At 43.4% G+C, this 72,089-nt stretch overlaps 1 protein-coding gene across 1 annotated transcript; it reads right to left on the bottom strand.

Annotated features, from left to right (window-relative positions):
- Positions 1-18,998: 18,998 nt before the first annotated feature.
- On the bottom strand, positions 18,999-26,258 carry LOC138357911 (collagen alpha-2(I) chain-like). Its single transcript, XM_069315087.1, has 4 exons — positions 26,189-26,258; positions 26,070-26,144; positions 22,794-22,991; positions 18,999-19,888 (listed from the first exon to the last, which is right to left on the bottom strand). The coding sequence occupies exons 1-4, from the start codon at positions 26,256-26,258 to the stop codon at positions 18,999-19,001; spliced, it is 1,233 nt and encodes a 410-aa protein (XP_069171188.1).
- Between the last annotated feature and the right edge of the window lie 45,831 nt (positions 26,259-72,089).

Raw genomic sequence — 72,089 nt, forward strand, 5'->3', positions numbered from 1 at the left:
ATAGTTTCTGTGTGTGGCTCAGTTTTGATTCCCTCTTTGAGACTACATTTCAAATTGTCCCTAACATATATGGCTACTCCCCCTCCTCGTCTAATATATCTATCTGTGTGAAATAGTTTAAATCCATTTGTCTGATATTCAGCTAATAGTTCTCTATTTTCTACATTCATCCACGTTTCGGTAAGTGCAATAATATCTATTTTTTCTGTGCAGACAAAAGCATTTAATTCATTAATTTTATTTCTTAGACTTCTACTGTTAGTGTAATATATATTAAGTGAATTGTTATTTTGAGGCCCTTTTCTTTCCCTGATCATTTTTCCAATTCTTTTCTCCCACGAACACATACTTTTATTACCTCCTTCCTCCAAATCAATTCCCATACCACTATCTACTAACAGTTTAAACCCAAACAAACACCTCTAACCACTGGTTCCTACGAGTTCGCAACAGCAACAACCCCAGCCCTCGATAGATGCACCCCATCACGAGCATACATTTCATTTCTTCCATAGAAGCGTTCCCAGTTGTCTATGAAAGATATTGCATTTGATTTGCAATATCTTTCCAGCCGGCAATTGACACCAAGTGCCCTTGATATCCATTCATTTCCCACTCCCTTTCTTGGAAGAATGCCACACATGATCGGGATTCCTCCCTTGCTCCTAACTAATTCTATGGCTGCTTTATACCTCTAAATCAGTTCCTCACTCCTAACTAGACCAACATCATTTCCCCCCACGCTAATGCAATGTCTCATTATAATTTTTTATTCATATATTGTGTGTTCATGAGGCTATTCTTTAATCTTTCATCCTTATTCTCTGACCGCTTAATCCTCTTTGACCATTCTAAGCTATATATATATATATATATATATATATATATATATATATATATATATATATATATATATATATATATATATATATATATATATATATATATATATATATATATTAATAAATATGACCGAAAAAGTAAGATTAATAATTCTAACACGAATTTTCTCAATATTTCTTATGTTTCTTTTCGCTGTCGATGCTAATTGAAAAATCAATTCTCCAAAATTAATTTTTATTTCTAGTCTGACGCGACACTTGAATGCGTTTCGTAATATCTTATTACATTTTCAAAGACTTTACTTTACACACACACAACTATAACCTGCAAACACTAAACAGAGTTCTACTATGCTATCATTTAAACAGCTTTCATCTTCTATACCCGCATTTGTGTGAGGTGATATGTTACAACAGTTTTGGATGAGGTGAACAAAACTTTCAACACAAGACAGAACATGGTTCAATGGGTATAAATTGGGTAAATTATAGGGAAGAATGGAAGTAACTGCAGAGGGCCTATTAGCCCATATTTCTTGATGCTTCTATATTGGTGCGGAGTCTTGAAGTGGGTAGAATATAGTTGTGCATTAATTGGCTGTTGATTGCTGGTGTTGACTTCTTGATGTGTAGTGCCTCGCAGATGTCAAGCCGCCTGCTATCGCTGTATCTATCAATGATTTCTGTGTTGTTTGTTAAGACTTCTCTGGTGATGGTCTGGTTGTGGGAAGAGATTATATGTTCCTTAATGGAGCCCTTTTGCTTAAGCATCTTTAATCGCCTGGAAAGAGATGTTGTTGTCTTCCCTATATACTGAGTTCTTTGAGGCTTACTCTTCCTAAGTGGGCATTTAAAGGCATAGACGACGTTGGTCTCTTTTAAAGCGTTCTGCTTTGTGTCTGGAGCAGCGTCTGACCCAGCAGCAAGGAATCAAGCCTTCACGATAAAATATCGCCAAGATCTGATTCGAAATCAGATCAGATGCTAATTGAAAAATCAATTCTCCAAAATTCATTTATTTTCTAGTCTGAGGCGACACTAGAACGCATTTCGTAATAACTTATTACATTTTCAAAGACTTTAGTTAACACACACACAACTATAACCTTCAAACACTAAACAGAGTTTTACTATGCTAATATTTTAAGTTTTTCTCTTATATACTCGTATTTGGGTGAGGTGATATGTTACAACAGTTTTGGATGAGGTGAACAAACTTTCAACACAAGACCGAACACGTTTCAATGGGTATAGATGAAAGGGAAGAATGGAAGTAACTGCAAAGGGCCTATTGCTCCATATTTCCTCCTGATGCTTCTATATTGGTACGGAGTCTTGAAGTGGGTAGAATATAGTTGTGCATAAATTGGCTGTTGATTGTTAGTGTTGACTTCTTGATGTGTAGTGCCTCGCAGATGTCAAGCCGCCTGCTATCACTATATCTATCGATGATTTATGTGATGTTTGTTAGTCTGCGACTCACTGCACATGAAGAAGTCAACACAAACAATCAACAGCCAATTAATGCACAACTATATTCTACCCACTTCAAGACCCCATAACAATATAGAAGCATCAAGAAGAAATATGGGCCAATAGGCCCTTTGCAGTTACTTCCATTCTTCCCTTTCATCTATACCCTTTGAACCGTGTTCTGTCTTGTGTTGAAAGTTTCTTCACCTCATCCAAAACTGTTGTAGCATATCACCTCACCCAAATGCGAGTATATAAGAGAAAAACTGTTAAAATATTAGCATAGTAAAACTCTGTTTAGTGTTTGCAGGTTATAGTTGTGTGTGTGTAAACTAAAATCTTTGAAAATGTAATAAGTTATTACGAAATGCGTACAAGTGTCGAGTCAGACTAGAAATTAAAATGAATTTTGGAGAATTGATTTTTCAATTACCATCAACAGTAAAAAGAAACATAAGAAATATTGAGAAAATTCGTGTTAGAATTATTAATCTTACTTTTTCGGTCATTTTTAACAACATATGTTTACAAGAAAGACTGCTACCAAAATATACTAATATATATATTTCTATATAAATAAAAATCTAAATGTTCGTTTGTTCAAAATCGCTAATCTACGAAAGTTCTTCACCGATTGCTTTGAAATCTTCACACAACATTCCATTTGCATCCAGGCAAGTTTTTATATACATACTATATCGATATCATGTCTGTGACAGGATTTTTTTTTAAACTGTTTTTCATGTGAGGAAAATGTTTGAAACCTCTTTACCGATTGCTTTGAAATTTTGATACAACGTTGCATTGGAATAGGCGAGTGTTTTTATATGTCTACTATATACATGCTTCAACTGCGACAGGAAAAAACATGCTTTTTTTGAAAAACAGTGCCATCTGTAGGACGTAGGAGCAATACACACTTTAATCTCCAAAAGTTCTTCACTGAATGCTTTCAAATTTTGACACAATATTCCATTCAAATACGTACATGTTTTTATATACCTACTATTTAGCTGACACACCTGTGACAGGTAAAAAGATGCATTTTTTTAAACAGCACCATCTGTTGCACATAAGACCAACACAAGCTATTCAAAATATGTTACGATTCCATTTCAATGTTTCCGATTGCATTGATAAATTGTATTTTCATATATTTTTATTTATTTTAATTTTGATTTAATTATTTGGTGTGACGTTGCGTTGGAATTGAGCTGTGTTGTTTATCATACCGTTCATTTTGTGGGTATAGTTTATTTGTTTCTTTTTTCATTGTTTTTAATTTCTTTTTTTTATCTGTTCTTATTATTTTTCCGTGCAATTGGTGGTAAAATTGAGCTGTGTCGATTAATCTGTGTTTGAATTTAAATATTTCGCTAGTGTTTTTTTGTTTTTGTTTTGAAAACACGAAAATGGACAACACGTTTATTTCGCAGCTCCAAATGTGCAACAAACAGCTGTGAATCCACCGGCTACAGCGTTAACTGTTTTTTTTCACGTAATGTCAAAATGACGTATTTGCGAAAGCAATGCTATATTCGGAAGTGCCTACGTATTACACATGGAATGCCAGTAGCAAATAATGTGAACAACGCAAACGAGGAGAGCGAGTCGATGGACAACTAGCATATTCAAATAAACTATGATAGGTAGACTGTACACCGTGCATCCTAATCAGGATGAATGCTTCTTTCTTCGCATTCTGTTGGTAAATGTGCTCGATCCAACGTCTTTCCAGCAATTGAGATTTGTCAACGGTGTAACACATGCCACTTCCCGTAGTGCATGTCAAACTCTGAATTTATTGGATATCGACCGGCACTGGGATGTATGCATTAATGACGCGTCCAACACGTCACATCCAAATAAAATTCGTGCATTGTTTGCAATCATATTGACCACCGGCTCTCTGTTATCTCCAACAGAGTTATGGGAGAAATATAAATTGCACATGGCTGAAGATATTATCCATCGAATATGCAAGGCAAATTCAAATATGAACATAGATTTTACAGCAAAAATCTACAACAAAGCGTTCATAATGATTGAAGACGTGTGCTTAGAAATCGCGAACAAATTTCTCAATCAATTGGAAATGCCATCACCGAATCGATCTACTGCTGCTTCGTTTGATGCAGAATTGCGTTGTGAACAAAATTATAAACCGGGTGATCTATTGTCGTATGTTTAATCAAATATTCCTAGGCTAACGCTTGAGCGAAAAGGCATTAACAATCAAATAATTCAAACTGTCAATAACGGGCTTGGAGAAATCTTCTTAGATGCGCCAGGAGGAACTGTAAAACCTTCCTAATTATATTGATTCTGGCAGCATTTCGATCCCAAAATGGCATAACCTTAGCTCTTGCATCATCTGGAATTGCTCTGACATTGCTAACAGGTGGAAGAACTGCTACTTCGGCTTTGAAATCGCCATTGAACATGCAATTCATTGAAACTCCCACGTGCAACATTTCCAAAGCATCCAGCATGGGAAAATTATTGCAGAAATGCAAACTTATTGTTTGGGATGAATGCACAATGCCCCACAAAAAATCGCTCAAGGCTCTTGATCGATCATTGCAAGATTTGCGTAGAAAAATCAGACCATTAGGGAACACAATAATATTGCTTGCAGTAGATTTCAGGCAAATATTACTTGTAATTCCTCGGTCGATACCAGCGGACGAAATAAATGCTTGCCTGAAATACTCTACTTTGTGGCACCACGTAAAAACATTTAAATTAACTACAAATATGCGTGTAGTTATGTTGCTATTGAAAAACGATCCATCAGCTCAGATATTCTCACATCAATTTCTGGAGATAGGGAACGTAAACGTGCCGGTTGATCTGACCTCAGGACGAATTTCATTGCCTCATAAATTCTGCAATTTAATGACGTCCAAAGAAGAACTGGTTGAAAAAGTATTTCCCAATATTCAAACCAATTATAAGAATCACGACTGGCTAAGTGAACGAGCTATTCTTGTGGCCAAGAACAAAACGTCTAAGAACTTAAGAACATTCAAGCGAGGCAATCACATACAAGTTCGTCGACACTGTTGTGGAAGAAGATAAAGCAGTTAATTATCCATTTTTTTTAATTCACTCGATCTGCCAGGGATACCATCACACGTACGGCAATTGAAAATCGGCTTGTCAATTATCATGTTGCGAAATATCAACCAGCCAAAACTTTGCAACACCACGCGCCTTGCAGTAAAAAAATTAATCAGCAACGTCGTAGAAGCAACAATCTTGACAGGACCTTTCAAAGGTGAAGATGTCCTCATTCCTCGCATTCCTATGATTCCAACAGATATGTCATTTCAATTTAAAAGATTGTAATTTCCAATTCGATTGGCGTTTGCAATCACTGTCAACAAAGCTCAGGGCCAATCTTTAAAATTGTGCAGTTTATATCTAGACACGGATTGCTTCTCACATGGACAATTATATGTTGCGTGTTATAGAGTCGGCAAACCAGACAATCTCTATATCTCCACAGACAATGGAACAACAAAACCACAATGTATATCCACAAACATTGTGAAATTAAACATATTAGAAACGTGCGCTTTTCTTTTCTTTCTTCGCTATTTAACCAGACTGAGCCACAGCAACGCGTGGCCGGTACTGCTAGTATATAAATAAAAATGGAAATGTTAGTTTGTTCAAAATCGCTAATCTCCGAAAGTACTTCACCGATTGCTTTGAAATTTTCACACAACGTTCCATTCACATCCGAGCATGTTTTTATATACATTCTATATTGATGTCACGTCTGTGACGATAAAAAAACATGCTTCTTCTTAAAAACTGTGTTTTTCATATGTTTTTCATGTGAGGGAAATCTTTGAAACCTCTTTACCGATTGCTTTGAAATTTTGACACAATGTTGCATTCGAATAGGCGTGTATTTTTATATATCTACTATATACATGCCTCACCTGTGACAGGAAAAAACATGTTATTTTTTAAAAAAAAGCGTTATCTGTTGGACGTAAGGGCAACACACGCTGTAATCTCCGAAAGTTCTTCATCAATTGCTTTGAAATTTTGACACAACGTTGCATTCGAATAGGCGCATCATTTTATATACCTACTATATAGATTTCACCCCTGTGCCAGGTAAAAACATGCGTTTTTGAAAAACAGCACCATCTGTTGCACATTATAGCAACATGAACGCTATATATATTAAATATATCACGAATTCCATTTGAATGTTTCTGATTGCATTGATAAATTTTATTTTCATAGATTTTGATTTATTTTATTTCTAATGAATTATTTTGTGTGACATTGTGTTGGAATTGAGCTGTGTTGTTTACCATACCGTTCATTTCGCAAGTATAAGTATAGATGCCACACCTGTTACAGGAAAAACTATGCTTTCAATGTTTCTGATTGCATTGATAAATTGAATTTTCTTAGATTTTGATTTTTTTCATTTTGATTTAATTATTTTGTGTGAATTGTATTTGAATTGAGCTGTGTTTTTTTCCAGACCATTAATTGCGTGAGAATAGTTTATTTTTATATTTTTTTCATATTTTCATTTAATTTTTTTAACTGTTTTTCTTATATTGCAATGATAGGAACATCAGATCACTTGATGTTCCCAATTTTCTGATGGAAACATCAGATTATTTGGGAAGGCATCGGATAAGGGAGTGGGGAATGGTGGGGAGGACGAGGTGACGGAAGTGAGAGATGGTGCGGAGGACGAGGGGACAAGGGAGGGGGTAATGGTGGGGAAGGATGAGGGGACGGGGGAGCTTGGGATGGTGGGGACGAGGGGATGGGGAAATGGAGAATGGTGGGGAGAACAAAGGGACAGTGGAGTAGGGCATGGGGGGGGTGGGGAATGGTGGGGAGGACGAGGGGACGGTGGAGTGGGGAATGGTTGGGAGGCCGAAGAGACGGGTGAGGGGAAAATGATGAGGAGGACTGGGGGACAGGGTAGGTTGCTGTGGCCGGGTACTACTAGTCCTAAGAATAAGAACCCAACAACAAACGCTCACTGCTCCTGACGACTCTGCCGCCCCTCCAGTTTTGTTACCTGCTCCTTGAGCCCACGGCTGCCCACAGATGATGTAGCATCCCCAGAAGGCAGCTAAGTACACAGTGACCCAAATGTGATTGAAACAAACGACAAGACCAACCCATGTTATCCCATTTCGACCTCATTAGTGTTGCTCCCTGGAGGAAGTTGTTCCCAACGTTCATAATAATAATAATAATATTTTATTCAGGAAAAGTACATACATAGATGTAAAGTTACAAACATAGTGTTGGATTTATAGATAGAGCTAGTGCATAAAATACCTAAAGCCACTAATACGCATAGCGTTTCCAGCAAGGTGTAGGGGAAAAACACTTAGACTAAAACTTAATAGTAATTGGGAGAAAAGTAGAAATTGTGTTGAAAAAAAGGAATAAAAAAAATGAAGAAAAGGGGAGAACATGGAAAAAATCAGCAATTGTACAAGTTGGTCAACAAACAGCATTGTTTAGAATAGCAAGACATGGGTTGACATTTAGAGACTAAGGTAGGTTACATTGAGCTAATTAGGTAGTAGTTAGTTCAACTCTTAAACTGGTTGAGAGAGGTACAGCCTTTGGCATGATTAGGGAGGTCATTCCACATGCTGGGTCCCTTGAGTTGTCGAACATTTCTAGTTTGGTTAAGGCGCACTCTTGGAATATCAAATAGGTATTTGTTTCTGGTGTGGTGCTCATGGGTTCTGAACAACCTTCTAAGAATTTTTTATGGCCAGGATTGACATTACAGTTCAGAGTTTTAAATATATAGAGTACACATGAGAGGATGTGCAGTGACTTAATATCTAACATATTCAAAGATTTGAGTAAGGGTACCGAGTGCTGTCTGGGGCCAGAGTTAGATATTGTTCTAATAGCAGCTTTATGTTGAGTAATTAGAGAACGTAAATGATTTTGGGTAGTAGAACCCCAAGCACAAATACCATAATTGAGATAAGGATAGATGAAAGAGTAATAGAGCGTCACCTGGGCAGGGCGAGGTACATAATATCTGATCTTAGAGAGAATGTCACCAGTTTTAGAAACTTTTTTTGATATATTTAGAATGTGTCCCTGGAAATTCAGCTTGTTATCGTTGAAAACACCAATGGACTTGCCATCTACTCTGTTACTAATTTGGATATTGTTTATTCATAGATTAATTTGATTTGGGGATTTATTACCAAACAAAATATAGAAGGTTTTGTCAATGTTAAGGGTGAGTTTGTTAGCAGTTAGCCAAAGATGGACATTATTTAATTCAGTAAATTTTGTGTGACATTTAGAGCACGGGGGTCAGGACTGGAGAAAATGAAGGTTGTGTCATCAGCAAATATAATTGGTTTGAGGTGTTGAGAGGCATGTGGAATGTCATTAATAAATATGAGAAAGAGGAGAGGGCCAATTTGGTTGCCCTGACGAACACCAATATTGATGGGTAGGGTTGGAAAAATGGAATTATTCACAGAAACATACTAGGGCCTGTCAGTAAGGTAAGACTGAAGATATTGGAGGGAGTGACCTCTGACTCCATAATGATGTATTTTAAGAAGATGATTTTGGTGATTGACAGTGTCAAAAAGCCTTACGTAGGTTAACAAGTAACCCAACAGGGAACTCATTTTTATCAAGAGCCGCATGTATCAAGTTAATCATACTAATTAGTGCGTCAGTAGTGCTCGTTTTGGGTCTGAAGCCATATTGGCAAGAGCTATGTATATTGTGTTTGGGTAGATTAGAGTAAAGCTGCTTGTAGATTTTTTTAGCTTTTCAAATATTTTTAACAAGTTTGGCAGAATTGATAAAGGTCTGAAGTTGTTGACATCAGTGGCATCACCACATTTATGGACTGGGGTTACTCTCACTCTCTTTTTAGAATATCTGGAAAGGTTTGGAGTTCACGTTATGTGTTTTAGAGCAATGCAATGGCAGGAGCTAAAAATCTGGAGGCTTTTTTGTAAATTAGAGTTAGTATCTCAGCAAGGTCATTAGATTTTGTTTTAAGGGAAAGAATTATCTCATTAACATCAGTGGAGTTAGCAGGCATTAGATACAGAGACTACCTGTAAGGTAGTCCTTGACATTAGTACGGGAGGATGGAATATCATTAGTTAGGGATGTCCCAATGGATGAGAAGAACCTTTTTAATTCAATAGCAGTATCAGAGGCTGAAAGCAAACCGTCGTTATTGGATAGGAGTATTAGTTTTTTATTTAAAAAAAAATTTAACCCAAAATATTGCAAATAGTGCTCCATGTTAACTTAATGTTGCCCATTATTTGGGTGAACTTTTTTTCGTAGTATTTTATTTTGGCTCTCCTAATTATTTTAGACAGCATTGATGAGTAAATCTTTGAAAATTCTTTGGAGACGACTCCTAACTATTACTTCTTCTCAAGGTCATGATTTTTTTATTAATAGATTTAAGTATTCTCTTTGTAAACCATGGATTGTTTAGTCTTTTAGTTGTGACTTGTTTCGTTAACATAGGACAGTGGGTGTTATAAAGGCTGAGAGTTTTCTGAAGAAATGTTTGCACTGCTAGGTTGATGTTCCCTATGTTACCTAATTCGGTCTCCTAGTTCAGCAATAAAATGAGTTAACATTTCATTGCTGCATCAGCAGCAATGAAATTGCCTATAGAAGTTTCACTGTGCAGCCTAACACTTATCTTCCTTGTATCTCGAGGTTGTTTGTTAATGTTGGTTAGGAGAAATGTGGGGTAATGGTCTGTGGTTCTGTCAATGATTATCCCTGAAGTAAGTGGAGAGGTTATGTTACCAGATGTGGTTAAGAGCCGTGACAGTACTATCAGTGATTCTAGTAGGTCTAGTGATTAAGGGTATGAGGAACCAGGAACTCATACAGTTGAGGAAACTAGCATTGTTACCACATCGACGAGTCTTCCCCATTTACCTGCCTACATTTATCCTGCTACCATGCATACCATGGGAGCATGTCGGCCGAGCGGACAGCACACTGGACTTGTGATCCTGTGGTCCCGAGTTCGATCCCGGGCGCCGGAGAGAAACAATGGGCAGAGTTTCTTTCACCCTATGCCCCTGTTACCTAGCAGTAAAATAGGTACTTGGGTGTTAGTCAGCTGTCACGGGCTGCTTCCTGGGGGTGGAGGCCTGATCGAGGACCGGGCCGCGGGGACACTAAAGCCCCGAAATCTTCTCAAGATAACCTCAAGATCTCAAGAAGATAACCAACACCAAGCCCAGTAAGGCCACTAAGAAAGATAGCACACCTATCAGGAATAACCCAACTAGCTAGGCCAGCAACAGGAATAGTGGGGTTGTCTCCCCCTCGGGGGCTACCGGGGAGGGGGGGAGGGGAACCGACTCTCCCCCTTGACAACAAAAACAAACCATCACAGCTGGGTGGAGCGACGTCATCGGCGTCTCCGACACGGACCATGCAACAATTATGTAACCATATGGAGCAACTTAAACGAGCTGCCGCAACTTGTTCCGACTTCAAGCGCTTTGCTGATAACCCATAACTCAAGTTACTAACCCAGATACATGAATACCAAATATCAGTAATCGAAGAGCAGTCAGCCATAATAATGAACCTACAAGGTGAAGCTATAGTCATGCTCAAGAATAATCAAGATCTGTCTACCAGAGTCGGCCTCCTGGAACTGGAATTGAGCTCTCTTAAGAACACAGTAACTAACTTTCAACCAGCAGAAATCACTAGAAAACAGGAAGAAATGTTACAAAAGTTTGAAACTATCTTAACCCCCTACAACAGCAACACACTGTTACCCAAGACGAATCAGACCAACATAAGCTCCTTGATTCTATCATTATCTCCTCACATGAGATAATGTGATAATGAGATAATGATTTCCCAAAAAAACCGACGGAAAAGACTGTGCTGCCATCCTGATCCGATAATTGCATAATGAGATGAAGTATTCAATTCAAGCAAGAATCATCAAATCAGCTTATAGAGTGGTACCAAATCATTTGGTGAAAATAACAGAAAAATTCGTGTGAAATTAGATAGCTGCCCCTACAAGTCAGACCTTAGCAAAGGTGTAGTCTCTAGTCAAACCTCTGTTTATATGAATGAATGAATGTCTGACCAGGATCACACAAAGTCTCTTCTTTGAACTGCGTGGAATCCGTAAAAATTCATTGCATCAATTAAACATTGTTTTGTGCGAGATGGTAAAATTCTAGCTAAGAAGACTGACGCTGGGAAAACTTATGAAATAAACACTAAGGCACACCTCAGGTCTTTCCTCGATGACTGTGGGATAACAGCCGAATAATCAGATTATAAATTATATATTTATTAATTTATATGTATACAAGAAAGTACATTGGGTTTGTGAGGAAACATAGCATGGTGTTAACATTTTTGTAAAGCCACTAGTATGCGCAGCACTGGTATGTATGCGCAGCCTGTGGGCTGCCGAGCAGTGTGGATGTGTCGTGTGCCCGCTCCGGCAGTTTTGGGGCGATTGCTGTTTTCGCCGGCAAGGGGTGCGGGTGTCTCTACCCTCCCTGCTGTTCCTGATGGTGAGGACTTGGCGTGTTTGCGATAGGCGGCTCTATTCCAGCTATCGTGAGGAAAAACTCCATAGGTTTGGAGTTTACTGGCTGTGCTGGTTACCCGCTTGTGGACTTGGTCTTGAATGAAATGCTCCGAGTCCCGGTCCAGGACGTATATAGTGTCGAGCTGGTCACTGCTTGCCGTGTCATCATCAAGTTTGTGGGTGAGGCAGTGTACCGTGATTTTCTCCGGAGGTACGAAGGGCGTACTTTGCAGCTGTAGGACAGCACCGGGTCTGTGACCATTTCGGACCGTAGGGGTGCTGTGACATGTGAGTGTCCATGGGTCCCCCATGGAGTTTCCTCAGTCTCTCCTCCGGCGTTTCTTCCAGAGGTACGGCTCCGTCGTCAGTGTGTGGATGAACTTGCTCTCGTCTGGAACATATTCAGGTGTGAAGACCAACATTCGGACCTTCGGGATGCGACTGAGGTCCGACATTCCGTCATCTGTCCGGCTGTTAGGATACTACGTGCGGGTGTTTTATGCCCGGCAACCCCGTATTTGTTTCCGGTGTGGCTTGTTGGGGCATCAGGCTGCTGGGTGTACTGCTGATCCGGTCGCTCCAATGTATTTGTTTCATGAAGAGGATTTCCCGCCGCTCCCTCTGGAGGAGGACTCCGGGGATGAGGAGGTTAGCATCCCGTTCGCTGCCGAGGCTCCCCCAGCATCGCCTGTTGTCCCAGTTGTCGCCGGCACTCCTCCGGATGTTGCGGTGCCGTCGAATGTTATCCCTGCTCCTGTCTCTGGCCCTGCTGCTCCCGTGGGCCTTCCTGGTACTCCCTGTGGGGCGTCGTCATCTGCTTCCTCGTCTTCAGCTGCTGGACTGGGCCCTGCAGCCTCACCTTGGGTCCCTCCTGTGCTGGGTGCTGGGGTGGCTGCGGTGCCTCCTGCTGTGTGTGGTCCGGTTCCTCCTGTGGTAGAGCCTGCTGCCGTTCTGCGTCGGACGTCAGTTCGTCCGGCTGGTGGTGCCCATGTTTCTGGGTCCGCTTCTGGCTCTAATGATATCCGGCCGGAGCCCAAGCGTTCCAGGCGTTCGTCATCTGCCTGGGCCGATGTTGGGGAGTTCAGTGACTGTGGGTCTTCAGGTGTTGACGGCGTGGATCCGGATGCGTCGTTGTCTCCGCAGGTGGTGGTGGCGGAGGTTCATGTGCCTGCTGGTGCTGATGCCCGTGTCTCGGGTGTGCCTTCTGTTCCTTCCCCGCCAGGGGGCTCTCCGTAGTGGGGAGTGGTGGCTTCCGCTGCCAGGGATGATGTGGATGCTGGTGCTGGGCGTGGCCTGGTAGTCACTTTACGCAAGGATGCGCGCCGCCTGGTTCCCTGCAGTCATCTGGTGGTGTGCCCGTGGCCGCTGGTGCTCCTGTGGTGGTGCCCTCTGACCGGCTCTCTCCTACGGGGTTGCGACTTGAAGCTATGGAGGTAGCGGTTTCCAGGATCCTGCTGTCTGAATGGCCGGAGGATTTTCATGATGAGCAGGTTTCCGTTATATGGAGGAGGGTGGCGGTTACTCGCCTCAGGCATGACACCATCTGGGTTCCCTGTTTGCAGGTGTTTGTTGCCGGGGTTCCGAATAACATGACGGTCCCGGTGGAGGGTGTAGCCTCTTAGGGGAGGTGGCTGCTTTGGGAGGCGTTCCATGTGTGGTTCCCCCGGGTCTTGTTCCCGGGCAAATATGTTAGCTGATTTCTTGTTCCTGTAGTGTTGTGTGCCCCTATGGCCTCCTTGTATTCTGTGCCCATGCCTCTTCCTTCTTTGTTGTGAGGCCGGTGTTTTGGGGAGGGAGTTTTTTGTTCCTGTATTTGCTTTTATGTTGTTATTTTGCCATGTGTGTTTTACTTATGCATTGCTTGACTGTGTTGTTTTTTGTTTTTATTTTTGTTTTTGTTTTTATTTTTGTTTTATTTTTGTTTTTATTTTTATTTTATTTTATTTCATTTTATTTTTATTTTATTTTTTAGTTTGTTTTTATTAGTTTTTATTATTATCTCTGATTATTATTGTTTTTGTTGTTATTTTTATTATTGTTTTTTATTGTTGTTTTTGGCTTGTTGTGTGCTGTGTGATTTTCTTGTTCTATTTCATGATGACCTCTATGATGTGTTTGTTCTCGGTCCTTCAGGCCGGTGCTTGTTTGTTGTGTATGTTACGATGTTTTGTTTTCTTGATTGCATGGAGTGCTTGTATTATTATATAATTGTTATTATTGTATAATTTTGGCCTCTCCCTTTGTTTGTTGCGAGGCGGTTAGTTTGGTGCGAGTGTTTTTATTCATGTCTTCTTTCTGTGATGTACCTTTGCACTGGTGTTTTATTAGTGCATTACAATGTTGTACCTGTTTGTTATTTTTGTTTTGTTTGTTGTTTATTGTATTTTTCTTGTTATGTTTCATGTTATACATCTTGATAGTTGTTTTGTTTATACTGTTTTGTTTTGTACTGTTACTGTGCTTGCTTGTTTGACATTGTTTTTTCTTTTGATGTTTGCTCTTGCATTTCTCATGTTTGTAATTTGCTGTCGGCCCTTCTGGCCGGTGGTTTATTGTCTTGTTTTGTTTTGTTTGATAATGTACTTATTGTTTTTATTGTATTTAATTTGCATGTGTTACGTGTAAAAATAATAAATAAAAAAAAAGTATGCTCAGCATTTCGGGCAGGTCCTTAATCTAACATAATTTTAAGTAGGTAAATTCTAGCAAAATTTATAAAGTGATAACATGTACATTGCATGGGAAAAAATGAGATGAGGGAGATTAGTAGGTATATTAAAGCACATCGGTAGCTCTGATTGATTGCATTGACAGCTTGAATGGTAATTTAACAAAGATTAATAAAGATTAATAGTTTCATCTAATAACCAAAGTGTGCTATAGCTCTGCCTTTCCTTTCAAAAAGTTTTTAATTTTATCATTTTAAGTTATTTTTTTTTCCTTCTAGTTTAACCCACTATTTTGTTTATTGTTCATTTCCTCATTTGTAACTTACTGCATTATTATTTTGATCCTACTGTCTCAATACAGTAACCTTTTTATTACTTCACTTGTTTTTATTATATATGTGTATTTTAGTTACTTTAGTTCATTTATTATGCACCACATACCCCATCTTGTGGGCGGTAGTGAAAAGGGTTATAGAGGCACATAATGGGCTCAGGGACTGAACCCCACAGTTCATTTAGCAAATTAAGTTACAATCTTGATGAGCTAGTTACAAAATTCAGTATAAGTCGTCATATCATCAATGGGTTCGAGATCGACCACAAGTAAAGTTTCTATATTAAGGAACTGACATATGTGGAGAGCTAGTGACAAAATTGATATGTTTGTCCTGCACAACGCCCCTCATTCACTGGGCAGCGGAGGATAGGTTACACCGCCCCTTATCCAGTGGGCAGCGGTGGATAGGTTACAGTCACTTAGTTACTACCTACAGTTAGCAATCTGGGGATATTTGGATAAAATTTCTAGTAGCAGATCCTTTTGGATCTGAAATATTGAAATATTGACACATTGCTGGAACATTGGTTATAGAGTTACCTCTGAATTCACATATTTTTTCGCACTCCATCACATAGTGACGGAGGGTGTGCGAATATTTTGTTGACACAGTTTACATTTGGTCAGGTATACATCGGCAGATAATGAGAATTCCCAGAGATACTTGTAACCGAGTCTAAGCCGAGCAATAGTAACATCTTGAATTCTGCTTATTTTATTGGCTGAACCATAGATGTGTGGCTCCTCTTGCATGATAGTTAGATGATAGATGGAATTACTGGTGTCGATTTCACTTTGTCTCAGATCTACAACATTTTGTTAAAGTTCATGGTGTACTGCTGCTCTCAGATTGCTCATTGACAATCCAAGGTTACACTCAACGTCTCCTTTAAAGGCAGATTCTTTGGCTAACTTATCAGCTCTACCATGCATTCGGAGGCCAACATGAGATGGATTGCAAATGAAATGGACTCTGTTACCATCATTATTAATTTTGTTGTATTTGTGTCTAGCTTCGGACACGAGCATGTTACAGTTATGTCTTAAAGAGTTGAGAACATTTAAGAATGACAAAGAGTCACTTACACTTAATGTATCAATTTTGGAGACTTGTACACATTTCAGTGCAAGGAGCAAGACAAATAGTTTGGTCTGAAGGGTAGAGGCCCAGTTGTTTATCCGGGCTCAAAATATAAGCCATCGCCCATTGTCAGTACAACTGCACTTCCAGCTGCACCCGTGGTGCGGTGTAGCGAACTATCAGTGAATATAATTTGAGAGAGAGAATGCTCTGTGGAGAGAGCATCAATATGACTTTAAGGCGTTGAGCTTTGCCTCAAGACGAAGCTTGGACAAAGCTCTAATATGTTTCTTGGGTGCAAAGGGAGGGATTGAAATTGGAAAGGGTGTAATCTCCCACGGTGCAGGAAAGTGCCGTTGTTGTCTTGATACAAATTATAAATCTGATATATTATGAGTTTAGTTCTAGTTTTAGTTATCCATCTGGAACAATACTGACCTTCAATAAAGAAATTCTGGAGGGCTTCTGTGCAAGGGTTAGGATGAGTTAGCCTAAGCATTTTTAAACCAATATAACAGTTAATTTTAGTAACACGATCAACAACGCTCGTAATATTAAGTTCCTTTCTCATGATGTTACGGACCCGAGTCCAGCGTCCGAGCGCAGAGCGGTGACGACAACGCCATCTGTGGGTCAGCTCCCGAAACCCACTCCAAATGGACGACGCCATCTAGTGAGGACGAGATATACCGGCCACAGGGGCTGGTTTCCCATCTTGATCAGCTAGTAACGTAGCCGTTGCTGACCTCTGGTGAGGTGACGCTTGGACAGCAACGCCATCTATGGAGTGGATAGGTGGGCGTTTGTATCTAAGCCTGTAAGTCAGGTGCCCTAGGGTGTCCCTAGTACTGATGACGTGTCTGATTACAGAGTCGACCTGGGACTGCTGTATTGGACGATGGATCAGTCTACCCAAGGCAGCCATAGTCTCTCCACGTGTTTGCTGCAGAAGCTGTAAGTTGCTCCCGGAGGAACACTGCTGAGAGTGTTAACCTGCCTGTGACGTGGCAGAGTTGAGGAATCGTCGTACCCGGGGGTTGACTGGTGGAAGAGACTAGCCACTGTGGTGCTATAGAGAGGAGAGTGATCAGCGGAATCACACAAGGCTCCTGCCTAGGGCTCGCAACCCTAGTATCGGTCGTGGAGTGGCCTACGCCGCGGAGCTGATTGGAACCTGCCAGCTACATGCTGGATTTGGGGTTGAAGGCCTCCACGACAGTGCACCCAGTGGGACTGTGATTTGGCTGGCCTGTGGCCAGGGTAGATTCGCCTAGAGAATCAAAGGATTCATCGTGGGCCACAAAGAAGAGAACCAGGGCTACTCATCGTGAGCACCGTGAAACATTCTGAGTCTTCGGAGGAAGACAAGTTATTGTACATAAGTGTAGTTATAGACCCAGCGAGTGACTGTGAGATATTTATTTATTGGTGGTGGTAATTATATATTTAAATTTGTGCATTTTTATCCCATCCCCTTTAATTTACTTGCGTTATGGAACACACCCCTTGAAAGCCACTACTAACTTGGGGCCGGATACCTAAACTCTAATAAGATCAGAGAAGAACACAGTTGCGACCCAATAGGGCTGTAACACATGATAAGTATCTTTGTGGTACGAGGGCACCCAAGGATTATCCTCAAGGCTTCGTTCTGCAATTTTTCAAGCCCTCCAAGCTGTCTTTCAGTCATCAAAACAAGCAGAGGTGCAGCATAATCCACTAAAGATCTGATGTCTGCAAGGTACATCATTTTGACAATTCTGACATTGGCACCATAGCCTGAGTGATAACCTGCAACAGCCTTGAGAGCTCGGAGCCTCTCTTTATACTGACGACAGAGTCTGAATACATCAGGACCATACAGTGGCACCTCAAGGCCAAGGTATTTGAATCTGTTTACATTGTCAAGCTGGGAGCCATCAGACAGTTGCATCTTGCGAACAGCTCCTCCCTGCCTGGGTGGGCGCCGATTTAGTATCTTTGTTTTTTCTGCTGAAATTAGTCTAATACAGAGTTAAGAGTGTTCTGCGTGTTAGCATACCCAGTGGTGTGTATCATTATATAATCAGCTTAGCTAATGATGTGGACGTTGGGTTTGCTCGGTACAGAGTTTAACAGCGTGTTTATTAAGATATTAAATAAGGTAGGACTGAGGACACCACCCTGCGGGGTACCTAGTTCGAAGTCTCTTGTTACACTCCTATGCCTCTGGAAAAATACAGATGACTTCCTGCTGAATAAGTAACCCCTGATCAATAAAAGAAGCCGACCACCAATATTCATTCTTGCAAGCTCACTCAAGATAACATGTTGATTTGCAATATCAAAGGCAGACTTGAGATCCAGGAAGGTGGTATATGACTTTTCAGTGTGCAGGGTAAGAAAGGTGGTGATGCAATGATGCACACTCCTTCCATGCATGAAGCCATATATCTGGGAGGGGGGGGGGGGGATAGCACGGTTCTTATTCTATGGAGGAGACGGTTTAGGACCATTCTCTCGAATGTTTTGCAAATGCAGCTAGTAAGGGAAATTGGGTGGAAAGCATTTTCTTGGTTTGTCTTGGGATTGGAATTATTATACTGTTGGTCCAAGAGATAGGAAGTTCCCCAGTAACATAGCTCATATTATACAGGTCAAGAAGGGGATTCCCTGGTACTAAAGGAAGCAGACGCAATATGTCTTAAGTGATATCATCCTCACCGGGGATGTGGCTTTACCTTCGTTTAGGGCCGTGAGTACTTCAAACTCAGTAAATGGCACGTTGCATTCATCTTCCTTGTGGAGCATGAAGTCAACGAGCCTTTCTCGATCTCCGTAACCAGCATTTAATCTGAATTGTGTGGGGGAAGAACCACTTCCAGAACCAGGAAGTGGCCACTCTACATCAGGGGCAGGTTCACCACTGGCAGAACTGGGGAGTGTCCACTCTACATCAGGGGCAGTCTGCCACAGTCAAGGTGCCATGCTTGAACACGTCTCCTGCCAGAGTCTACGTGCCAGACTTGAACATCACTTCTGCCACAGTCAAGGTGCCAGGCTTAAACACTGCTCCTGCAACAGTCAAGGTGCCAGGCTTAAACACTGATCCTGCAACAGTCAAGGTCCCAGGCTTGAACACCACTCCTGCCACAGTCAAGGTGCCATGCTTGAACACGTCTCCTGCCAGAGTCCACGTGCCAGACTTGAACATCACTCCTGCCACAGTCAAAGTGCCAGGCTTAAACACTGCTCCTGCCACAGTCAAGGTGCCATGCTTGAACACCTCGCCTGCCAGAGTCCACGTGCCAGACTTGAACATCACTCCTGCCACAGTCAAAGTGCCAGGCTTAAACACTGCTCCTGCCACAGTCAAGGGGCCATGCTTGAACAACACTCCTGCGACGGTCAAGGTGCCAGGCTTGAACACCACTCCTGCCACAGTCAAGTTGCCAGGCTTGAACACTGCTCCTGCCACAGTCAAGTTGCCAGACTTGAACATCACTCCTGCCACAGTCAAGGTGCCAGGCTTAAACACTGATCCTGCCACAGTCAAGGTGCCAGGCTTGAACACCACTCCTGTCACAGTCAAGGTGCCATGCTTGAACACTGCTCCTGCCACAGTCAAGGTGCCAGGCTTGAAAACCACTCCTGACAAAATCAAGTTGCCAGGCTTGAACACTGCCCCTGCCACAGTCAAAGTGCCAGACTTGAACACTACTCCTGCCACAGTCAAGGTGCCAAGCTTGAACACTTCTCCTGCCACAGTCAAGGTGCCATGCTTGAAAACCACTCCTGACAAAATCAAGTTGCCAGGCTTGAACACTGCCCCTGCCACAGTCAAAGTGCCAGACTTGAACACTTCTCCTGCCACAGTCAAGGTGCCATGCTTGAACACTGCTCCTGCCACAGTCAAGGTGCCAGGCTTGAACACCACTCCTGCCACAGTCAAGGTGCCAGGCTTGAACATCACTCCTGCCACAGTCAAGGTGCCAGGCTTGAACACCGCTACTGCCGCAGTCAAGGTGCCATGCTTGAACACTGCTCCGGCCACAGTCAAGGTGCCAGGCTTGACCACCGCTCCTGCCACAGTCAAGGTGCCAGGATTGAACACCGCTCCTGCCACAGTCAAGGTGCAATGCTTGAACACTGTTCCTGCCACAGTCAAGGTGCCAGGCTTGAACACCTCTCCTGCCACAGTCAAGGTGCCAGGCTTGAACAGCACTCCTGCCATAGTCAAGTTGCCAGGGTTGAACACCACTCCTGCCACAGTCAAGGTGCCATGCTTGAACACCACTCCTGCCACAGTCAAGTTGCCAGGCTTGACCACTGCTCCTGCCACAGTCAAGGGGCCATGCTTGAACACCACTCCTGCCACAGTCAAGTTGCCAGGCTTGAACACTGCTCCTGCCACAGTCAAGGGGCCCATGCTTGAACACTGCTCCTGCTACAGTCAAGGTGCCAGGCTTGAACACTGCTCCTGCCACAGTCAAGGTGCCAGGCTTGAACACCACTTCTGCCACAGTCAAGGTGCCAGGCTTGAACACCACTCCGGCCACAGTCAAGGTGCCAGGCTTGAACACCACTCATGTCACAGTCAAGGTGCCAGGCTTGAACACCACTCCTGCCACAGTCAAGGTGCCATGCTTGAACACTGCTCCGGCCACAGTCAAGGTGCCAGGCTTGAACACCACTCCTGCCACAGTCAAGGTGCCAGGCTTGAACACTGCTCCTGCCACAGTCAAGGTGCCATGCTTGAACACTGCTCCGGCTACTGTCAAGGTGGCAGGCTTGAACACTGCTCCTGCCACAGTCAAGGTGCCAGGCTTGAACACCTCTCCTGCCAGAATCCACGTAACAGACTTGAACATCACTCCTGCCACAGTCAAGGTGCCAGGCTTAAACACTGCTCCTGCCACAGTCAAGGGACCATGCTTGAGCACCACTCCTGCGACGGTCAAGGTGCCAGGCATAAACACTGATCCTGCAACAGTCAAGGTCCCAGGCTTGAACACCACTCCTGTCACAGTCAAGGTGCCAGGCTTGAACACTGCCCCTGCCACAGTCAAAGTGCCAGACTTGAACAGTACTCCTGCCACAGTCAAGGTGCCAGGCTTGAACACCGCTACTGCCACAGTCAAGGTGCCATGCTTGAACACCGTTCCTGCCACAGTCAAGGTGGTGCCAGGCTTGAACACCACTCCTGCCACTGTCAAGGTGCCAGGCTTGAACACCACTCCTGCCACAGTCAAAATGCCAGGCTTGAATACTGCTCCTGCCACAGTAAAGGTGCCAGGCTTGAACACTGCTCCTGCCACAGTCAAGGTGCCAGGCTTGAACACTGCTCCTGCCACAGTCAAGGTGCCAGGCTTGAACACCACTCCTGCCACAGTTCAGGTGCCAGGCTTGAACACCGCTCCTGCCACAGTCAAGGTACCAGGCTTGAACACCACTCCTGCCACAGTCAAGGTGCCAGACTTGAACACTGCTCCTGCCACAGTCAAGGTGCCAGGCTTGAACACCACTCCTGCCACAGTCAAGGTGCCATGCTTGAACACCGCTACTGCCACAGTCAAGGTGCCATGCTTGAACACCGTTCCTGCCACAGTCAAGGTGGTGCCAGGCTTGAACACCACTCCTGCCACTGTCAAGGTGCCAGGCTTGAACACCACTCCTGCCACAGTCAAAATGCCAGGCTTGAATACTGCTCCTGCCACAGTAAAGGTGCCAGGCTTGAACACTGCTCCTGCCACAGTCAAGGTGCCAGGCTTGAACACTGCTCCTGCCACAGTCAAGGTGCCAGGCTTGAACACCACTCCTGCCACAGTTCAGGTGCCAGGCTTGAACACCGCTCCTGCCACAGTCAAGGTACCAGGCTTGAACACCACTCCTGCCACAGTCAAGGTGCCAGACTTGAACACTGCTCCTGCCACAGTCAAGGTGCCAGGCTTGAACACCACTCCTGCCACAGTCAAGGTGCCATGCTTGAACACCGCTCCTGCCACAGTCAAGGTACCAGGCTTGAACACCACTCCTGCCACAGTCAAGGTGCCAGGCTTGAACACCACTCCTGCCACAGTCAAGGTGCCAGGCTTGACCACCACTCCTGCTACAGTCAAGGTGCCAGGCTTGAACACCACTCCTGCCACAGTCTTGGTGCCATGCTTGAACACTGCTCATGCCGCAGTCAAGGTGCCAGGCTTGAACACCACTCCTGCCACAGTCAAGGTGCCAGGCTTGAACACCACTTGTGCCACAGTCAAGGTGCCAGGCTTGAACACTGCTCCTGCCACAGTCAAGGTGCCATGCTTGAACACCGCTCCTGCCACAGTCAAGGTGCCAGGCTTGAACACCACTCCTGCCACAATCAAGGTGCCATGCTTGAACACTGCTCCTGCCACAGTCAAGGTGCCAAGCTTGAAAACCACTCCTGACAAAATCAAGTTGCCAGGCTGGAACACTGCCCCTGCCACAGTCAAAGTGCAAGACTTGAACACTACTCCTGCCACAGTCAAGGTGCCAAGCTTGAACACTTCTCCTGCCACAGTAAAGGTGCCAGGCTTGAACATCACTCCTGCCACAGTCAAGGTGCCAGGCTTGAACACCGCTACTGCCGCAGTCAAGGTGCCATGCTTGAACACCGCTCCTGCCACAGTCAAGGTGCCAGGATTGAACACCGCTCCTGCCACAGTCAAGGTGCCATGCTTGAACACTGCTCCTGCCACAGTCAAGGTGCCAGGCTTGAACACCTCTCCTGCCACAGTCAAGGTGCCAGGCTTGAACAGCACTCCTGCCATAGTCAAGTTGCCAGGGTTGAACACCACTCCTGCCACAGTCAAGGTGCCATGCTTGAACACCACTCCTGCCACAGTCAAGTTGCCAGGCTTGCCCACTGCTCCTGCCACAGTCAAGGGGCCATGCTTGAACACCACTCCTGCGGCGGTCAAGGTGCCAGGCTTGAACACCACTCCTGCCACAGTCAAGTTGCCAGGCTTGAACACTGCTCCTGCCAGAGTCAAGGGGCCCATGCTTGAACACTGCTCCTGCCACAGTCAAGGTGCCAGGCTTGAACACCACTCCTGCCACAGTCAAGGTGCCAGGCTTGAACACCACTCCGGCCACAGTCAAGGTGCCAGGCTTGAACACCACTCATGTCACTGTCAAGGTGCCAGGCTTGAACACTGCTCCTGCCACAGTCAAGGTGCCATGCTTGAACACTGCTCCGACCACAGTCAAGGTGCCAGGCTTGAACACCGCTCCTGCCACAGTCAAGGTGCCAGGCTTGAACACTGCTCCTGCCACAGTCAAGGTGCCATGCTTGAACACTGCTCCGGCTACTGTCAAGGTGGCAGGCTTGAACACTGCTCCTGCCATAGTCAAGGTGCCAGGCTTGAACACCTCTCCTGCCAGAATCCACGTAACAGACTTGAACATCACTCCTGCCACAGTCAAGGTGCCAGGCTTAAACACTGCTCCTGCCACAGTCAAGGGACCATGCTTGAGCACCACTCCTGCGACGGTCAAGGTGCCAGGCTTAAACACTGATCCTGCAACAGTCAAGGTCCCAGGCTTGAACACCACTCCTGTCACAGTCAAGGTGCCAGGCTTGAACACTGCCCCTGCCACAGTCAAGGTGCCAGGCTTGAACAGTACTCCTGCCACAGTCAAGGTGCCAGGCTTGAACACCGCTACTGCCACAGTCAAAGTGCCTAACTTGAACAGTACTCCTGCCACAGTCAAGGTGCCAGGCTTGAACACCGCTACTGCCACAGTCAAGGTGCCATGCTTGAACACCGCTCCTGCCACAGTCAAGGTGGTGCCAGGCTTGAACACCACTCCTGCCACTGTCAAGGTGCCATGCTTGAACACCGCTCCTGCCACAGTCAAGGTGCCAGGCTTGAACACCACTCCTGCCACAGTCAAGGTGCCAGGCTTGAACACTGCTCCTGCCACAGTCAAGGTGCCAGGCTTGAACACTGCTCCTGCCACAGTCAAGGTGCCAGGCTTGAACACTCCTCCTGCCACAGTCAAGGTGCCAGGCTTGAACACCACTCCTGCCACAGTTCAGGTGCCAGGCTTGAACACCACTCCTGCCACAGTCAAGGTGCCAGACTTGAACACTGCTCCTGCCACAGTCAAGGTGCCAGGCTTGAACACCACTCCTGCCACAGTCAAGGTGCCATGCTTGAACACCGCTCCTGCCACAGTCAAGGTGCCAGGCTTGAACACCACTCCTGCCACAGTCTAGGTGCCAGGCTTGAACACCACTCCTGCCACAGTCAAGGTGCCAGGCTTGAACACCACTCCTGCCACAGTCAAGGTGCCAGGCTTGAACACCACTCCTGCCACAGTCAAGGTGCCAGGCTTGAACACCACTCCTGCCACAGTCAAGGTGCCAGGCTTGAACATCGCTCCTGCCACAGTCAAGGTGCCAGGCTTGAACACCACTCCTGCCACAGTCATGGTGCCATGCTTGAACACTGCTCCTGCCGCAGTCAAGGTGCCAGGCTTGAACACCACTCCTGCCACAGTCAAGGTGCCAGGCTTGAACACCACTTGTGCCACAGTCAAGGTGCCAGGCTTGAACACTGCTCCTGCCACAGTCAAGGTGCCATGCTTGAACACCACTCCTGCCACAGTCAAGGTGCCAGGCTTGAACACCACTCCTGCCACAGTCAAGGTGCCATGCTTGAACACTGCTCCTGCCACAGTCAAGGTGCCAGGCTTGAACACCACTCCTGCCTCAATCAAGGTGCTAGGCTTGAACACCGCTCCTGCCACAGTCAAGGTGCCAGGCTTGAACACCGCTCCTGCCACAGTCAAGGTGCCAGGCTTGACCACCACTCCTGCCACAGTCAAGGTGCCAGGCTTGAACACCACTCCTGCCACAGTCAAGGTGCCATGCTTGAACACTGCTCCTGCCGCAGTCAAGGTGCCAGGCTTGAACACCACTCCTGCCACAGTCAAGGTGCCAGGCTTGAACACCACTTGTGCCACAGTCAAGGTGCCAGGCTTGAACACCACTCCTGCCACAGTCAAGGTGCCAGGCTTGAACACCACTTGTGCCACAGTCAAGGTGCCAGGCTTGAACACTGCTCCTGCCAGAGTCAAGGTGCCATGCTTGAACACTGCTCCTGCCACAGTCAAGGTGCCAGGCTTGAACACCACTCCTGCCACAGTCAAGGTGCCAGGCTTGAACACTGCTCCTGCCACAGTCAAGGTGCCAGGCTTGAACACCACTCCTGCCACATTCAAGGTGCCAGGCTTGAACACTGCTCCTGCCACAGTCAAGGTGCCAGGCTTGAACACCACTCCTGCCACAGTCAAGGTGCCATGCTTGAACACTGCTCCTGCCAGTCAAGGTGCCAGGCTTGAACACCACTCCTGCCACTGTCAAGGTGCCAGGCTTGAACACCACTCCTGCCATAGTCAAGGTGCCAATCTTGAGCACCACTCCTGCCACAGTTTATGCATTTTTCACTTACTGGGTGCAGCTCATTTATGAGTTTAAAACACACCTCAGATTTATGAGTTTCACCACACACGGCACAAAAATAGTTTTTGCTTGTGCAGTACCTAGCCACGTGACGTCCCCAGCGTTGACAATTATAACACCTACGAGGGGCATGGTTGTAGAGTGTTAAGTTATAGTGCCGACCTAAAGCTGTTCCAGAGTAAATTCTATTTGGTATAGGCGTGGCACCTTTCCATGTGGCAGCTATGAGGCCATATCTCAGACGTTAAGGGTTTACAACATTTTCATCACAGAGATATACAGGCTAAATATGTTTATTTACATTGAATATGGCAATGGTTACTTTTGGACACCTTGGTACTGCATTTTTCATCTTAATACTTGTAAACTGGGTGTTTAGCAACAAATTTACAAAAGCACTGTCATTTGTAACGAAGACATACTCACTTTTATCTCTAGGAAACTTAATGACCATGTCATAATATGTCGCAGAGGCTTCACAAGCACTGCACTTTTCCCTCTACTGTGTTTCCCAGAGAAAAATCTAGCCGTAAAGTTTGGCAGCAGGCGAATTGGGTGTGTTAGATCGTGCCGTTCTCGAATGCTTACGTCGCTGACTTTTACTCATTTCAACCTTGTAACCTTTATCATATGCACCGCCCTCTGATGTGTCGTGGGTCATCACTGAGGAGATCGCACCATCATTAGAGAACAATTGATGAGCATACGGTGGTCCCCAAAGTCACTATCTGGCAACGGTGATGTGCTGCCCGGCATCTCGCCCAGGACAGTTGCCATGACGTCAAAAACATAACATCTATATGCAGGGTACTACGGTACACTCGCCCCACAGTGAACCACAAAGCAGCACACCAGTAGATGGCCTATTTACTGGGTGGAAGGGGCCGCGAACCATCAAACAAGATCAGCAGAAATAAATCAGCCAGCCTGCATATATGAGGCTCCACTATTTTCAAGGTCAGAGCGTACTTGCAGATCCGCGAGCTAAATTTTAAGTTAGTGGCATACGCATAAATACCTGGAGTCTGCTCAATACTCACAACAAAATTGAAATACGCAGTCAACAAACCGTAGTTCTTGAGAGTTCTTGAGAGAATGTGCAATAAGCATTTTGATCATGAAGGCGTTCCTGGCACCATATCCTCCTTTCCTTCGGGCGAGGAGCTAGGCCTAACACAGCTATAGTTGGTGCCACACCAATGCCCAATATTCCAACGGCTCCATTGTTAATCCACAAAGTTTTTGTAATTAAAGTTTCTAACCCCCCTCAATCGTCAGAGCACTACTTCACATCAACTAATGTAGAAGTGGGAGAGGTAAGGCATCACTCAAAGTATCTACACTGAAAAGAGGCTGCATTGTTTCATGATCACTAGCGTCTCCGATTAAAGAAAAAGGCAATCACGGCTCAGCGGTTGTATGGCGCAAGAGCTATTTTCGGGTACCTGACATGTTTGGTTTAGGCCTAATAGGTGTGTGAGGAGGAGAGGCGTCCCTTCGCAGGCCAGCAACAAGGCTACAAATGTCACTTCTAATTTACCAGTGCAGGTGATAACCAAGTTTCAGACCCACCTGGTGTGTATGTGTGCCCCAGATTAGCTATTAAGCTTCGTAAATGCAGCAAGTCCAATTACACCATCGTCAACGAGCGCCAACGCCGGAGAGGACCCCACAAACGTCCATCCCCTACGGAGCCTAAGCCTACACTTTCTCAGTAGAAAAAAGAAAGATCCTGAACCGACGCCCACGCAGACGGGGTGGGGCTGTTCGCAAGATGCAGCTGTGTGGATTCTCTGCTCCATTATGTAACCAGATACAACTTCCTTGGTTTTGAGGTCCCACTGTACAGCAGTGTTGTAGCCAGACTGGGTCGCCAATGTAGAGAGAGGCTATGTGCTCTCAAGGCTGTGGCAGGTTACCATCCAAGATATGATGCAAATGTGAGAATTAGCAAAATGATGTATTTCTCATATATTAGATCTCCAATCGATTATGTTGCATCTATGCTTGCTCTAGTACCTAAGAAAATGTTTGTAGGGTTCGAAAAGATGCAAAACGTAGCCATGAGGATTATCCTCGGATGCCCCGTACAACTATATCACAAAACACGAGGAAGGAACTGAATATTTCATGTGTGTAAGTGATCGTGGCACTGAAATTAATGCATTATTTGGTATCAAGATACTTAGGCTAACCCACTCTATCCCCTGCACTGAAGCCCTCCAAGCCTTCTTTCTTGAAGGTCAGCATCCCTCCAAATGGATTGCCAAAACCGCCACTGTGCTCAGCTTGTATTATATTCATCACCTCTACCAAGATAGACAAGAACGACACTTTCCTGCCCATTGGGAAACTACAACTTTCCAAATTACTGCCCCCCCCCCTTTCCCACCCAAGAAGCTGATTAAAGAACAAGCATTGCTTCCACAGGAAGCAAAGTTCAATGCTAAGCGATGCATTGGTCAGTGAGTGCTCCCTTTTTCAAATTATTTATACTGATGGCTCCTTGCAACAGTCTCATGGTGCAGCTGGAAGTACAGTTGTTGTGACAGGGAGAGATGGTTCCTTCTCCCATGAGTGTGGAGCGCATCTAAGTAACTGGGCCTCCACTCTTCAAACAGAATTGGTTGCCATAATTTTTGCACTCGAGCACGTACATGAATCCAAAGTTGACACGCTAATTTTAAGTGACTCCTTGTCATCCTCGACTGCCCTCTGCTCCTCAAGGCATAACTGTGACTTGCATATATTTGAAGCTAGACACAAATATGGTGAAATAATCAATGATGGAGCCTGAGTTTGTCTCCTGTGGATTCCTTCCCATATTGGTCTCCGAATGCATGGTACAACTGATGCGTTAGCCAAGACTTTTGATCATAACAAGGAATTGATTACAATCTTGGACTGTCTTTGAGCAGCCTGAGGGCAGTAATATTCCGGGAACATCAACAAAATTTCGTTGACTTGATGTAAAATGAAATTCACACCAGTTACTCCATCAATCATCATTCTATTATGCAGGAAGAACCGCACGAGCGAACCAGAACCGAACCAGCGTCTACGGATCATTTAATAAGGTTAGCAGACCTCTAGATGTTACCACTGCTAGGCTTAGGCTCGGCTACAAGCACCACTGGAAGTTTCTAACATCTGCAGATGTAGATTTGACTAAATGTAAGCTCTGTCAGCAGAACTACTCGCATATATTGCATCATTATATAATGGAATGAAAAAATTGCGGAATTCAGAGAAAACACCATCAATGTAGTCCAAGAAATGTGTAAGTACTTCATTCATAGTGATGTACTTCCGGAAATCTTAGCGAAATATGCAAATTAATGTTGACCAGACCACACACTAGAAGTTGAAGGGACGACGACGTTTCGGTCCGTCCGGGACCATTCTCAAGTCGATTGTGAGAATGGTCTTGAGAATGGTCCAGGACGGACCGAAACGTCGTCGTCCCTTCAACTTCTAGTGTGTGGTCTGGTCAACATAGTTCAGCCACGTTATTGTGACTCATCGTCTGCATGCAAATTAAGGCATGCATATGGTATACATGGTATGCATATGATATGTATATGGCATGCATAAGGTATGCATGGTATACAGATAAATTGGGAGCAAATAAACCAAGACTTCACAGAAATAAGCTGGGAAGAACAGCTAGAAAATGAAAACCTGAACCAGTGCCTGAAAAAATAGGCTCAGTAGGACTAAATATGCTACTACCACTAAATAGAAATATGCTCAAACTGCATACCCCTAAGAAAAAAGAGTAAGAGATGCAGATTGGAACGAGAACATCGTTCCCTCTATAGGCGAAGAAAACGAATTGCGGAACAACTTGAGAGTCGCACCCTATCAAGAACGGCGAAGAAGGTTAGGTAGAGAAACTAAAACAATTAAACTAAAGCTACAGGAATCATACAAAACCCAGGAGAGGCAAAGAGAGCAAAAGGCCATCAGTGAAAAAGAAAGAAATCCTAAATACTTTTTCTCCTATGCAAAATCAAGATAAAAAACCACATCTAGTATCGGGCCCCTGCGAAAGGGAGATGGAACTTTCAAAGACGACAACAAAGAAATGAGCGAGATACTGAGGAAGCAGTACGACTCTGTTTTCAGCGAGCCACTAAACACACTAAAGATTGATAACCCAGGCAAGATAACACACTGATAGATTGATATATATATATATATATATATATATATATATATATATATATATATATATATATATATATATATATATATATATATATATATATATATATATATATGTCGTACCTAGTAGCCAGAACGCACTTCTCAGCCTACTATGCAAGGCCCGATTTGCCTAATAAGCCAAGTTTACCTTATCCTAGGCTACCATCAGTACTTGCTCACAATTTATGAGCCAGTGGTGCCCAATTAACAAGTCACCATGACTAATCCACAGAAAGCAAAGCGTGCTTTAGTAGCAAGCAAACGTCAACTGACAAGAGATCTCGACCAATATGAACAGTTGTTATATGAGCCTGTAATTAATTATCGTCGGTTGAAAATACCACTGTTACAGATTCAAACCCAATTGCATATATTGAGAGCAAATAAGAAATCTTACCAAAATCAGGTCCACGACGACGACGACATAGTAGTTGAAGATGTGGAACCATTCCTGTCTGACCTAGCACAATATGAAGAAGAAACTCAAGGCAGGTTGGAACATTTACACAGGATAATTGAATCAGAACAATTAGCCAGTACATCAAATAAAGTAGATAATGTTATGGATGATCTGGATCCTTTTGAGAATAAATGTAAAGCCAGATTAGATCCTTTAATCAACAAGGATAAAGCTTCACCCAGTAAAGCTTCACCCACTACAGCTTCACCCAATATTATACCACCAGAAATTAAGAAGTTCTCAGACAATTTATCCACAGTCTCTGTGGATTCTGAAAACCCAATACCTGAGGCCACTAAGTTAACATGCCTCCAAACTAGAGGTGAAGCTGAACCAGTAGTAGAAAATGTAAATGAAAATAGCGACAGCACTAATTTCCCAGACCAGCTTTCTAGGGATAATGCTGGCAATGAGAAAACTGTCATACATCTAGTACTACAATTGCTGGATTTACCTCAACCTGATCAGACTGCTGACTCATTACAATCCTTCAGCATGGAGTTTGAGTCACTACTAAGAACATTCAGTCTTAAGGTTGATATAACTACTAGTGAATGGATGACCAAAGTAGTCCTTCAACGAAAATTGTCCAGCGATATACTAGATGAATTATATGCACATCAACATAACACCATCCTGACAGTACAGGACATCATTGAAGGTTTACATTCCATCATAAACAAACGACGAGCAAATGAGGAAGTTAAAGCCTCATGCAAGCCTTCAGTAATAAAAAATAATAGTCAATTAAAGGGTAAAACAACTACCCCAAATAAACATCAGTCAATTACTCAAACATCAAGTTGCAGAAAATCTGACAATGCAGCAGCAACCTCCAAGCCTACTGTTACTAGTTCACCCAAACCGGTAACTTCCAAATGTGCAGTAGGCTGGGGGACATGTATGTTCTGCAAAAAGAAACATTCAACATACTGTTGTGCTAATTATCCAACCAGAGACACTCGTATTGAGCGACTCCAGGAATTAGGGAGATGTGCAAGGTGTCTCAAGTCACACAACATAGTCTATTGTGATACCCAATTCAACACCTGCCACAGGTGTAGAAGAGGTAGGCACCATGCAGCACTGTGCAATTATACGAAATTAACGTATTCAAGACCCAAGGTGGAAGATAGCATTCCCACCACAGTACAGTACTGCAAGGTGCAACAAACAAAGAGTGTCCAATCGGCAAAGTCTAAAGGTAATACGACTTTGCCTACTGCCCAAATTACCATCCAGAATAAGAGGGCCAAGGTCCATACCCGTGGGTTGTTTGACCAAGGATCCCAGAGAACATATGTCACTAAAAAGTTGGCAGATGAACTACAATTAAGGCCTGTAGCCCAGATGTCATTCAATATCTCAGGGTTTGTAACAGATGCAGGACCTCAAGTCTACCAGGTGGTACAACCATCTGTACGTTTAGGCAGGTACGTCTGTCGAGTACAAGCCATTGTGGTGGACAAAATACCAGTAGACCTACAAGTTCAAGGTCTGAGAGCAACAGCCAAATTCCTGAGAAATAGAGGAATAAAATTGGCAGATAATATTAAGTCTGATCACCTCACCGACTTCGGTCTCCTTGTAGGGACAGACTATTGTCATCGATTCATCGGTAGCCCTACTAAATATCAGGGTATAACCATGTTAAACTCTGCAGGAGGTAAATTACTCTCAGGTCCAGTATCAAGCCTGAGGAGACCTATGCCTGCAGATAAACAATACCAATAGAAATCTAAATTTGTCAGCTGATTATATTTCTCCAGTAGCATTATACTAAGGAGATTACAGCTGACTATACCACCAGAGGTTGATGTCAGTATCATCATTTGAAGCTGAAGATGATTTCATGAGGCCTCAGTGGCAAATCAGTGAACAGTAGCCTAAACAGCTACAAGTCACTGCGACCAATGTCACTGAACCCACTGCAGTCTCAGAACCATACTTTACTTCAATGATGAGCTATTCAATCTTCTGAATCAATTAACTAAATTAAACCCCAATAAATCTGATGACTGATTTGATACATTTATTATTTAATCAAGATGTATTCCATGGGCCTCAGTGTTTATATATCAGTGACCAGTTACCTGAACATACTTCAAGTTATATCTAATGTCACTGATCTCACTGCAGTCCCTGAATCATACTTGACTGTAGTACTTGATCACATTCAGTCTTCTGGGTTAAATAATATGTATTTAGGCTTGAATATTAGCCTTTCAAGAGTTAACAGGGAAATGAAATCGCATTAGACTTCTAACCCTGCAACTCTAGTACGGGACATCCACCCTGTACGAACAGACGCACAAATGTGTGATTACTAACTACTAACATCAAATTAATCTAATAATTCGAAGGAGGAGTATCGGTGTTCGTCTGTTCTAAAGAGGATTTCGACCCGTGAGCAGCCCCTGGGGAATTATGTCGGAAAATCCGACACCATTTAATAATATCATACAGACAGATAATAATTGCTGCTGTATTGTATAAACAAGTAACCCATAGAAAATGTAATTGTAGTGGAATTTCCGTCTATAGAAAACGGGATATCATTCCACATACTGTTATAAATTCACCACCTATTATGGTGGGAATTATTCTTAAATACATAAGTCTTTGGACTTTACCATCATAAAAACATCTGATATAAATTAACTTAATTATCAGTATTAAAGTAGAGTAAATGTGACCCTTCTATCACTTACTGTCATCTGGACAATGTAGGCCAGTAGCGTCAGGGTGAGGGAGTGGTCAGCCATTGTTTATACTTAGACCACAGAGGCTCACGGGAGCAAATACGGCTCCTGTTAATTTTACTTGGATGAAGTGTTATGGAAACCAAAGGTGTACCATTATCAACACGCTGTCAACAAATTCAAGTTAAGTGTTCTGCCGAAACCCATTTATCTATCATTTATGGCAATTAATGTCATTAGGTAGGGTGGACCGGTTAGAGCACGAGATCGCCTCATACTAAAGGTAATTAAGCCCAGGACTTCATGGTTCCTTGTACAGTGTCTTCTCTGATATAGCTGTCATATAATAGGATTCTGGCTTTACAGCTAGCGCCCTTTAGACAGGTCAAGACGAGGAAGCATGCTTTGTGTACCAGTTACTGGGTGATGGAAGCTACCTCAAAGAGGATAATTTGGTGTCTACATCCTGGTTATATCTGGTGGACTAAGGCCTGCTGTACAATAAGATAAGGAACCTCTTCAATGTGTAGTTAATACTGTAGTTTGATTGGCGGCATATATATAAATTCAATTAATATACCCCCTAATGTGTAGAGGATCGATTTGTGAGATTATGAGATTATTTCAGAAATACAGTCCAATCATTATCATACAAATTGCTATTGAAGTATACAAATTAACGTAAATATAAATTCATATAAATTAAATAAATATAAATCTCACAGGTCGGTTCCCACAGGTTAGGTAGAGAAACTAAAACAATTAAACTAAAGCTACAAGAATCATACAAAACCCAGGAGAGGCAAAGAGAGCAAAAGGCCATCAGTGAAAAAGAAAGAAATCCTAAATACTTTTTCTCCTATGCAAAATCAAGATAAAAAACCACATCTAGTATCGGGCCCCTGCGAAAGGGAGATGGAACTTTCACAGACGACAACAAAGAAATGAGCGAGATACTGAGGAAGCAGTACGACTCTGTTATCAGCGAGCCACTAAACACACTAAAGATTGATAACCCAGGCAAGATAACACACTGATAGATTGATAGAAATATATATATATATATATATATATATATATATATATATATATAACTAAGTTTTCAGTTGCATATTGTCCTGGGGACCATTCAGGCTTGTTCGCATATATATATATATATATATATATATATATATATATATATATATATATATATATATATATATATATATATATATATGTCGTACCTAGTAGCCAGAGCGCACTTCTCAGCCTACTATGCAAGGCCCGATTTGCCTAATAAGCAAAGTTTACCTGAATTAATGTATTTTCTCTAATTTTTTTCTTATGAAATGATAAAGCTACCCATTTCATTATGTATGGGGTCAATTTTTTTTATTGAAGTTAAAATTAACGTAGATATATGACCGAAACTAACCAACCCTACCTAACCTAGACTGGCGAAGCAACTCAACGGCCTGCTGACTCCTTATGTTCCTTGCGCCTTCAGCCTGAAGTCTCCAAAGGAATTTGCTGACTTACTGCGGGGCACACGGGCCACAGGGATAAGAGCCTCGTTGGATGTAGAATCCCTGTTTACCTACGTACCTGTGGACGAGACAATCGGGATGATAGCCGACAGGGTGTATCGTGATCCAGCCTGTACTCCTCTTGACATACCCGAAAATATTCTAAGGAAACTACTCCAAGCTTGTACTAAAGAGGCACCCTTCTTGAGCCCGGATGGGCACATGTATAAGCAAGTAGATGGGGTCGCCATGGGTTCTCCCCTAGGTGTCCTGTTTGCAAACTTCTACATGGGTACCATCGAGCAAAAAGTCTTAGTCGACATGAACTTGAAACCGGCCATATACTGCAGGTATGTTGACGACATTTTTACACAGGTACCTGATGTCAGACATCTGCAGGAGCTGAAGGAGGCATTTGAGCAGAGTTCCGTGCTGCGTTTCACTTACGAGATGGAAAAGGATGGGAAGCTGCCCTTTCTAGATGTAACAGTCATGGAAAAGAGCGGAGGTTTCCACACTGCAGTCTACACTAAGGAAACGAACATAGGAATGTGCCTCAATGCCAACAGCGACTGCCCAGACAGGTACAAGAGGAGTGTTGTTAACGCATATGTTGACCGTGCTCTAAGCCACAGCTCAGAATGGAGGAAGTCGACGAAGAACTCTGTAGGGTAAGGTAATTCCTAGTCAACAACTGCTTCTCTAATAGTTTCGTCGAAGACATCATAAGAAGGAAAGTGAAACGCCATGCAACCTCTGAAGAGACAACTAACACAACACCTATACCCCCTTTTAGACTATTTTACAGGAACTTCTTTTCCACAGCTCATAAAACAGAGGAAAGGGTCCTGAAAGATATTGTTAATAGAAACGTTATCCCTACAGACAAAAATCAGAAGATACAACTGACGATTTACTATAAAACCAGAAAAACGGCCAGCCTACTCATGAGAAACTCTCCAGACACAAAGCAGAACGCTTTAAAAGAGACCAACGTCGTCTATGCCTTCAAATGCCCACTTGGGGACTGTAAGCTCCAAAAAACCCAGTATATAGGCAAGACAACAACATTTCTTTCTAGGCGTTTAACGATGCATAAACAACAGGGCTCCATTATGGAACATATAATCTCTTCCCACAACCAGACCATCACCAGAGAAGTCTTAACAAAAAACACGGAAATCATCGATAGATACAGCGATAGCAGGAAGCTTGATATCTGCGGGCACTACACATTAAGAAGTCGACACCAGCAATCAACAGCCAATTAATGCACAACTATATTCTACCCACTTCAAGATTCCGCACCAATATAGAAGCATCAAGAAATATGGGCCAATAGGCCCTTTGCAGTTACTTCCATTCTTCCCTTTATCATACAAAATATTATACCCATTGTTTCGTGTTCTATCTTGTGTTAAAAGTTTGTTTCCACCTCATCCAAAACTGTTGTAACATATCACCTCACCCAAATGCAAGTATAAAATCGAAGCTGTTTAAACTCTGTTCAGTTATAGTTTTGTGTGTGTAAACTAAAGTCTTTGAAAATGTAATAAGTTTTCCGAAACGTGTTCAAGTGTCGCGTCAGACAAGAAATAAAAATTAATTTTGGAGAATTGATTTTTCAGTTACCATCAACAGTGAAAAGAATTATAAGAAACATTGTGAAAATTCGTGTTAGAATTATTAATCTTACTTTTTCGGTCATATATAATAATATATGTCTACAGGAAAGATTGCTACCAAAATATACTAATATATATATATATATATATATATATATATATATATATATATATATATATATATATATATATATATATATATATATATATATATATATATATATATATATATGTCGTACCTAGTAGCCAGAACGCACTTCTCAGCCTACTATGCAAGGCCCGATTTGCCTAATAAGCCAAGTTTTCCTGAATTAATATATTTTCTCTAATTTTTTTTCTTATGAAATGATAAAGCTACCCATTTCATTATGTATGAGGTCAATTTTTTTTGTATTTCAGTTAAAATTAATGTAGATATATGACCGAACCTAACCAACCCTACCTAACCTAATCTAGGTTAGGTTAGGTAGCCGGAAAAGTTAGGTTAGGTTAGGTTAGGTAGTCGAAAAAAAATTAATTTATGAAAACTTGGCTTATTAGGCAAATCGGGCCTTGCATAGTAGGCTGATTAGTGCGTTCTGGCTATTAGGTATGACATTATATATATATATATATATATATATATATATATATATATATATATATATATATATATATATATATATATATATATATATATATATATATATATATACAGTGGAACCATTATTAACGAGTTTAATCCGTTCTGGCACCGAGCTCGTTATCTGGAAAACTCGTCTTAAGAAACAAATTTCCCCATTTAAAATTAAGGAAATAAATTTAATCCGTTCCACTCCCAAAAACATCCATACTTGTATGACATTTTTTTATGTAAATATAATACTTCACATGTAATTATAAATGTTTTGTTATACTGTTTTAATGTTTACTTTACCTTATGACGAGTAGTTGCTGGCTTGAAGGAGACGAAGGGGAGGTGGGAAGGAGGAGAGGGGTTATGGTGTGGAAGGAGAATCCACCTCTGATTCAGGCGGACTCTCTCTTCTTGGGAATTTCACCCAAATTTCATTTTAAATGTCACACAAGGATACGTTAGACCAGCACCAAATAAAAAAGTACATCGATTACATTCGTCGAGTCAACAATACAATGGTCTTACCACGAAGATACAATACATTGCCGTTCTCCTAAATAGGCTATGTGTGGCTAATAAAGATAACGGAAATTTCATGGCAAACATGTTTATACTATCCCCAAGTCGCTCGGATAAGAATTTGATTTTATTGAAATATTTGCTCAAATGATGCTTGAGCGCGGTGTTTGGGGGCATTCAAGAGAAAATAGTGTGTCACGTTGAAGCGACATATACCTGCGAAAGTGATAACACTTTCACAAAGTGTTATCACAAAGTGATAAATTAATTAAACATTTTCACACACCGGGTTGTCACTGCTTTATCAGAGCAGCTTTTCCAAGAATGTGTTCACCTTTTCAAACATTCCCAACACTTCCCTGATCTCAGTGGAAGAGGCAGCATCCTTCCTTACCTCCTCATTCCCTTACTAATGGTGTAAATTGTTGATGAGGACCTGCCATACTCCCTTGTGAGATCAGTCACACAGACACCACACTCATGCTTTGCTATAATTTCCTTCTTCAAATCCACAGTAATTGTGTCTTTCTTCCTCTTGACAACACTATCTTTAGCAAACATCTTCTTTGGCGACATCGTGCGTTACAAATTGTAGTCACAAAACCACTAAAAACACAAAGAAAAACGCAAATAAATCCAGAGGGATGCTTGTCGTGTGTGATACAACAACAACACTGGCGTCGGAGGCGTCCGAAAATTTGCGATAACCCACGAGACACTACGAAGCACCATGTGACACCGACAACATGTTATCATACATACAGATTCGAGAACCGCCATTGAAACCTTGCAACAAGAACACATATGTGATTACATACATCTGATCACAAATGTCATATCATTAATGCAAACACTCAAACAACAAGGCTGACAGGTACTGATCAGCTGGGTGCCAAGTCATGTGGGAATAATAGGACATGACATTGCAGACGAAGCTGCAAAACTTGCAACTAAGAGAAGAAATGTAGACATTTACATACCACAGAGTCTATCACAGATAAAGAAAGTAATTAGAAACAGAGCAATGCAAAAGATGTACAGTGACCACAACACAGCAGTTGCAACATCAGGATCTGCGGGTTGGTACAAGAATTCAACCAACTACAAACCACTTAGTTTGATGAAAGGGAGCAGTAGAGCAACAGAAGTGCACTTATATCGCATCAGGCTTGGATACCCATGTGCATGGGAAATTGGCTTACAGGTTCCGGAAGATGAGAGGAAATGTCAACACTGTGGAGAAATGCCCGACAGACCACTGGAACATTATCTAACAGTGCACAGTTACAAACCCATTAAGATTTCAACTTAGATTCAACAGAGCAGAAGAAGTTGTTAAACACGTATGGCAAAATCTTACTGAAGCGACCATACGAGTAATAAATGCTCATACTCCGCCCAAGTAAAACTGAAACAAGCAACACTTAGTGGGCCAGCCAGAGGTTTAGGGCCCGTGCAGGAATATCCCTGCAAAAAAAAAAAAAAAAAAAATGTGGTTTTGCTCGTTAATAGAGGTTTAGCTCGTCAATAGAGACAAATTTGCTGCAGGTGGCTCGCTCGTTACTGGAAATGCTCGTTAATAGAGCCGCTCGTTAATATATATGTGTATATATATATGTCGTACCTAGTAGCCAGAACGCACTTCTCGGCCTACTATTCAAGGCCCGATTTGCCTAATAAGCCAAGTTTTCCTGAATTAATATATTTTCTCTAATTTTTTTCTTATGAAATGATAAAGCTACCCATTTCATTATGTATGAGGTCAATTTTTTTTATTAGAGTTAAAATTAACGTAGATATATGACCGAACCTAACCAACCCTACCTAACCTAACCTAACCTATCTTTATAGGTTAGGTTAGGTTAGGTAGCGGAAAAAGTTAGGTTAGGTAGGTTAGGTTGCCGAAAAACAATTAATTCATGAAAACTTGGCTTATTAGGTAAATCAGGCCTTGCATTGTAGGCTGAGAAGTGCATTCTGGATACTAGGTACGACATATATATATATATATATATATATATATATATATATATATATTATATATATATATATATATATATATATATATATATATATATATATATATATATATATATATATATATATATATATATATATATATATATATATATTTACTGGTGCAAGTGTAGGGACCCATAGCCTTGGAGAAGAAAATAAAAAGTACTCAGAGAAGACCTTGTGGATCCTCACTGAACACTTTGATATTTTCTTCTCCTACCACCCCTATTCTTTTGTTAAGTGTGTATATTTATCTAACTTTATTTGAAAATGTCATTACACAAAAAAAGTTACAATATTGATTACATGCAGGGTACAAGGCTGCTTGTCACAAGTTGAAAAGCCCCTCCAGCTCCTCAGATGGCGGGCAGGAACCGTGGATGCAGTGAGCATTTCCTCTCTGGATGGCCACACTAAGGCGCTGAAAAAGAAAACTGGCAGCTCTAGGGTCTCTAGTTGTTTCGATTAGCTTAGACCCCAACTCCTTCAAAAAGCTAGCAGCACTTTTACCCCAGGCACCAAGTGTCTCTGAGGCGATGGGGACAAAATTGTAGTGGTGCTCAAGGTCTCTGTATTTGCGTGACTTGGCCGCTTCCCGGTGATTGGCAGCTAGATCGGCAAATATAATATATATATATATATATATATATATATATATATATATATATATATATATATATATATTATATATATATATATTATATATATATATATATATATATATATATATATATATATATATATATATATATTATATATATATATATATTATATATATATATATATTATATATATATATATAATATATATATATATATATATATATATATATATATATATATATATATTATATATATATATATAATATATATATATATAATATATATATATATAATATATATATATATAATATATATATATATAATATATATATATATATATATATATATATATATATATATATATATATATATATATATATATATATATATATATATATATATATATATATAATTTCATTGAATATGACCGCATATTCTGTTTTTATTATTTTCTGGTTTAGGGCTTCTATCCCTCTAACTATTTTCTTAGCATCAGGGCTTAATTGAAATAGGAGTTCTCCAAAACTCATTTTCGTACTTTTGAGGTGAAGAAAAGAAGTGATTTACTATAGAGTGTATTACAATTATTTATATAATTTGCTTTATATTTTATTTATATAATTTATAATGGCCTACTATGCAAGGCCCGATTTGCCTAATAGGCCGAGTGATTTTCTTTATTTTCAGAAGCAGAGGTGCAACATTATATATATATATATATATATATATATATATATATATATATATATATATATATATATATATATATATATATATATATATATATATATTTTAGAACACTTTCCCACCAGGAGACTCGAACCCTAGCCAGCACAGAAGCCTTCCAGCAACTGGCATAACAGGTACGCCTTAACCCTCTCCACCACCTGCTCAGACCCTTAAAAGAGATGGTAATTTCGGAGTATTTTGTGGTATTTAAATACTCCGAAATTACCATCTCTTTTAAGGGTCTGAGCAGGTGGTGGAGAGGGTTAAGGCGTACCTGTTATGCCAGTTGCTGGAAGGCTTCTGTGCTGGCTAGGGTTCGAGTCTCCTGGTGGGAAAGTGTTCTAAAGTTGTATACTTGACTCTCGTGTTTAGGAGAGTTGTGCCTTAAGCATAGACACTGTGTCTTCCCATATTAACAGGGACTTGATGAAATTAACGTCTAAATGACCCCTCACTTGCTCTAGTGCTCTTGGGAGGTGGTGATCTTTGTGGTATTTAAATACTCCGAAATTACCATCTCTTTTAAGGGTCTGAGCAGGTGGTGGAGAGGGTTAAGGCATACCTGTTATGCCAGTTGCTGGAAGGCTTCTGTGCTGGCTAGGGTTCGAGTCTCCTGGTGGGAAAGTGTTCTAAAGTTGTATACTTGACTCTTGTGTTTAGGAGAGTTGTGCCTTATATATATATATATATATATATATATATATATATATATATATATATATATATATATATATATATATATATATATATATATATATATATATATATATCCCTCCTCCAACCCAGACATCGTAGCTAGAATAAGATCTGCCTTGCCTGGAGCCCATGTCATTAGGGCCGAGAACAGCACCCTCCTTGGAACCCCCCCCCCCCCCCCCATGGGCCTAACGCCATTGAAGAGATCATTAACAAGAAAATCGCAGACCTTAGGAGGATGGAAGACAGAAAAGGTGACATCGATGTCCACGATGCCTTATATCTCCTCACCAAATGCCTATCCCTTCCGAGGCTAACCTACTTTCTGAGGTGCGCCCCATCTTACAACAACCAAAAGCTTGAAGAGTATGACCTCTTACTGAAGACCATGCTGGAAAAAGTTGTTAACCTCTCCCTCAACGAATGCCAGTGGAAACAAGCCACTCTTCCTGTTAGGTTCGGTGGCTTGGGTGTTCGCACCGCCACCCAAATTGCTGTCCCAGCCTTCCTGTCTTCCTCCTCAGCATCAGATGACCTGGTTAAGGAAATTTTACCTGACACCCTGAGTGAAGTAGCGGGGATACAGGACCGCCACTACACGGAATGCGACACGAAATGGGGTGCCATGGCAGACCCAGCACTCAGACCAGCCATACCGAAAGCCAAGAAACAATCCAGTTGGGACAGCCCCATTCTAGACAAAGAAGCCACTTCTTTGCTGGAGGCAGCAACAACCCCCAGTGATTGTGCATGCCTCACAGCTGTGCAGGCTCCCCATGCAGGGGACTTCCTTTTGGCAGTTCCCATGTCTGCGACAGGCAAAAGTCTTGATCCGCAGGAGCTCTGTATTGCAGTCACTCTCCGCCTTGCTGCCCCTATCCACACTGTTCATAGGTGTATTAGCGGCGAGGCAGATGCTGACAAATATGGTTTGCATGGCCTGCACTGTGGAAAATCTGGTGGTTGGCACACTAGACACGACGAAGTCAATGACATCATTAAAAGAAGCCTTGCCTCTGCTCAGTGTCCAGCGGAGAGAGAGCCCTACAAACTACTGAACCATGATTCTGTTAGCTTTGCCGGCCGACCAGACGGAATCACACTGCGCCCGTGGAAGGGTGGCAGACAGTTGGCATGGGACTATATTTGCATATCCACCCTGGCAACCACATACATCAACCTCTCTGCCGACCAAGCAGGAGCCGCGGCGACACACAGAGAAAGACACAAGTCAGCCAATTAGATCATCGGTACAACTTCGTTCCAATAGGGTCTGAGACCATTGGCCCATGGGGAGAGAGTGCAAGAAGGTGTTTTAAGGATCTTGGTTCCAAGCTCATTGACACTACAAGAAACCCTAGAGCGGCAAGTTTTCTCTTTCAGCGCCTCAGTGTCGCGATCCAGAGGGGAAATGCCTGCTGCATCCTCGGTTCCTGCCCGGCATCGGAGGAGTTCGAGGAAATCTACAGCGATGCGATGATATAGGATGCGAACTTTTTCATGTGTCCTCTAAATATTCATTTTTTGTATAAAATCAAATATGTAACTGTATAACCTTTCATAATAGAGTGTTCACCATAAAAAGGGGGGGGGGGGTGGTAGGAGATGCGAACACCTATACGTATCAGAGTTAAATGGCAAGTTTTTCTCTGAATGCTCTTTGTTCCCTTCTCTGAGGCTGTGGGTCCCTATAATTGCACCAGAGGTGGTACCCCCCCCCCTATATATATATATATATATATATATATATATATATATATATATATATATATATATATATATATATATTGTGATGGGAAAGTGAAGATGGTAATGCAGTCCTCACTTTGGCTGATGTTAATGCCTAATCACATTTAGAGAAAAAAAAAATAAAAAAAAATGTTGACTGCTTGGCTTGTTTCCTGTGGTAAGTGAGAGGGAGGAACACGTAAAACAAAACGTATAAAAATAAAACTTTAATTTACTTTAAACACAAATAAAAATAAAAACGAGTCCCATGGCAATGTACAGTGCACTCAAAAAACGGAGATAACTGCAAGAACACAATATAAAATAAAATAGTGAATACGCAAGACAAAATAGTAAATGGTGCTGAGAATATTGGCCTTGGCTGAGACCTCCCATAGTATACAGACCCAGAGAGTTTAGTATGCCAGAGAGAGATGTCAACTCTTAGAGCACTAGGATATTCTGAAGTCCACAGCTCGTGTGTGGCTATTTATACGGGGGTGTAGATGGCGCTGGCGTCGAGTACAGTCGTTGATCCATCAATCGGGAAGAGCGCTGGCTTGGAGTGGTAGTTTGGTTGTTGACGACGGTGGCGAGCCGGCAGGAGGGAGTGTGGAGTGGAGCAAGTTTAGGGTACGTTTTACCCCCTGGTCAAAACGTTTTATGCTACTGGTATACGTATCTTAAAGTTAGCATCTTCTTGTGGTGTATTTATAGGAGTAACTTTATGTAGGGAAGAGCAGGCTCAATCTCTCTTGAAAGAGATTACCGTCACAATATATATATTTATATATATATATATATATATATATATATATATATATATATATATATATATATATATATATATATATATATATATATATATATATATATATATATATATATATATATATATATATATATGTCGTACCTAGTAGCCAGAACGCACTTCTCAGCCTACTATGCAAGACCCGATTTGCCTATTAAGCCAAATTTTCATGAATTAATGTATTTTCGACTACCTAACCTACCTAACGTAACCTAACCTAACTTTTTCGGCTACCTAACCAAACCTAACCTATAAAGATTGGTTAGGTTAGGTTAGGTAGGGTTGGTTAGGTTCGGTCATATATCTACGTTAATTTTAACTCCAATAAAAAAAAATTTACCTCATACATAATGAAATGGGTAACTTTATCATTAGATAAGAAAAAAAATAGAGAAAATATATTAATTCAGGAAAACTTGGCTTATTAGGCAAATCGGGCCTTGCATAGTAGGCTGAGAAGTGCGTTCTGGCTACTAGGTACGACATATATATATATATATATATATATATATATATATATATATATATATATATATATATATGTCGTACCTAATAGCCAGAACGCACTTCTCAGCCTACTATTCAAGGCCCGATTTGCCTAATAAGCCAAGTTTTCATGAATTAATGTTTTTTCGTCTACCTAACCTACCTAACCTAACCTAACCTCGCTTTTTTTGGCTACCTAACCTAACCTTACCTATAAATATAGGTTAGATTAGGTTAGGTAGGGTTGGTTAGGTTCGGTCATATATCTACGTTAATTTTAACTCCAATAAAAAAAAATTGACCTCATACATAGAGAAAAGGGTTGCTTTATCATTTCATAAGAAAAAAATTATAGTAAATATATTAATTCAGGAAAACTTGGCTTATTAGGCAAATCGGGCCTTGAATAGTAGGCTGAAAAGTGAGTTCTGGCTACTAGGTACGATATATATATATATATATATATATATATATATATATATATATATATATATATATATATATATATATATATATATATATATTTATGTCGTACCTAGTAGCCAGAACTCACTTCTCAGCCTACTATGCAAGGCCCGATTTGCCTAATAAGCCAAGTTTTCATGAATTAATTGTTCTTCGACTACCTAACCTAACCTAACCTAACTTTTTCGGCTACCTAACCTAACCTAACCAATAGAGTTAGGTTAGGTTAGGTTAGGTAGGGTTGGTTAGGTTCGGTCATATATCTATGTTAATTTTAACTCCAATAAAAAAAAATTGACCTCATACATAATGAAATGGGTAGCTTTATCATTTCATAAGAAAAACACTAGAGAAAATATATCAATTCAGGAAAACTTGGCTTATTAGGCAAATCAGGCCTTGCATAGTAGGCTGATAAGTGCGTTCTGGCTACTAGGTACGACATTTATATATATATATATATATATATATATATATATATATATATATATATATATATATATATATTGTCACGTGGGGGTGGACGGTCCGGGGCTCTGCTAACACTCGGCTGCTAGGGGCTCAAAGGGCCCAAATACTCAGCCCCTCCGACTCCCTGGATTCACCGGAGTCTCCTTGGTCACACAAGATAGGACCAACAATGCCCACCTCCGCAGGTCTTTGCTTCCACCACAAAGGGGTGCCACTGATTCACCCTGGAAGCCCTTCAGTCAACCACGGGGAAACTGCTGTTAACAGTTCCGGCCTAGACCCGTGGGGGAGTGAAGGAAGACTCAGGCTTACCTATAACCATAACCTCCCTGAGTCTTGCCTGCCAGACAAAAAAAGGTTGCAGGAACTCCTTTCCCGCCTGTCTTCTCTATCTTCCTCTTAGCAAGGTCGCCAGCTGGGTTATTATATCTGCACCCCAGCAATGCAGTTCAGTGGGTGTATCATATATCGTTTGTAGCCAGAAATGTATGCTCATAGAGAAAATCACAAATGGAGGCACACTCAAACACAGTAATAAAATGTGTGGATTTACTGACGCAAATTACATGAACACACACACACAATCACAAGTAATACATGAATATGGGAATATGGATAATAAGTCTGGAGATCGTCAGCCTCTTCTTCCACGACCTCCAACACTCCTTCAAATGGGCAGGAAGACCGGAGTCTCACACTCTCACAGGAGGGCCTCTTCACCACGTCGGCACCTCTTCTTCCCTGTCCTGCCATCCATACACACTGTCCTCTCTGACAGTCCTGGACACAAGCTGCCTTGCAGCCTACTCTACTATTAAAGTAATAAAGTCTTGCTGCCACATACACGAGTAAATATTGTGGCCTAACTAGCCTACTCATACAAGGGGTAATGGGAGGGAAAAATGATCTACCTTACACTCCTGGCTCACGACGCCTGTCCCTCGATGGTGTGAGGTTCCCACGCTTCCTTGGGTCGATCCTCGACGATCCAGGGCGTTCCACAGGTCCTCAGGTGTCGTGAAGCCTTCGCGTCGTCGCCGTTCCAATCCCTGAGATTCAGCTGCCCCAATCCTGGTTCATCGATGGGCGCTGAGCTAATCACTATTTTTTCCCCACACTCGCCTCTCCCACAGGGCGTCGCTCCTTGTCCTAGGCACGGTGTCGTCCTTCAAAGATTCTCAGTGGATGTGACCCCAGTCACAGCTAGCTTGCTCGCCCACCTTCCAGACCTCAACGTCCAGCCAGCGGCGCCGCCCAGCGTCGTCGCCGACTATTTTCCAAGTTTGGGCACTTCTCTGCTCACTGAACTTGGTTCCTCTTTTGCTTCCCAGAAGCGCAGGGTCTCCAATAACGGTGGTAGGCTGCGCAGGCCAGCTCAATCCACTGAACAAGGCTTGCAGAGCCTCCAATCCCTGAGAGCAGACCGAGGCGCGTCCTGTCGCTTCCACGGTCAGTACAACTCTCACGTTGGCGCCGCCCGGGGCACTCGGTGACGTCATGGCGGGCCCTGATTTGTCGCCCGCGACCTACGTCGACCAATCCGCGATCGACTAATGTCCCTTCCAAAAGGTCACATCTGCCGTAGGGGATACTGTTTCATTTTATAACAGGGCGCCAATTTTCCTTTATTTACAACTTATAATATAACTTCCATGCCTTAACTGGCAGCCGGTCTGGTCGCCACATATATCATTAGACTCCCTGAACCTCAGAGAATCAGTAGGGAGAGCTGATATGACTCTTTAAGCCGGCAAACGAAAGAAATAGGAGAGGGCACCGTAACATACCCCTCCCCTTAAAATAAGAGTCATATCGGAAGAGCAGCACTCAAGAGGGCAATCTATACTCTTGCTCCCTCCGTTCCTGAAGTGTCACTCCTCCAGTTGGCGACGTGGCTCGTACCACCTTGCCAGTCACTTGCCTCATTGTATCTCCACCTCGCATAGTACCGGGTGTGATGGGTGTTCCCTGAACACCTACAAGAAATCCCCTCTCCGTGGCTACGAGTGTACTCCCACGGCTCGTTACCACTGTAAGATTCAGTGCATGCAGCGCCTCCACCGCGTCGTGCACTCCGAGATAGTCTGGCATTTCCACTGCGTCCTACAGGTACCCCATGTTTCCTCTCATGATCTCCTCTTCGCCAATCTTCTCTCTTCTCGGTTCCTCTTCTCCCATAGGTGCGTTGTCTCCTCACAGTGGCACTTGTAACCCGTACTCCATCCAGCAGCTCCCTCTCTTCCACACTAGGCTTTTGCGATGGCCCAATGCCCCTCTGGTTAGGCTGGCGCCTACCCTGGGTGTACCTATTCCCTGCTTTATTCGTATTGCCTTTCCTATACCACTCGCTCCTTCGTTCCCGACGAACATCTTCACTCCTCCATGAGATTCTCTTCCCTGCAGACGTCTTCTCCGGTTCGTGGTTGGGCTCATCCACCTCCCTGTGGCTCACCTCACTACGGTGGTTCGTCTTGCACCTACCACTATTCATCTGGCTGGCATAGGGTGCACTGCGTCGTGGTTCCTCCACTCTGCCCCTCACCGCCGTTCGCTCATCCACTGAGCTTACTTTATTTACGTTTCTGTATGGAGGGAGTGCGGTCTGCAGCCTCTTCACCGCCCCAGGCGTTTGTACAGCTGCTCCTCGCCACTCCTCCACACGCATCATCAGGCTTAGTCGGAGGTCCCCGTCGGGGTTTTCCACAACCTCCGACGACCTCTCTGCACTCTCGCCCTCGTTGTCGTCGTCTCTGGCGACGTTTTCCCTGGCAAAGTCGGCTTCCTCACCACCATCTGGAACGACCGATACCTCACCTGGCAGGGTTGTACCGCTGCTTGCAACATAGGCACTCCTGGCCCAATCGGGTTGTATCCTGCCTCCTCCGAGGTCATTACCCAGCACCATCTGCACATGCTCTAGGGGTAACTTAGGGGCTACAGCTACTATAGCTTTCTCGACTCCGCAGTCGGCAATCAGCTGTACTTCGTGAAGTGGCAACCTGTATTCCTCCCCCACACTGCGTATCCTTACCACTCCCACAGGTGAATCATTAAATTCCTTGGGGAGAATACTCCTGGTCACCATACTTATGTCAGCACCCGTATCTCGAAGCACGGCAACCTCCACTGGGTCTGACTTTCCAAACTTCACGTTGGCCTCGAAAACGAAGGGATGTTCACCCAACTTCATTTCCCAACCATTCACGTTGGGTCCACTATAATATGGGGTGTGAACAAACACTCTCTCCTCTTCCAACATTAATCCTACATTCCTTTGGTGCTCCTCACACTCGCGGGCATAATGTCCTCTCACGCCACAGTTGTAGCATCGGCTGCCTCCCCTGGGCGGCCACTCGCCAGTCACTCTGGCGGTACCACTTGCAGACGTCCCCTGTGTCCTCCTTGGACTCCTTGTCGTCGTATCCGGGACTGCAGCCTTTCTCCTGAGCTAGGTCCACTGCTCACAGCTTGGGGCTTCCTCCCCGCGTCTCTTGAGCTCTTGAACCATGTTACTTCATCGGGCACACTACTCTTGGGAGAGTCCCCACCCGTCCTCGCTCCTCCTGAACTCCTAAAGTTCCCTCCCGACCTGGGGTAAGGCGAGTGTCTGGGCGGCCCCTCCCTCCTGATATGTAGTGCCTCCTCCAGCATGTCGGCTCGGTCCGCTGCAGCCTTCAGGTCCTTAATACCTGCTTCTCTCACCCTCACTCGCAACTCAGGATGGAGCACTGACATAAACTTCTCCATCACTATCAGTCGTTTGATATCATCCACCGACTCCGCTTCCTCCGCCTTCAACCATCGTAGGAATTTCCGTTCCATATCCCTGGCGGTCTCGGCGTAAGTCTTTCCCGACGCTCTTGTACACTCTCTGAACCGCTTCCGGTACATCTCCGGAGTCAGCCGGAATGAGTGGAGAACCGCATTCTTAATCGCGTCATAACTAGTACACTCCTCTAGGTCCAGCATGTTATAGGCTTCCCGGGCCTCACCAGTCAACCTGCCCTGGACCAGAGCAGCCCAACCATCTTCCGGCCACTCCTTCAGAGTCGCTATCCGTTCAAAGTGTTCGAAGAACGCCTCAGCTTCTTGTGGTTCGAACGTAGGTAAGTCACGTTCCCTTACCTTGAGGTCATCCCGCCGTGCAGGTAGTGAGGGCAGACCACGTTCAACGCGACGCAATTCGACTTCTTTCTTTGCCTTTATCTCCTCCAGTCGCAGTTGTCTCTCTCCTTCTTCTCGCTGCAGCCGAGCTTCTCGCTCCTCTCGCTGCAGCTGCAGCCGTGCTTCTCGCTCACCTCGCTGCAGCTCAGCTGCACGTTCCTCTCGCTGCAGTTCAGCCGCACGTTCCTCTCGCTGCAGCTCAGCCGCACGTTCCTCTCGCTGCAGCTCAGCCGCACGTTCCTCTCGCTGCAGCTCAGCCGCACGTTCCTCTCGCTGCATTTGCGCTTCTCTCTCCTCTCGTCGCAGCTGGGCTTCCAGTTGCATCTTCATTATTTCCAGTTGCAGGCTCCTCTTACTACAGCTGGACCTTCCACTGCTCCCATGTTCACTGTGAATTCTCTCCACACTGGTAGGCGCTTGGGGAGGCCCTAGTCGGGACGGTTCACCTTGCGACGGCTCTCCTCGGGACAGCTCCTCTTGAGATGGCTCCTCTCCCGTCGCTTCCTCTCGAGCTGTGAGCTGTGCCATGATCTCTATCCTTCGCTCCGCTACCTTAGTCGTCCTCAACCTGATCCCAAAGTGGTTTGCCACTTGTTGGAGCTGGGCCTTGGTACACTCTTCCAAAATTCTCTCGTCCCTTGTGTCAATAAATTTCCTTACTTTGTCCTCCTCCATCTCTATATCATTGAGCATACACGACAGCACAGACAAGTTAGTAGGCACTAATTTCACCGTTTCAGTCCCTTAGCCGGTTGAGTAACAGTACCACCGAATTCACTGGCCACACTGTATTAGTACCCTGGCAACACTTGTCTTGAAATTTGGTCCACACTGTAGCTTGCTCCACGCTTCCTGGCGAGGTTCCCAGTTCTTGGCTACTGGGGTTCGAATCCTGGCGAGGTCGCCAGTTCTCTTGTCACGTGGGGGTGGACGGTCCGGGGCTCTGCTAACACTCGGCTGCTAGGGGCTCAAAGGGCCCAAATACTCAGCCCCTCCGACTCCCTGGATTCACCGGAGTCTCCTTGGTCACACAAGATAGGACCAACAATGCCCACCTCCGCAGGTCTTTGCTTCCACCACAAAGGGGTGCCACTGATTCACCCTGGAAGCCCTTCAGTCAACCACGGGGAAACTGCTGTTAACAGTTCCGGCCTAGACCCGTGGGGGAGTGAAGGAAGACTCAGGCTTACCTATAACCATAACCTCCCTGAGTCTTGCCTGCCAGACAAAAAAAGGTTGCAGGAACTCCTTTCCCGCCTGTCTTCTCTATCTTCCTCTTAGCAAGGTCGCCAGCTGGGTTATTATATCTGCACCCCAGCAATGCAGTTCAGTGGGTGTATCATATATCGTTTGTAGCCAGAAATGTATGCTCATAGAGAAAATCACAAATGGAGGCACACTCAAACACAGTAATAAAATGTGTGGATTTACTGACGCAAATTACATGAACACACACACACAATCACAAGTAATACATGAATATGGGAATATGGATAATAAGTCTGGAGATCGTCAGCCTCTTCTTCCACGACCTCCAACACTCCTTCAAATGGGCAGGAAGACCGGAGTCTCACACTCTCACAGGAGGGCCTCTTCACCACGTCGGCACCTCTTCTTCCCTGTCCTGCCATCCATACACACTGTCCTCTCTGACAGTCCTGGACACAAGCTGCCTTGCAGCCTACTCTACTATTAAAGTAATAAAGTCTTGCTGCCACATACACGAGTAAATATTGTGGCCTAACTAGCCTACTCATACAAGGGGTAATGGGAGGGAAAAATGATCTACCTTACACTCCTGGCTCACGACGCCTGTCCCTCGATGGTGTGAGGTTCCCACGCTTCCTTGGGTCGATCCTCGACGATCCAGGGCGTTCCACAGGTCCTCAGGTGTCGTGAAGCCTTCGCGTCGTCGCCGTTCCAATCCCTGAGATTCAGCTGCCCCAATCCTGGTTCATCGATGGGCGCTGAGCTAATCACTATTTTTTCCCCACACTCGCCTCTCCCACAGGGCGTCGCTCCTTGTCCTAGGCACGGTGTCGTCCTTCAAAGATTCTCAGTGGATGTGACCCCAGTCACAGCTAGCTTGCTCGCCCACCTTCCAGACCTCAACGTCCAGCCAGCGGCGCCGCCCAGCGTCGTCGCCGACTATTTTCCAAGTTTGGGCACTTCTCTGCTCACTGAACTTGGTTCCTCTTTTGCTTCCCAGAAGCGCAGGGTCTCCAATAACGGTGGTAGGCTGCGCAGGCCAGCTCAATCCACTGAACAAGGCTTGCAGAGCCTCCAATCCCTGAGAGCAGACCGAGGCGCGTCCTGTCGCTTCCACGGTCAGTACAACTCTCACGTTGGCACCGCCCGGGGCACTCGGTGACGTCATGGCGGGCCCTGATTTGTCGCCCGCGACCTACGTCGACCAATCCGCGATCGACTAATGTCCCTTCCAAAAGGTCACATCTGCCGTAGGGGATACTGTTTCATTTTATAACAGGGCGCCAATTTTCCTTTATTTACAACTTATAATATAACTTCCATGCCTTAACTGGCAGCCGGTCTGGTCGCCACATATATCATTAGACTCCCTGAACCTCAGAGAATCAGTAGGGAGAGCTGATATGACTCTTTAAGCCGGCAAACGAAAGAAATAGGAGAGGGCACCGTAACAATATATATATATATATATATATATATATATATATATATATATATATATATATATATATATATATATATATATATATATATATATGTCGTACCTAGTAGCCAGAACGTCGTACTCGGCCTACTATGCAAGGCCCGATTTGCCTAGTAAGCTAAGTTTTCCTGAATTAATATATTTTCTCTAATTTTTTTCTTATCAAATAATAAAGCTACCCATTTCTTTATGTATAAGGTCAATTTTTTTTATTGGAGTTAAAATTAACGTAGATATATGACCGAACCTAACCAACCCTACCTAACCTAACCTAACCTATCTTTATAGGTTAGGTTTGGTTAGGTAGCCGAAAAAGTCAGGTTAGGTTAGGTTAGGTAGGGTTGGTTAGGTTCGGTCATATATCTACTTTAATTTTATCTCCAATAAAAAACAATTGACCTCATACATAATGAAATGAGTAGCTTTTTCATTTCATAAGAAAAAAATTAGAGAAAATATATTAATTCAGGAAAACTTGGCTTATTAGGCAAATCGGACCTTGCATAGTAGGCTGAGAAGTGAGTTCTGGCTACTAGGTACGACATATATATATATATATATATATATATATATATATATATATATATATATATTTTATTAAATATGACCGAAAAAGTAAGATTAATAATTCTAACACGAATTTTCTCAATCTTTCGTACATTATGCTTCACTGTTGGAGGTAAATCAAAAATCACTTCTCCAAAATTCATTTTTATTTCTAGTCTGACGCGACACGGGCGCGTTTCGTAAAACTTATTACATTTTCAAAGACTTCACAAATACACAACTGATTAGAACTTGCGTTTCCCTGATTTTATATCTACATTTGAGTGAGGTGGGAAGGGTGATGTGGCATTACATTTGAGTAAGGTGGGAAGGATGATGTGGCATTAGAGGATATTAATAGGGTATTAAAAGTATCAACACAAGACAGAACACGAAACAATGGATATTGAATAGAAGTGTTTGTAGAAAGCCTATTGGTCCATATTTCTTGATGCTTCTATATTGGAGCGGAGTCTTGAGGTGGGTAGAATATAGTTGTGCAATAATTGGCTGTTGATTGCTGGTGTTGACTTCTTGATGTGTAGTGCCTCGCAAACGTCTAGCCGCCTGCTATCGCTGTATCTATCGATGATTTCTGTGTTGTTTACTAGGATTTCTCTGGCGATGGTTTGGTTATGGGAAGAGATTATATGTTCCTTAATGGAGCCCTGTTGTTTATGCATCGTTAAACGCCTAGAAAGAGATGTTGTTGTCTTGCCTATATACTGGGTTTTTTGGAGCTTACAGTCCCCAAGTGGGCATTTGAAGGCATAGACGACGTTAGTCTCTTTTAAAGCGTTCTGTTTCGTGTCTGGAGAGTTTCTCATGAGTAGGCTGGCCGTTTTTCTGGTTTTATAGTAAATCGTCAGTTGTATCCTCTGATTTTTGTCTGTAGGGATAACGTTTCTATTAACAATATCTTTCAGGACCCTTTCCTCTGTTTTATGAGCTGTGGAAAAGAAGTTCCTGTAAAATAGTCTAATAGGGGGTATAGGTGTTGTGTTAGTTGTCTCTTCGGAGGTTGCATGGCTTTTCACTTTCCTTCTTATGATGTCTTCGATGAAACCATTGGAGAAGCCGTTATTGACTAGAACCTGCCTTACCCTACAGAGTTCTTCGTCGACTTGCTTCCATTCTGAGCTGTGGCTGAGAGCACGGTCGACGTATGCGTTAACAACACTCCTCTTGTACCTGTCAGGGCAGTCGCTGTTGGCATTTAGGCACATTCCTATGTTTGTTTCCTTTGTGTAGACTGCAGTGTGGAAACCTCCGCCCTTTTCCATGACTGTTACATCTAGAAAAGGCAGCTTCCCATCCTTTTCCGTCTCGTAAGTGAAACGCAGCACGGAACTCTGCTCAAATGCCTCCTTCAGCTCCTGCAGATGTCTGACATCAGGTACCTGTGTAAAAATGTCGTCAACATACCTGCAGTATATGGCCGGTTTCAAGTTCATGTCGACTAAGACTTTTTGCTCGATGGTACCCATGTAGAAGTTTGCAAACAGGACACCTAGGGGAGAACCCATAGCGACCCCATCTACTTGCTTATACATGTGCCCATCCGGGCTCAAGAAGGGTGCCTCTTTAGTACAAGCTTGGAGTAGTTTCCTCAGAATACTTTCTGGCATGTCAAGAGGAGTACAGGCTGGATCACGATACACTCTGTCGGCTATCATTCCGATTGTCTCGTCCACAGGTACGTTGGTAAACAGCGATTCTACGTCCAACGAGGCTCTTATCCCTGTGGCCCGTGCGCCCCGCAGTAAGTCCACAAATTCCTTTGGAGACTTCAGGCTGAAGGCGCAAGGAACATAAGGAGTCAGCAGGCCGTTGAGTCGCTTCGCCAATCTGTACGTGGGTGTGGGTATCTGGCTAATGATTGGCCGAAGTGGGTTTCCAGGCTTGTGCGTCTTGACATTTCCATACGCATATCCAGGTTTATATTCCCCAATGATCTTTGGCAGGTGGAGTCCGGATTTCTTGGCGTTCACAGTTTCGATCAGTTTGTTGACCTTTGCTTTTAATTCGGCTGTAGTGTCCTTCGTTACCCTTTGGAACTTAGTTTGGTCAGAGAGTATGATGTTCATTTTCGCCAGATATTCGTCTTTTTTAAGAATGACATATATTGGCGACTTGTCACCTCTCCTGACAACTATCTCCTTGTTCTCACGAAGGCTTTTAGCTGCCTTAGTATGGAAATGTCAAGACGCACAAGCCTGGAAACCCACTTCGGCCAATCATTAGCCAGATACCCACACCCACGTACAGATTGGCGAAGCGACTCAACGGCCTGCTGACTCCTTATGTTCCTTGCGCCTTCAGCCTGAAGTCTCCAAAGGAATTTGTGGACTTACTGCGGGGCGCACGGGCCACAGGGATAAGAGCCTCGTTGGACGTAGAATCGCTGTTTACCAACGTACCTGTGGACGAGACAATCGGAATGATAGCCGACAGAGTGTATCGTGATCCAGCCTGTACTCCTCTTGACATGCCAGAAAGTATTCTGAGGAAACTACTCCAAGCTTGTACTAAAGAGGCACCCTTCTTGAGCCCGGATGGGCACATGTATAAGCAAGTAGATGGGGTCGCTATGGGTTCTCCCCTAGGTGTCCTGTTTGCAAACTTCTACATGGGTACCATCGAGCAAAAAGTCTTAGTCGACATGAACTTGAAACCGGCCATATACTGCAGGTATGTTGACGACATTTTTACACAGGTACCTGATGTCAGACATCTGCAGGAGCTGAAGGAGGCATTTGAGCAGAGTTCCGTGCTGCGTTTCACTTACGAGACGGAAAAGGATGGGAAGCTGCCTTTTCTAGATGTAACAGTCATGGAAAAGGGCGGAGGTTTCCACACTGCAGTCTACACAAAGGAAACAAACATAGGAATGTGCCTAAATGCCAACAGCGACTGCCCTGACAGGTACAAGAGGAGTGTTGTTAACGCATACGTCGACCGTGCTCTCAGCCACAGCTCAGAATGGAAGCAAGTCGACGAAGAACTCTGTAGGGTAAGGCAGGTTCTAGTCAATAACGGCTTCTCCAATGGTTTCATCGAAGACATCATAAGAAGGAAAGTGAAAAGCCATGCAACCTCCGAAGAGACAACTAACACAACACCTATACCCCCTATTAGACTATTTTACAGGAACTTCTTTTCCACAGCTCATAAAACAGAGGAAAGGGTCCTGAAAGATATTGTTAATAGAAACGTTATCCCTACAGACAAAAATCAGAGGATACAACTGACGATTTACTATAAAACCAGAAAAACGGCCAGCCTACTCATGAGAAACTCTCCAGACACGAAACAGAACGCTTTAAAAGAGACTAACGTCGTCTATGCCTTCAAATGCCCACTTGGGGACTGTAAGCTCCAAAAAACCCAGTATATAGGCAAGACAACAACATCTCTTTCTAGGCGTTTAACGATGCATAAACAACAGGGCTCCATTAAGGAACATATAATCTCTTCCCATAACCAAACCATCGCCAGAGAAATCCTAGTAAACAACACAGAAATCATCGATAGATACAGCGATAGCAGGCGGCTAGACGTTTGCGAGGCACTACACATCAAGAAGTCAACACCAGCAATCAACAGCCAATTATTGCACAACTATATTCTACCCACCTCAAGACTCCGCTCCAATATAGAAGCATCAAGAAATATGGACCAATAGGCTTTCTACAAACACTTCTATTCAATATCCATTGTTTCGTGTTCTGTCTTGTGTTGATACTTTTAATACCCTATTAATATCCTCTAATGCCACATCATCCTTCCCACCTTACTCAAATGTAATGCCACATCACCCTTCCCACCTCACTCAAATGTAGATATAAAATCAGGGAAACGCAAGTTCTAATCAGTTGTGTATTTGTGAAGTCTTTGAAAATGTAATAAGTTTTACGAAACGCGCCCGTGTCGCGTCAGACTAGAAATAAAAATGAATTTTGGAGAAGTGATTTTTGATTTACCTCCAACAGTGAAGCATAATGTACGAAAGATTGAGAAAATTCGTGTTAGAATTATTAATCTTACTTTTTCGGTCATATTTAATAAAATATGTCTACAGGAAAGACTGCTACCAAAATATACTAATATATATATATATATATATATATATATATATATATATATATATATATATATATATATATATATATATATATATATATATATATATATATATAATGTACATGTATGTATAATATGTATAACATTATATTGTGTAATTAGGTTCAAAAGATTGTTACTTGCTTAGCAGTATGAACTATGGGTTCAGTTTCTGAACCGATTATATGCCTATGTAACCCTTTCCACAATCGCCCAAGGGATGGGTGTGGGGTGCATAATAAAGAAAGAAATGAATGAGACGCAGATCTAATTATAGCTTGAGAGTCCATTAACATTGTTGGGATATTGTAACACAAGAAAGAGTTTTAGTAGCTAATATTAATGTGAAAATATTTAAATGAGTAAATTAATGATTAGTTGATAATTAACAAAGTTATGTTGACCAAACCACACACAACAGAAATTGAAGAGACGAAGACGTTTCATGGTCGTCACAATCGATTTGATAATAGTTCTGGACGGACCGAAATGTCATCGTCTCTTCAATATCTAGTATGTTGTTTGGTCAACCTTTCTAAGCCACGTTGTTGTGACTCTTCATCTGCACAACAAAGTTATCATTTTATTATTCAGATTGACAAATTTTAAGTTCCAGGTTTATAGACTTTTGTGAAATTGAGTCTAGGTAGTAACATAAATTGGTAAATCATAAATATTGTAAGTTAAGAATCTGATGCATATGTACTCACCTGTTTGTGCTTGCTGGGGTTGAGCTCTGGCTCTTTGTTCCCGCCTCTCAACTGTCAATCAACTAGTGTACAGGTTCCTGAGCCTACTGGGTTCTATCATATCTACACTTGAAACTGTGTATGGAGTCTGCTTCCACCACATCATTTCCTAATCCATTCCATTTGTCAACTACTCTGACACTAATAAAAGTTTGTAACGTCTCAATGGCTCATTTGGGGCACTCAATTTCCACCTGTGTCCCCTAGTGCATGTACCCCTTATGTTAAATAGGCTGTCTTTATCTACCCTATCAATTCCTCTGAGAATCTTGTATGTGGTGATCAAGTCCCCTCTAACTCTTCTGTCTCCCAGTGACGTGTAGGTTTAATTCCCGAAGTCTCCTCTCGTAGCTCATACCCCTCAGTTTGAATACTAGTCTGGAGGAAAACCGTTGAACCTTTTCCAGTTTAGTCTTATGCTTGACTAGATTTGGACGCCATGCTGGAGCTGCATACTCCAAGATTGGTCTGACATATGTGGTTTACAAAGTTCTGAAAGATTCCTTACACAAGTTTCTAAAGGCCATTCTTATGTTAGCCAACCTGGCATATGCCGTTGTGTGTGTGTGTGTGTGTGTGTGTGTGTGTGTATGGGATACCCTTGGTAAGTGAGAGTGGCAGATAACCATAGACGTTGTGTGGTCAACTTGTGGGGGGGGGGGTCAAACCCACCCTCCAACATGTGGGCTGAACACCACCCCAATCATCAACACTCCCCCAGCCTCCAGCTGGTGCTTGTAGATGCCCCATCTAACACATGTCTCCCATAAGCCTACAGTTTCTGAGATATTTAAACTCTTCATGACAGTGGCGTCGCACCAATATAAACTGTATTAGATTTTATCCAGGAATAATAATAATATACTGATTAAATGTATATTTACGTATGTATGCATGAATGTATTCCCAATCACGCCAAAGACAGCTCCTCTCTCATCTAGTTTAAGATAAAAACAACTAAGTACTACATAAACAACTCCATGTAACCTATCTTACCTACTATCAACTTACATAATTTAAATTCATGCTGTTGATCTTAGTTAGTCTTGTCTTAGATTATAAGTATTTCCTGAACCTGTCCTCTTACAAATTACGTTTGAATTTGACCGTTTGCCCGTATGGCCGAAAATGGACGTAATTTGAAAATGAAAAATAATTGAAAATAAATTTTGGAGATTTTTCTTCCAAAACAGTAAGTTAAGGGTTCTCTGGAAGGTTAATAGGGCAGGAAGTTCTCCTAAGGTTACAAAACGTCATGAAAACAGTTAACTGAAAGTTTCCTCTCCTAACCTTACCGAGTAAGCCAGAGGATTCACAAGTGAAAACGTGATAGTACATCACTTTCGTGAGCCAATTAAATGTCAAATTACGTTTATTTTGGCCATAGCGCGCATACGGGTGAAAAGCAACGTAATTTTATGAGGACAGGTTGGCCGCCAATGGTGTGGGTATTAGCAGCTTTAAGGATAGTATATACTAGCTCTATCTAGAAATCCAACATGCTAATTGTAACTCAAAATGTTTGTATGTACTTTTATCTACATAAACTATTTATTTATTCATATTTATTTTAAGCATGTACCTGACATGGGTGATGGAGGCATCACCCATCACCCATGACATCAATGGATGTCATGGTGATGGAAACCATTTAGGACCCCAACCCGTGAGCTGAAGCTGACCCCATACCCCAACCAGTGAGCTATAGTGGACCCCATACCCCAACCCGTAAGCTGTAGTTGACCCCATACCCCCAACCCATGAGCTGTAGTTGACCCCATACCCCCAACCCATGAGCTGTAGTTGACCCCATACCCCAACCCGTGAGGTGTAATTGACCCAATACCCCAACTAATGAGCAGTAGTGGACCCCAATACCCCAACCCGTGAGCTAAAGTTGACCCCATACCCCAACCCGTGAGCTGTAGTTGACCCCAAACCCCAATCCATGAGCTGTAGTTGACCCCATACCCCAACCAATGAGCTTGATTTGACCCCATACCCCAACCCGTGAACTGTAGTGGACCCCATACCCCAACCCATGAGCTGTAGAGGACCCCATACCCCAACCAGTGAGCTGTACTTGACCCCATACCCCAACCCGTGAGCTGTAGTTGACCCCATACCCCAACCCATGAGCAATAGTGGACCCCATACCCCAACTCGTGAGCGGAAGTTGACCCCATATTCCAACCTGTTACAGTAGTTGACCCCATACCCCAACCCGTGAGCTGTAGAGGACCCCATACCCCAACCAGTGAGGTGTAGTTAATCCCATACATCAACCCTTTGCTGTACTTGACCCCATACCCCAACCCGTGAGCTGTAATTGACCCCATACCCCAACCCATGAGCAGTAGTAGACCCCATTCCCCATCCTGTGTGCAGTAGTTGACCCAGTACCCATCCTGTGTGCAGTAGTTGACCCAGTACCCATCCTGTGTGCAGTAGTTGACCCAGTACCCATTCTGTGGAGGGTAGAGAACGCCATACCCATCCTGTACTCACCTAATTGTGCTTTCATGTGTTGAGCTTTGGCTCTTTGGTCCCACCTAGAGCACCAGATCTCATAGGCACTACCGGATGGGTATGGGGCAGTACCGCACCCTTTAGCAATCCTCTGGGCAGTACTTGATCCTATAGGCTGTAGTGGACCCCATACCCATCTTCAGGTGGTAGTGGACACCTGGGGGTCCCATCCCGGGGCGGTAGAGGACCCATACCCATTCTGTGGGCAGAAGTGAACTATTCACCCATCTTCCGGGCGGTAGTGTTCCCCCCATACCTATCATGTGGGCAGTAGTATAACCCACACTTCTCCTAAGGGCCTTGGGGGACCCCATACTCATCCTGTGGGCGGTACTGGGCCACATACCCATCATGTGGGTGGTAGTGGCCCACATACTCATCCTCTGGGCGGTAGTGGACCCCATACCCATGCTTTGGGGTAGTGGACCCAATACCCACCCAACAGGTGATAGTGGACCCCATACCCATCCAACAGGTGATAGTGGACCCCATACCCATCCAACAGGTGATAGTGGACCCCATACCTATCCTTTTAGGTGGTAGTGGACTCATCGAGAGATTTGTTGTGGACCATAGATCTATCCTGTTTTCAGTAGTGTACCCCTATTTCAACTTAACTTCGGGTTGTTTTGCCTGAAACGCTATGCGTACTAGTGGCTTTAGGTATTGTATATACTAGCTCTATCTATAAATCAATCAGAATGTTTGTAACTCTGCATGTATGTACTTTTCCTAAATAAAATATTATTATTATTATTATTATTATTATTATTATTATTATTATTATTATTATTATTATTATTATTATTATTATTATTATCATTTTCTGTTGACGTTCCTGCAATTCACTCTCTTTAGATTTCAAAGCACACACAATTGTATATTAAATTCATATAGAGCCCCATAATAATATGTAATAATTTTTAATGCTTATTATAATTTATTTAAAACTACCAAGATTTCTCAAAACAAAACTACGAGCCTTCAATTGGATGTAGCGTATCCATGATACTCGAATAACATGGAAAATAGTACGTAAATTTCACATCAGAAGTTTTACTGGAAAAATACAAGTAACCATTAAAATTTGAGGAAACGGACCCTTATGCTCTTTACAGTAATGTGACGGGTACTATGAGACTATGGTACTTGAGGAAGGGTTGGTACCTGGTGATAGGAAATAGCTGGAAATCTACCACAGATAAACTATGAACATTAGCATATAAGCCTTTGGCCACATAGGTACTATGTTATAGCCAGAGCGGGTTGCAGTAACACAGAGGGAGCACAGAGTGCACACAGACCGGTAGTGTGTGATAAATATCACCAGTAACATAGCAGATACCACAGAGTTGTCTCATTAGTGTGGAAGATAATCTAGAAAGGAACCCAGATTTTTGTCACTGGTGTCGCTTTTTGTCGCTCAACGTTCCGTCCACCTCGATATAGATAAGCGTAGCGGTGACTTGTGTGCTCTTATCTGGTGTCACCGTTGACGCCAGTGTAGTTGTCACTAGTGTACCGTTAACAGTTCTTGTGTTACCGTTGACGCCAGTGTAGTTGTGAGTAGTGTACTGTTAACAGTTCTCGTGTGTGTGAAGTGTCTTGCTTTTGGTTTTACCAGGATGTATTGATATTATCTGTTGTGAACAGTGTTCATGGTGTCCCGGAGGTACTGACCATTGAGTGACCACAAGGCCTTGACCTGTGTGTGACACTTGGCCACATTCACAGTGTGTCCTGGTGTGATGTGATACGTGATTAAAGACAAACTTTCCTCAACAACTCTCCAGCCTACAGCTTTTGGTAAACCAGCGAGCGTTAAGCTTTTGTTAAAGCAAGCAGCAAAAAGCGCTCGGTTAAAGAGGTAGTTTAGAGCAGGTGGCACTTCAGACATCCTCAGGTTATCATCGTCTACCAAAAAGAGGTTTGTGGTAATCTTAATTTTTGTTATTTCATAAAAGTATTTGTTTTAAAGTTCAACAAAAGATTAATAGTATTTCATTAATCAAGGAATAATAGAATGTGAACAATCAATACCATATCAAGTAGGTGGGAGATCCGCTAGCGTCTAAAATGTTCATTTCTTGGGCCAATCGTTCACCCTTCTCAAAAAAACTATTTTTTTTTATTGACGAAAAACATGTCAAGTTGATGGTGACAGGCACCGACGTCCTCAAAGTTTAAGTCTCCCCTCGAATGTTAAGATCGTTTTCTTTTGAAAAAGATGGAATCACTGACTGTGGGAATATTTCTTGAAGATCGGGAGACGCAGGAGAGGTTATGCTGTGAGCTCTTATGCTGCTTCTTGCTGGGCAGCTGAGTGTGATGATGTTTAGAATTTACTTGTGGAAGTTAACAAATAATGTCTGTATTAAGTAATGAGTAAGTCTCATGGGACAAACGTGTCTCTACACTCATCTGAAGACGTCGGCCACAGACACATAGTCTCCACAGTAGTGTCCAGTGTGTTAAATATTGTATACACTAATGGTGTTCTCTGTGAGTGATGTTGAAGATCCACACTACAAACAATTATAATCACATGTCTACCTCTACCTTGGCGTTGTAAGAACTACAGCCACTTCGCCAGCGTTCACGACCACAAGGTTCACCACACCATATATGACCACAAGGTTCACCACACCATATATGACCACAAGGTTCACCACACCATATATGACCACAAGGTTCACCACACCATATATGACCACAAGGTTCACCACACCAAGCATGACCACAAGGTTCACCACACCATACATGACCACAAGGTTCACCACACCATACATGACCACAAGGCTCAACACACCATACATGACCACAAGGTTCACCACACCAGCATACATAACCAAAAGGTTCACCACACCATACATGACCACAAGGTTCACCACACCAAGCATGACCACAAGGTTCACCACACCAGCATACATGACCACAAGGTTCACCACACCAGCATACATGACCACAAGCTTCACCACACCAGCATACATGACCACAAGGTTCACCACGCCATACATGACCACAAGGTTCACCACACCATACATGACCACAAGGTTCACCACACCAGCATACATGACCACAAGGTTCACCACACCATACATGACCACAAGGTTCACCACACCAAGCATGACCACAAGGTTCACCACACCATACATGACCACAAGGTTCACCACACCATACATGACCACAAGGTTCACCACACCATACATGACCACAAGGTTCACCACACCAGCATACATGACCACAAGGTTCACCACACCATACATAACCACAAGGTTCACCACACCAAGCATGACCACAAGGTTCACCACACCAAGCATGACCACAAGGTTCACCACACCATACATGACCACAAGGTTCACCACACCATACATGACCACAAGGTTCACCACACCATACATGACCACAAGGTTCACCACACAAAGCATGACCACAAGGTTCACCACACCAAGCATGACCACAAGGTTCACCACACCAAGCATGACCACAAGGTTCACCACACCAGCATACATGACCACAAGGTTCACCACGCCATACATGACCACAAGGTTCACCACACCATACATGACCACAAGGCTCACCACACCAAGCATGACCACAAGGTTCACCACACCACCATACATGACCATAAGGTTCACCACACCAGCATACATGACAACAAGGTTCACCACGCCACCATACATGACCACAAGGTTCACCACACCACCATACATGACCACAAGGTTCACCACGCCAGCATACATGACCACAAGGTTCACCACGCCACCATACATGACCACAAGGTTCACCACACCAGCATACATGACCACAAGGTTCACCACGCCACCATACATGACCACAAGGTTCACCACACCAGCATACATGACCACAAGGTTCACCACGCCACCATACATGACCACAAGGTTCAACACACCACCATACATGACCACAAGGTTCATCACGCCACCATACATGACCACAAGGTTCACCACACCATACATGACCACAAGGTTCACCACACCAGCAAACATGACCACAAGGTTCACCACACCACCATACATGACCACAAGGTTCACCACACCATACATGACAACAAGTTTCAACACATCATACATGACCACAAGGTTCACTACACCATACAGGGCCACAAGGTTCACCACACCACCATACATGACCACAAGGTTCACCACACCAGCATACATGACCACAAGGTTCACCACACCACCATACATGACCACAAGGTTCACCACACCACCATACATGACCACAAGGTTCACCACACCATACATGACCACAAGGTTCTCCACACCATACATGACCACAAGGTTCACCACACCACCATACATGACCACAAGGTTCACCACACCAAGCATGACCACAAGGTTCACCACACCATACATGACCACAAGGTTCACCACACCATACATGACCACAAGGTTCACCACACCATACATGACCACAAGGTTCACCTCACCACCATACATGACCACAAGGTTCACCACACCAGCATACATGACCACAAGGTTCACCACACCACCATACATGACCACAAGGTTCACCACGCCACCATACATGACCACAAGGTTCACCACGCCACCATACATGACCACAAGGTTCACCACACCAGCATACATGACCACAAGTTTCACCACACCAGCATACATGACCACAAGGTTCACCACACAAGCATATATGACCACAAGGTTCACCACACCACCATACATGACCACAAGGTTCACCACACCAGCATACATGACCACAAGGTTCACCACACCATACATGACCACAAGGTTCACCACACCAGCATACACGACCACAAGGTTCACCACACCACCATACATGACCACATGGTTCACCACACCAGCATACATGACCACAAGGTTCACCACACCAGCATACATGACCACAAGGTTCACCACACCACCATACATGACCACAAGGTTCACCACACCAGCATACTTGACCACAAGGTTCACCACACCATACATGACCACAAGGTTCACCACACCAGCATACACGACCACAAGGTTAACCACACCACCATACATGACCACAAGGTTCACCACACCAGCATACATGACCACAAGGTTCACCACACCAGCATACATGACCACAAGGTTCACCACACCAGCATACATGACCATAAGGTTCACCAGGCCACCATACACGACCACAAGGTTCACCTCACCACCATACATGACCACAAGGTTCACCACACCAGCATACAGGGCCACAAGGTTCACCACACCACCATACATGACCACAAGGTTCACCACACCAGCATACATGACCACAAGGTTCACCACACCAGCATACATGACCACAAGGTTCACCACACCAGCATACATGACCACAAGGTTCACCACACCAGCATACATGACCACAAGGTTCACCACACCAGCATACATGACCATAAGGTTCACCACGCCACCATACACGACCACAAGGTTCACCTCACCACCATACATGACCACAAGGTTCACCACACCAGCATACAGGGCCACAAGGTTCACCACACCACCATACATGACCACAAGGTTCACCACACCAGCATACATGACCACAAGGTTCACCACACCAGCATACATGACCACAAGGTTCACCACACCACCATACATGACCACAAGGTTCACCACACCAGCATACATGACCACAAGGTTCACCACACCACCATACATGACCATAAGGTTCACCACACCATACATGACCATAAGGTTGACCACACCAGCATACATGACCACAAGGTTCACCACACCAGCATACAGGGCCACAAGGTTCACCACACCACCATACATGACCACAAGGTTCACCACACCAGCAAACATGACCACAAGGTTCACCACACCAGCATACATGACCACAAGGTTCACCACACCAGCATACATGACCACAAGGTTCACCACACCAGCATACATGACCACAAGGTTCACCACACCAGCATACATGACCACAAGGTTCACCACACCATACATGACCACAAGGTTCACCACACCAGCATACACGACCACAAGGTTCACCACACCACCATACATGACCACATGGTTCACCACACCAGCATACATGACCACAAGGTTCACCACACCAGCATACATGACCACAAGGTTCACCACACCACCATACATGACCACAAGGTTCACCACACCAGCATACTTGACCACAAGGTTCACCACACCATACATGACCACAAGGTTCACCACACCAGCATACACGACCACAAGGTTCACCACACCACCATACATGACCACAAGGTTCACCACACCAGCATACATGACCACAAGGTTCACCACACCAGCATACATGACCACAAGGTTCACCACACCAGCATACATGACCATAAGGTTCACCACGCCACCATACACGACCACAAGGTTCACCTCACCACCATACATGACCACAAGGTTCACCACACCAGCATACAGGGCCACAAGGTTCACCACACCACCATACATGACCACAAGGTTCACCACACCAGCATACATGACCACAAGGTTCACCACACCAGCATACATGACCACAAGGTTCACCACACCAGCATACATGACCACAAGGTTCACCACACCAGCATACATGACCACAAGGTTCACCACACCAGCATACATGACCATAAGGTTCACCACGCCACCATACACGACCACAAGGTTCACCTCACCACCATACATGACCACAAGGTTCACCACACCAGCATACAGGGCCACAAGGTTCACCACACCACCATACATGACCACAAGGTTCACCACACCAGCATACATGACCACAAGGTTCACCACACCAGCATACATGACCACAAGGTTCACCACACCACCATACATGACCACAAGGTTCACCACACCAGCATACATGACCACAAGGTTCACCACACCAGCATACATGACCATAAGGTTCACCACACCATACATGACCATAAGGTTGACCACACCAGCATACATGACCACAAGGTTCACCACACCAGCATACAGGGCCACAAGGTTCACCACACCACCATACATGACCACAAGGTTCACCACACCAGCAAACATGACCACAAGGTTCAACACACCAGCATACATGACCACAAGGTTCACCACACCAGCATACATGACCACAAGGTTCACCACACCAGCATACATGACCACAAGGTTCACCACACCAGCATACATGACCACAAGGTTCACCACACCAGCATACATGACCATAAGGTTCACCACACCATACATGACCACAAGGTTCACCACACCAGTATACATGACTACAAGGTTCACCACACCAGCATACATGACTACAAGGTTCACCACACCAGCATACATGACCATAAGGTTCATGTGGGACATTTGGGGCTTGACTCTATTTATTTAAATATTAATATAGTAAATTCAATTACGAAGGACCACCCACTTTTATAGTAAAGAGGGAAACTGAGAAAATATGATCATTAGAAAATTCTAGATGAACCAGTAACTATGGAGAAAATACTAGAGAATATGATCATTGAAATAATTAATGGGCTGTATAATTAAATGAATCAAAGCCTCAAACACCTACATTGGGGGGGTATTACTGGAACTCAGTACGTCCAGGAACTAGTGTGGTTCGTTCACCAGTCCAATGTATAATAATCTAATCCTATGAATATTTTTGAAATCATTATCGTTATCATTAATGGGAACATAGATTATGAATATGAATAATAATAATCATAATAAACACATGTTAATCCAATGAACAGGGTTCTGCATGTAAAAAGTACAGATAATAATCATGGAATACAAAGGAATCTTAGCTTAATGACGATTCCTTAGAAGTTAGTTACGACTCATCTTCTGATTCCCCTGGACTCGTCATGGAACACTGGGAGTTGATTAACATGAGAAATGACAGCTCGGAGAATTCTTCACACACGCTGTAAATCAAATTGGTTTCAGTAGTAACAAATTAAACTACTAGGAATCTATATTCAAGAAAACGAGATTAAACATCAGGAAAATAATAACCTGTAGTTTTTAGTTGTCACACGTCGTCACGACAAGCTACCCAGCTATAAACCCACCCCCTATCTGATGCATCAAACAAGGATCAAGGTACTTAGCTAATATGGGCACTGTGTAAGTTAAGGCTTGCCGAAGGTCGCGTCCTAGGCTCCGGTCTAGCCTATCCTAGATACTGACGCGCTTCACTGGCCGGTCACATGGAGTTACATAGAACCAAATTTAACAGGTTCCGTAAATGACACTGACACCAGGTGAAGGTATTGTCTGCAAAGGTTCTTCACACCTCACAGTGGCGACTTTCTTCTAGAGATTTGATGGCGTCTACCCTGATGGCTGGGTAATGGCGTCTCCTCGTGAGCACCACGTGAACACGTCTGCTCGTGAACGTTTCAACACGTGGACTGGCGTCTCTTCCGCCCCGCGTTTGTTAACCAAATTATTTATTATGGATATTATCATTTCTCGCAGTTGTGCTTGAAATGCTCGGGTTAGGACGGGTTTATTATTTGGAAGAGTTAAATATTATTATTTGCCCGTTTTATGATAGTAAACGAACAATGGAGAAGAATTAAAATCTCTCCAGGGCATTCACGCGTGACATTAATTTTATTACTAGATAACAGCTATAACTATAAACGCTCTATTTGGCTTTAGTTGGAGATCAGTTTATCTGTAATTAATTTTCACACAGAACACCGTTGTTTATAGAGAATCAAATTCAATTCTCAGACACATTGGACATAAATGTGTTTATTACAATGGAATCTGACGCAATACTGGCGTCGGGTGACGTAAGAATTCTAGCTTTATTGTACAGATGTAATTATTAGTACATGTGAACTCTACTATGGGTTAATTTTAATCACTACAATGATTAGTAGAATAAGTAATAATTAATGAGAATACAACAGTGTTGTATTTAGTGTTGGAAATTTCCAACATAACTCCGGGGGGAGGATTCTAGGGTCATAGTGTAATGTGGAGTACTGACACCTATCCCGAAGTTGAGATTAATATTAGTATATTAGTATGTTAGTATGTTAGTACACACATAACGAATGTCCCGTATTTGTCAAGGACATACAAGAAACTTAAGTCTTGCTAATTTCATGTCAGATGAAACATGTTATTTATAGCCTACACAATAATTAAAGATTTAAATCACACAATTTAAACAACAGAATCTACTGTGATGGGAATGTCCTGGGTCATAGTGACTTGTAATGGTTTGTTACTTGACATCACACCGCAGTATCATCATAGTTATCTAAATTGGGTGTAAAAGGAATTACTCTTGTTCAGAGTTGTAATAGGCTTGCAGATTCCGCCTACATTGTTGAGCAGCAGCTCTAGTGGGGCGGTTGCTCTGAGGATCAGAATTACTGTCCTCGGAAATTACTGGGGAAGCTGGATCCGGCTGATATTCTCGCTCAGCCAATTCAAGAGGAACCAGCTTCTCTAAAGTTTTTAGAGTAGTGTTGCCTTGGCATAAAACTTTAACTACTCACAGGACACCTTGATGATCTGGATGAATGGCAACAATTTTGCCTATGGGCCACTCTAACCTTGGTCCATGACTGTCGACTAGTACTAGGTCCCCTGGTTTTAATTGCACTTTATTGTAAGGACTCGAAGCTCCGTAGTGGTACTCTCGTAGAGCTGTGAGGTACTCTCGAGTCCACACCTCATTCCACCTGTTAATAACTCTTGAGAGATGCTGGTAGCTTTCCACCAAGTCTCCTCTGGTCACATGTGACGGGTCTACGGGGTCCTCTTCGGCTAAAGGGATGAGAGGGCTCAGTAGACCTCCATGGATCAAGTGTGAGGGACTCAGAGATTCTCTCTGGGTGAAATCATCAGATAGGTAGGTTATTGGGCGGTTATTGACTCGCGCCTCGATTTCCACAACAATAGTTTGGAGTTCGGAGTAACTGACCTTTTGTCTGTGTAAAGTTTTCCTTAGACACTTCTTGACTGTGCCTACCATTCGCTCATAGAACCCACCTTGCCAAGGGGCTCTCGGTGCTATGAATTTCCAGTGACATTGTCGTCTCTGTAGGACTGACTGTACTTCTGGGTGGTTCCAGACTTCTCGCAAACAAGCTTCTCCTGCCACAAAATTGGAACCATTGTCCGATATCATTAATTTGGGACAAGATCTGCGAGCAGCAAATCTGCGGAAGGCCTGGATGAAGGCTTCAGCACTCATATCTGAAGTGACTTCTAAATGTACGCCTCTGGTTGTAGCACACGTAAAGAGACAAATGTATGCTTTCACTGGTATATTATCTGGGTTGCCAGTGAGAAGTAAGGCTCCTGTGTAATCAACACCAGTGGTTTCGAAAGGACGAAGATGAACCACTCTTTCTTCAGGGAGTGGTGGAGGTCCTGGGTTAGGACATACTCTAGCATCGTATCTTTTACAGATTACACAAGATTTAATTATTGACTTAACTGTCTGACGACCTTGAGGAAGCCAGTACCTTTGTCTAAGGTCGGTGAGAGTATCTAACACTCCACCATGTAAAGTACCATATTGATGGTGATGTAAAACAAGAAGTTTAGTGATGATGTGGTGACGCGGTAGAAGAATTGGATTCTTTGTGTCCAAATCAATTTTTGCATGAAGCAAACGTCCTCCACATCTTAGTATATCATGAGTGTTGGCATCATACCAGATACCTAGAGACTTAGTTAATTTATCTGGAAGATTTTCATATTCGCTTCCATATGTCTCTTGTGTTGTGCACGTTTGATCCAGTAGAGGATAGGATTGGGAAACTTATGTCGAATTCCTATCTTAGCAAGAAAATCAAACACATGTGCAGTTACTCTTAATAGCTTGCTTAAGGTAGAATAATTGTGAGGATCAATGGCTAATATTCGTTGAGGTTCTGGTTCTTTCATGGGAGTGGTGATATTGGTCACTATGACTTGTGGCTTTTGTTTGGGCCACTGACCACCAACAAGCCATGAAGGTCCATTGAACCACAGTGAAGACTTGATAAGTTGTTTTAGTGTTAACCCTCGAGATAAATAATCTGCAGGATTGTCCTTAGTAGGAACATGTCTGAATTTATATTCAGCAGATAACTCATGAATCTCCCTGACACGATTACTGACGTAGGGAGTCTTGTTGTTGTTGTTTCTTACCCATTGTAAGACTGCCTCGTTGTCTGACCACACTACAATCTCACCAAAGTGGATATTATTGAGTGTCTTTGCCAGGCAATGAGCCAATCTTACTCCCACCAGCAATGCAGTCAACTCCATTTGAGGCAAAGATCTCTTCTTAATGGGAGCAACTCTTGCTTTAGATGTGAGCAAAATTGATTGTGCACTATTAACTAAGTAGGCTACTGCACCATATGCTTTGCCAGAGGCATCGCAGAAAACGTGCAAATTGGTGGGTAAGTTTGGTCCTGAAGCATTACGAGGAAATTTCAAAACACCTAACTGATTAAAATCCGTTGAGAGTATCTGCCATTTGGCTTGTAACTCACTTGGTAACGGATCATCCCATCCCATATGTTTCTGCCAGCACTCCTGCATTAGGAGTTTGCCCCTTATTAATATAGGACTAAGTAGGCCTAAAGGGTCAAATGGTTGACTGACAAACGAGAGCAGTGTTCTCATGGTAAGGGTTGAATTGTCAGTTTGTACTCACTTGACATTCATCTCGTCAGTACTGGTGTTCCATTCCACACCTAGAACCTTTAATTGATTGGGTACCTGATAACCTGGAAATTCTTTCTCGATTACCTGGTTGAGTAATTCATTATTTGAGGCCCATGATTGTAGTGGCATATTGGCTCCTAATAGTTCACGGTTAGCCTCATGGTAGATTTCTACCAGATCAGTTTGATCATTAGTGGTTCCCTGGAAATTGTCGACAAACAAGTTGTCGCTAATGTCTGCCTTATAGGGGCTGTTTGATTTCCTCAAATGTGTGTCTAATGTTGCTTGCAAAAGAAACGGTGAGGACGTAGCTCCAAATAATACTGAGGCAAAACGATATGTGATGACTTCACTGTTAGGATCCAGTGGATCCTTAATCCAGAGGAATTTTGTGTAGTTACGATCTTCCTCCTGCAAACCTACTCGGAGGAAAGCTTTGCTGATATCAGCAGTATAGGCGAAAATACCAGTGCGAAATCGTAACAGCACATCATGTAGCCTTTGTGTTAGGCTAGGTCCCGTTTGGAGACATTCATTTA

The sequence above is a fragment of the Procambarus clarkii genome, chromosome 7 (assembly GCF_040958095.1).
Source record: "Procambarus clarkii isolate CNS0578487 chromosome 7, FALCON_Pclarkii_2.0, whole genome shotgun sequence".
In the NCBI taxonomy this organism is placed as follows: Eukaryota; Metazoa; Arthropoda; class Malacostraca; order Decapoda; family Cambaridae; genus Procambarus; species Procambarus clarkii.

Bases quoted from the DNA above. Each gene is read 5' to 3' on its own strand.
- LOC138357911 (XM_069315087.1), bottom strand. From the start codon at position 26,258: ATGGCAACTGTCCTGGGCGAGATGCCGGGCAGCACATCACCGTTGCCA. The intron at 26,145-26,188 runs GTATGCTCATCA...CGATCTCCTCAG, and splicing joins TAGTGACTTTGGGGACCACC to TGATGACCCACGACACATCA. The intron at 22,992-26,069 runs GTAAGCATTCGA...TGACTCTGGCAG, and splicing joins AATGAGTAAAAGTCAGCGAC to GAGCAGTGTTCAAGCCTGGC.